Below are 72,089 nucleotides of genomic sequence, written 5' to 3' on the forward strand. Positions count from 1 at the left end.
TTGGGCTTCGCCTTTCTCTGGTCTGTTCCTGATTCGCTTAAAAACTAACCTCCGAAATCCTTTGTCAAGTAAGCCAGGAATTCCTTCTTGGTTTGGATCCATTGTCGATGAACTGGTATGATTTTTGGGGAGTATTGATGAGCTTTGTTTTGTCTTATTACCAGGGTTGGTTTTCTGGTTCCTTCTCATTTGGGTAGGCTCTGTCAGAGGGACTGTCTATTGTTGAAGGCTGTTGTTCAGATTCTTTTGTCCCATGGGGGGTTCCTTTGATAACAGTACTCTCCCCCTTTTCCTATGGATGTGGCTTCCTGTGAGCTGAATTAACAGTGATTGCTGTCTCTCTTCTGGGTCTAGCCACCCAGCAAGTCTACCCAGCTCCGGGCTGTTACTAGGATTGTCTGCACAGAGTACTGAGACGTGAACCATCTATGGGTCTCTCAGACTTGAATACCAGCACCTGTTCAGATGGAGTTGAAAGGTGGGGGGTGGTGCAATGGACTCCATGAGGGTTTTTATGCTTTAATGCTCTATTTTTGTGTGATTGCTTCCTGCCAGGAGGTGGTGCTTTCCAGAAAGCATCAATTAGTATAGAGAAGGACCAGAGGTGGGTAGGACTCTAGTACTCCCAAGATTATATGGCCTTTGTCTTCTGCTACCAGCGTGGATAGGGAAGGACCATTTGGTGAGGGCAGAGCTAGGCATGTCTGAGCTCAGACTCTCCTTAGGTGGGTCTTGCTGCAGCTGCTGTGGGGGATGGGGTGAGATTCCCAGGTCACTGGAGTTGTGTACCTAGGAGGATTATGGCTGCCTTTGCTGAGTCATGCAGGTTACCAGTAAAGTAGGGGAAAGCCGAAGTCACAGGCCTCACCCAGCTCCCACGCAAACCAAAGGGCCGGTCTCACTGCCACCATGCCCCTACCAACAGCCCTGAGTCTGTTTCCAGGTGGAGGGTGTGACAGGCTTGAAAACTTGCCCTGGGTTACTCACCTCCAGCTGCCAGAGAAAAGGGCTTAGTTCTTCCCCTGCCTGTGGAGTCTGCACAACAGATCTGTGCTCTCCCTCGAGTTCTGGCCAGGAGGCTTCTCACCCTGTTCAGACTGTTACAAAGTTCAGCTAGAGATTCTCTTCTCCCTGTGGAGTTATACCCCACGCTCCTTTGGTCACCCACCTGATGGATCCCTGCGGTGCCAGGAAGGAATGTCCCTAGCAAGGGGACACAGCGAGTTCCCAGGGCATTTCTGCTGCTTCCCTACCCCTGTATTTCCGCTCTCTAAATTGGCTCAGCTCCAGGTAAGGTCGGAAACTTATCCCACAAACAGACCTTCAGCTTCCCCAGTCGGGCCGTGTGCTAAGGAGAGGAGGGTCTCCCTTTCCCACTTCCACAATTGGGCACTCACTGTATTTGTGGTGTCTCCCGGGCCCTGCAGGAGCAGTCCACTTCCTTCAGAGGGTCTGTGGGTCCTCTCCTGAATTTCTGGTTCAAAGAGAGAGAGGATGTAGTGGCGCACACTTGGAAGCTTATTAAGAAAAGGTGAATAGACCAAGCACAGGAGCAAGGGCCAACACACTCTTGTATTAAGATGATTGAAATTGTCTCTACACCACACACATGTAAATCACCGTTAGTGATTTAAATTCGTTTTAACCCAAATCCAAAATGTGTTTATGAGGAAGACAATGTGGTAAGTGGGCTATCTGAAATATTTACCTTCCTTTTATTTGTGATTCACGTGGAGTGGAGTTTCTCAATTTCAGCACTAGAGACACTTTTTGGTCAGCTAATTAGCTTTGTTGTAGGTGGGGGCACTGTCCTATGCATCGTAGGGTGTTTAGCAGCATCTGTGGTCTCTGCTCACTTAATTCTAGTTAACACCGCCTCTCTACCTCCCACCCTAGTTGTGAGGACTAAAATTGTCTACAGTAATTGCCAAATGTCCTGTGGGAGAAAACTAACCTCCAGGTTAAAACCATTAATGCAGAACATGATGGAGAAAAAAAAAAAAAAACACCTAAAATGGGATTTGGTCAGAAAGCCATGGAAATATAACCTAAATTTCCACCAATTCCAAGTAGTTTTGTTCTGTCATCATATACCAACTATGAAGGTGGTATTTTTTTTTTCATGAAATACCAGTTCAAAGTCCTCAGTCTCACTAAATTATAGTAACAACCATATGATAAAAGATGGTTTAGTCATTAAAATGATCTCATAGAAGAACGTTTAATGTCATGAGGAGATATTTACAGAATCTTAACAAGTTGGGAGAAATTATAATGCACAATGGTATTGATGTCTCGTTCCAACACTCTATCTGCTCTCAAGGAGGAGTGTCTGCAATCCATGTTCAGAAAGGGAAATGTTTTTCAGCAGATTGGTTACTCCTCACCCAGAGGTAGTACTAGGAGGAACTTAGAAAAACATGTTTTTTTGTTTGTTTGTTTCTTTGCTTTTGCGTCATGTTGATCAGTAGAATAAGAGAACCAATATAGACATACAACTCTGTGATATACAACTTCTGGATCATTACGTTGACCAAAGATAATAGACAAAGCAAAAGTTTAGAGTGCTCCAAAAATCCTTAAACATGTAATCTTGAATATTGTTATTTACATAACAGTATTTCCATCTTTTATTATCTTTTTTGATTATGTGTTGGTTAATTCCCAGTTCCTCCCCCAAAGTTCTGTGTAATTTTGCATAAAAATTACTATTATATGTATTCCTCTCTTTATGTTACTATTTTCTTGATCGTGGGAAGGGTCATAATGTCTTAGGGAAAGGTCTACAGGGGCATTCTTGGAAGTAATACATTAATATTATTTTATATTTGAATGTTTGTGAAATCAAGTTGGGCTTCTGAATAAAACTATATTTAGGTTGTGTTACATCTTATCAATCGAAAGTCTGTTAAGGGGACTCAGGGTTTCCCTCAGCTTTTGAAATATTGTCCTGCTTCTTGGCAACAATATGTATTTCTGTAGATTATAAATATTTCTATATTTTTATATCTGAAATGCTATTTGAACTTGAACATCCAAATAGATTAGGTTGTTAGTTTGGGTTCTTATTATTTCCCATTATAATAAAGAGGTATCAATGATATTAATTAAATGTGTGTGTGTGTGTGTGTGTACATGTTTGCTCAAAAATTTTAATTTTAGCCTTCTGCTGTAGTATTCAAGTTAATTTAATTTTGGTTTCCATCACAGTCTATCTTTTTACATTATTTAAAATGTATTATTTAATGTACAGGAAAAGTCATTTAAAAATGACAAATATAATGAAAATATTTTAGAACTAAATAGAGTTGGTGGTTGTCCAACATCATGAATGTATTAAATGCCACTACATATTCACTCTTAAAAAGTTAATTTTATTTTATATGAATTTAATTTTAATAAAAATTACTATATTGAAGTTTTTTCTTAATGATTTCTCCAGTGTGTATGTATACACATGCTTTAATATATAATGGAGACAATCACAATCAGTTCTCAAGAGGATTGCTACATGAAAGTATAGGCATTAAATACCATTGAGTCCAATGCTTTTGCTCTGGTGCTTCATAGATGAAGAAAGAGAATCAGGAAATGTCAAACAGAACAGATTCACTATTGTTTGTATATGTGCACAAGGATTTTTGCTGCTAACACGTTTGTCAATTACTGAGCTAAGCCAAACCCTCATTTAGCAAAAGGGCTATTAAGGCCAAGAGAAACAAATGTTTTTTCCAAGGTCAGTCACTTACCTTGTACCAAAGCCAAAACTGGTATTCTTATCTCTCAATTTCTTAGTAATGATCCTATTCCAAACACATTAGCACAGTGTCTAAATGTGTACTGAAACAAAGAATGGATCAAAGGTATTTGTTTGTGGAAGTATGTAAGGAACCTATCAGTGAAGAGTTTCACCCATCAAACCTCACAGAAATAACCATCTGACGAGGAAACAGACCTATACATAGATGTTTCCTTGCCAAGGAAGAATTCCACACTGCCTTTGGATTAACAAATGCAATGAATTCAGCATTTTGGTCACACAACACTAGAGCAGCGGCAATGATCAAGGTAGAGGATGAGCACACAGAATGTTTTAGTAATATCTACTTTAAGAATATGAAGCATATGATGTCACTCCAAATATGGCCAAAGGACTGCAGTGCAAAGATTTTCAAAAGGCATAGTAAAGCAGGTGGGGAGTTCTGTTTCCAAGGTCAGTGAGCTGTTAGGCATTGATTATTGGCTTCATCCTTCTTAACTGTTTATGAAATACTTGTCAGTAAAATGTCCTTTGGTATGTTAAAATTATTTTTTCTTGCTTTTTTTTATTTATTGTGGTTATGTATACCATAAAATTTGTCACTTTAACCATTTATAAATGTACAATACAGTGGCATTGATAATATTTACAAAGTTGTGCAACCTTCACCACTGTCTATCCAAAATTTTTCATTACCCCAAACAGAAACTGTACCCATAAGGCAATAAATATTCTTTTATCTCCCCATTTCTCTTGGATCCTAGTGACTTCTAATTTTTTTTCCTTCTCTATAAATTTGTCTGAAGTATTGCATAAATGGAATCACTTATCTGTCCTTTTGTGTCTGGACTCTTTTTATATATAAGACATTATTTTTCAGAGCAGTTTTAGTTTCACAGCAAAACTGACATCATCAACATCCCACACTAGAGTTGTACATTTTTTGAAGTGCAGCTTACATCGAAACCTCATAATCACCACAGTCCATTGATTACATTAGAATTCACTCTTGGGGTTGTACATTCTATGGGTTTGAACAATGTGTAATGAATTAAATGATCCACCATTATAGTATCAAACAGAATAGTTTCACTGCCCTAAAAATCATCCATTTTCTGCCTATTTGTCCCTCCATCCCCTCTAACCTTTGGCAACTACCAATATTTTTACTCTCTTTGTATTTTTGCCTATTCTGGAATATAATATGATTGGAATCATACAGTATGCAACCTTTCCAGATTGACTTCTTTCACATAGAAACATGAATTTAAGTTTCTTCCATGGCTTTTCATAACATGATAGCTCATCTCTTTATAGCACTGAGTAATATTTCATGGTCTGGCTGTTCTAAAGTCTATTTATTCTTTCACCTATTGAAGAACATCTTAGTAACTTCCAAGTTTTGGCAACTATAAATAAAGCTGCTATAAGCAACTATGTGCAGGTTTTTGTGTAGAACAAGTTTTCAACTCCTTTGGGTAAATATCAAGAAAGCAAACAAAAAAAAATAAAGGGAAATAAACAGAAAAATAAGAAGAAGCAAGAACAAAGAACGAAAAAAGGGAGAGAAGAAAAAGGAAATAAATGGAGGAAAGAAAAGAAAGACAAATGAAAGGAGAAGGAAAAAAGATTGAGAGCCTAAGAGAGGAAGGAAGATGAGTAAAGTCTGCTGCCACTTCCACAATGGCTTATAGTGTTAAAGAGACATGTATAGAGCTTACACATATGTGAAAGATAGTGATTGCAATGTGACTGTTAAGCTTAGGTCTTGTAGCTAACTGTGATGGTTAATTTTATATGTTAACTTGATTCCTGCACAGGATGCCGAGATTGAAAATATTTCTCTGTGTGTTTATGAAGATGTTTTTGGAAGAAGTTAGTATTGGAATCATGAACTCAGTAAAGCAGATTTATCTCCCCAGTGTGAGTGGACATTATAAAATCTTTTAAGGTCCTGAATGGAACTAAAAGGCATAGCAAAGAGGGATTTATCCCTTTTTCTTTCTGCCTGGCTTTGAGCTGGGCTATTAGTCTTCTTCTGCCCTTGGACTGGGATTTACACCATCGGCCGACTTGCTTGTCAGGTCTTTGCACTTGGACTGAAATTAGAACTCTGGGTCTTTTGTGTCTTCAGTTTGCAGATGGCAGATTGTGGGACTTCTTGACTTCCATAATTGTGTGAGCTGATTCTTCATAATAAATCTCCCTCTTTCTGCCTTTGTCTCTGTATCTGTCTCTTGATAGATGATGGATGGATAGGTAGGTAGGTAGGTAGGTAGGTAGGTAGGTAGATAGATAGATAGATAGATAGATAGAATAGGTCTATAGATAGATAGATGATAGATTAATCAATCTCTTATTTTCATTAATAATGTTGTACAGTGTCCTCGTGTTCTCCACTTACTAACACACTATACAACAATATGAATATATCATTTTGTCTCTCAGTCTCCATTTATTATGACACAACCCAAGAGTACATAGTTAAATAAAAAACTATGTATTTTTCTGCATTTACAGTGTAGCCCTTTACTCACATTTCTATGTGGGTTCTCTGAGAATGATTTGGATGTGAGTCAAAGTGTAGTGAATGGTGTGGCAGCTTTGTGATACTATAAGCCTATCAAGCACGGTCTGTGGGGAAAAATAAATTGGTTATGGGTATTCTTTACACTCCAGAAATGAGTTAACCTTGTTCTTTCTGTCAAGCACTGTGCATAATCAACATGCTTTTGACTTTGATATAGACACACATACAATGCTCTGTTAGATTTGGAAGTTACTTGCATTTATTTTTATAGGACATAGTAAATATGCATTTGTAAGTTATTATATTCAAAAATAGAATACATTTAGATCATTTTACAGTTCGTAAGGGAATCCTCACATGTTGCCGAGTCATCAGCTCTCTAGGGACACCTGAAATTGCCTAATTTAGTAAAGAATTCCTCCCCACTTAATCTGTTTCTTTTAAGTTTTCATAAAAATTTACTTGTGAAATCTATAGGTTTCCTAGAAAGAGTTAAAATAAGAGTCATATTTCCATGAATAAAATAATTTTAATGGTTTAATTAGTTAACAGAGTTTCTGAAAGTTAAATAAGTATCAGTCATGTGCCTGGATAAATGCCAGCACCAGGCCTAGGTCAGTAAGAAGTGCAATGACTTTATGCACATATGCATGCACACACACACACACACACACACACACACACACACACACAATGACTCTATCTATCTTTCTATCTATCTATCTATCTATCTATCTATCTATCTATCTATCAATCATCTGTGTGTATAATTGTCCAAAAATAGTCAAACATGCACAATGGACCATGGGCTTCCTCTGAGGAGCCAGTTTTGAGCACACTAGTAACAGGTTATAATGGGTAGGCAATTATTAGGCAACAGTGAATCATTGATCTTTTACTTATGCACTGGAGGTCTCAAGTGGCAGCTGAGTTTTTCTTTTTTTCCTAATTTATCTTTTGAATATCGCATGAAGACCTGACTTCTGAGCTCTAAATTTGGATCCAAGAGGATACTCCCTGCATACTCCCTGCTTCATCAGCAGCAGCATCAGCAGCAGCAGCAACAGCAATATCAACAATGTCAACATTTTCATCATCATAGCTACTGTTTTAGTGGGGTGTCTATTCCAGCTCCTCTTCAAGACCCTTTCTACACCAGTCTTTAATAATAATAGGGCCATTATGATGTTCAGAAACTATTCCAAATCAAAATGCCCAAGTGTATAACAGTCTGTGAGATATCAAAAATCAAATCAGGATTTCATAAATAGAGACTTTATTCAAAAGAATTTTTGCAAGGAGTGTTGAACGGACTATTGCAATAGGAAAAATGCTCTCATGATAAGATCTACAAGTATCTCAAGAATTAGACAAAAAGGGATTTTCTTTTATAGGGAGGAGTAAATAAGGCTAAAAAGAGCCAGCTGTGTGGAAGTGGGATGAAAGCATAGTATTATCAAACAGTTGATCAGAGGATGTTTTATTCTGATGCCAGCCTGTTCTCAAGAGGGGCAGTTGGATGGCTTGGGCTGAGGGTGGGCTAAAGTTCAGGGACCTTGAAGAAGAAGAGGAACTTAACTGAAGTTTGGTTAACAAGCATTTTGTTTTTGTTGATCAGTGGGGACAAGCAATTTAGTTCATCATTTAAGAAACAAAGAATGGGAGTTTGAAGGTTCTGTGTCTGAACTTGTAGTAGGTTAAACAAAGAAGGCTCCACATCTTTGATCTAAGTCGTATCGGGAGGGCTGTTCCTTTGGTTTATGCCTTTTCTAGAGCACAGAAGAACAGAGCAAATTCCTAACCTTGACTGTTTTCTAGACTCTTAGGGCTCCTGCAAAGTTCAACATTTTCAGATTTATATTCATGTGTGTCTACTTCTACATCTCAGAAAATGGCATTTTTTCTAACAAGTACATGTGGTCTTTGGAAGAGTGTTGTCAAATTGTAGATAACAAGATCAGCATTTGCCTTAATGCTGCCTACACATATTTGTTGCCCATGGAGCTTTCATAACAAATATAAATGGTATTTAATATTTCCAGTGATGTATTAATTAATCAGAATATCAAAATTGGTACAACTATTTCTCCTCTTAAACATCACCTTGATAGTTTTCTAGATTGTAAAGGATCTGCTAAAAATCTGCAGCCAGGCATGTTTTTCTCAAGGACGTTTTTTAATATAAATAGATAAAATTGGGAATTTTCAAAGCATCCTCTGAGAATATAGACCAAAGGAAATGGTATATTGCTATGAAAGCAGCAAAGACAACACTATAATATTGATGAAACACTGTGCAGGAAAATTGGAAATATATTCAGTAGTATTTCACTCCTAAGTTTATTGTCTATATTCAAATTCAGTAATTAAAAATGAAATCCATTCACTTTAGGGTCTGAAAGTATTTTAAAATATGTCAAAAATTAATTTCAATAATGGCAAATCTGAATTGGATATGCAGAAACCCAAATTCCAATACTCTTGATGTGTGTGGATACATGGGTATATGTACACATATATACATATATATGTATCTCCTTATGTATGTGTATGTGTGTTAGTATGTATAGATATAATGTGTGTATATACACAAACCACATATATATATACAATCCACATTGACATGTCATTGGATTCTCTTTTGAACACATTATGATACTCGCCTGGGTCTCTCATTAATGAGAAGAATAAAATCTTTAAAATTTATTTTAATCTACATGATTTCACCTTTTTAGGAAATCTTTTTTTCTCCAATAAAATTGATTTATAAACAATAAAACTGACATTCAAAAACTGTTTTTTCTGGTTCCAAAGCCTAATGGTTTTTGTGTGCTTTATGTCACCTTTTCTCCTGTGAATCTGTGGAGCTGGGGAACAGTTACATGCATTCTCACTACACGGAAAGGAAACTGAACGTCTGAGAGAGCATTTCCTCTCAGAGACAGGGGCAGTATGGTTGTTTAAATGGGATGTGCAGTCCTGAATCGCTAGTGTTTGAACTTCTTTTCTGTTAGTCTTTTTTACTAAATAATTAAACTGAGATGATGTTTTCCTGTAGAGGGGATACGGGGAAAACTTTGAAGTGGTACTGCAAAGTAAAGAAAGAAATAGCAAGAGCACTTTCAAAAAGACAAAGCAATAGAAGAGAATGAAGTGTGATGAACACCAGCCAGAGGATTTGAGGGCCGGGATGAAGAAATTTGATTAGCTAGCTCAGGGGAGAAAGAAATCAAAAGGCAAGGTAAGCCATTTGAAAACATGAATTGAGGAAAGCTCAAATTCAACTGGGGCAGGAATTACATTTTTCTAAGCCTCATAATACTCTTTTCAGCCAGATAGGTTAGAAAAGAATTATTCTACTCTAGCCTCCACTGATCTAATAAATATCTACCCCCTAACATAATAGTTTAGAATTAAAATGTAAAATAAAATAAAATCCTAAACAACAGGACTTTTGTACATTGTTGAACCTTTATTAAACTATTATTAATAAATTGGTCCAAAATATATCGCTGGAACCACAAAGGTGATTCAGCTAAATACTGATCAAAAAAAGAGAAAATCAAGAAAGAAGATAATAAAGTTGAATTCAATTATAATGGTTTATTCTGTTACTGAAAAAAAAAGACTAGGAAAAATGACTCTCAAAAATCCTTATTTATTGAATTTGTTTCATCTGACCACTGCAGAGCTAATTTGACACAGGCTACTATTTCATCCTGTTAGTGCGACTGCTATAATGGCAAAGTGAACCAAATATTCTAGATAAATGGTTGATAAGTTATTGACAAAGATGCTTGAGCACTAAATACTAAACTGATCTACAAACTGAATTGTATCTTTGTAGAAGAAAGAGGAGCTTAGAAATAGAACAGGGCTATTTTGGGTAATGGTCTGCAACCATAGACTTGCACAGCCTCCAGGATAATTACCATATTAATTCTTTGATTCAGTATTTGCATATTCCCTCAAAGGCATTTCAAAACATCTATGTGCACAGAGTTTCATAACTTGCAAGAATTATGGTGCTGTCTTTGTTAAGGTCAAGATATGGCAAACATTTATTAAATTGATTTGCCTTCAGTTTCTTTCAAAATACAGAATGTCAGTGGCTAAGAAAAAGATGTAGAAAAGAGGTAATTTTTGATGCTTTTTCTTTCCCATCAATTTTTTACTTAAGAATATATTTCCAAGTGAATTTCACACTCTTGTTTATTTTATAGTCACATGGAAGAAGTTATAACATGTTCCAGATAAACATAAATCATATATAAATGTGTTTTGATATCTTTTATTTTTCTATGAAAATTCCTTTGTGTGATAATTTAAAGATGTTTTTAGTTTCTAGAAAAAAATCCCTTTGACAAACATTAAAACACATTTGCAAGAAGCTCCTGGAGTACCTAATTTTCATTCAGAATCATTTCAACCTAAGCATGAATTTATAGGTTTATTCATTAACTTTTTCACATTTTGAACAGATATTTATTGAAGAACCTGTGTGTCCGGATCTGTGGTCTGTACTCTGAAGGTAGTATTAAATGAGACAAAGGAATCCCAGTAGGTTCTTAATCTCTAGTAATGGTTAGTGTAATGGAAGACACAAATTTTAAGCGTACAATTATTTGACTTACGTTTTGTAATGTTGTAAATGAGATGACATCTATAATAAAAATCTTACTTGGTATTGCGATTAGGTGTTATGTACTCTATGTTATTTTAAAATTAGTTTCAAAAATTAAGGCTAAATTTATATGGCTGTTTTTAATTTTATTTCAATCCTTGCCTGAGTTTATGATAAGCACTTTCTCTTGGAAATAAAAATATGAATCTGAATTTAGACAAATGTGAAAATAGCTTGGGTGAGACACTTTTCCCATATTGTCATTTTAAGGAAAGTATATAAAGAGTTATTTACAAAGATTTCATTTAAGAAAGACAATTTTATATGGATGATAGAAAAACTCCAATGTTTCAAAATCTAACAAAATGATAATTTATTTTGTAAACCGTAGCAAACAACAACAAAAAGACAGAAACAAATATCTAAGTAATTCATCAATACTTAGAAACATAATTATACATTTCTAAAGTGATTTCAAATTGTTTTAATTTCATTTGGAAGAGTGTATATAACACTAATTGGGAAAGTTCTGGAAAAGGTGTAAGATGCCAGAGATGAATTTGAAGATATACTCACTAAAACTTTAAGATTCTCATATAAGACAGATCAGTAAAACAAAAAGGTTATTATTAGGTCATTGGCAACAAATATAGATAAATTTTTAAAATGCAGGAGCCCTATCTCATATCATATAACAAAATATATCACACATGTATTAATGATACGAATTTAAATTATAAAATTGTGTGATGGCTAGACAATTTTAGTCAAGGTCTTTATATTACTGTGGTGAAAAATAACTTCATAGGAAATATGTCAGAAAATTCAAAGCATAAGATAAATTGGACTTAGAAGATGTAAAATATCTGTATGACAAAACTATAAAATATTTTTAAATGATGAAAAATATGTTACATATAAGAGAGATTAAAGATAATTTTTTTTTTTTTTTGAGACGGAGTCTGGCTCTTTGGCTCAGGCTGCAGTGCAGTGGCGAGATCTTTGCTCACTGCAAACTCCGCCTCCCAGGTTCAAACGATTCTCCTGCCTCCGGAGTAGCTGAGAATACAGGCACCCACCACCATGGCAGGTTAATTTTTGTATTTTTAGTCGAGATGGGGTTTCACCATGTTGGCCAGGCTGTTCTCAAACTCCTGATCTCAAGTGATCCGTCTGTCTCGGCCTCTCAAAGTGCTGGGATTACAGACATGAGTCATCACACCCAGCCTAAAAATAAATATTTTAAGGTATACTTAGCCTTCACAAAAAGTAAGGCACTCTAAAGAAGACAAAGAACACGAGAAAGAAACAAATGGGCTAATTCAGCTGTCCACATACATAAGACTTACCAACTGCAAATGAATATGTGAAATGACTTAAAGCATTACAATTAATAAAATGAATACAAATAGAAGCAATAATTTTGTCTTTCTACAAATATATATTGACTGTTCTCTGTCAGGTTTTGTTTTTAAGGTTTATGAAAACATAAGTTACATTACTATAAGGCCCAGGAAGAAGACAGAGAAGGGAGTAAGTGTGTGTATATGTGTCTGTGTGTAGAAGAATAAGAGATGGGGAATGTTTACCAAAAATATGGTAATTAGAAAATTAATGTGCAAGCAGATTATATTGAAATGAAACTTGAGAGATAAAGAATCATGCAGATAGAAGAGCAACTGGCTTAAGGTAAAACAACTGAATTATGATGATAAAGAACACAGAATTATTTCAAAATATAAAGGAAACTAAGGTGGCGGGGTGAAATAAAGTGAAAAAAGAAGTGGAAGGGGGTGAGGCTGAATGGATACATTTTTAGATGAAGGGAGTGGCATTGAGATTTGGAGCTCAGGCAAGGACTTCAGATTTCACTATGTCAAGGAAAATCATTGACGAATTTGGGGCTCGGGTAAGGCTGCTGTGTGGAGTCTATGCTTTTGAGGTGGGATGGCTCAAAACTTGGACTATGAAAGATATGCTTATAGGTGAAACATGCTCACAACTTGGAACCAGATAGTAATTGCTTATCTGGAGAGAAATGGGAAGCTTCACATTCCATTGTAGTAGTAATAACAGGACTTGAAGAAGAATAAGATATGTTTAGACAAAAAGAAGACATGAATTAAGGCTAACGTTTTAATTTTTTTCTGAGCAATTAGATAGAAGGTTTATTGATTGAAATGGTTCTGACAAGATCTCCTGAATCAGCTTCACTGAGTCCTGCATGTCCAGCTCCAGGAACTGCAACTTCTCCTGAAAGCCTCTCATAGCACTGGGTTGGGAGTTGGTGAGAGTCATTCAAGAGTTAGGGTTTGTCTTTCTGGGTCCCAGTACTCTCCACCTGTTCTAATTATCCTTGTTCTTGCTATATTAGGCTTTCCTTTCCCAACAGCTGGTTTGGCAGACCTGTTGTGACTTTAGGCACAGTACCAGACACAAGATGATAGTTCTGCCTCGACTTCTCCATCAGCTCCACTAATCTCTGTCATAAACCTCTCCTTTTTCATCATGTGTAGTTGTGCTGCTTCTCTGATCAAATTCTGATGGATCCAGATGTTTCTGTCCATACAAAAGAAATGAGAAAACATGATTACAGATGAGGCAGATTCGTAGGCATAATAAAACCAAAAGATGAATTTTATGTGTTTGTCCCCATTTTCTCACTAAATTGTGAGACAAAACAATAAGCTTGGTTTTAACACAGGGTGGAGAGATGGGGTTTCCCAGAGCTGGGACCAGATTTACTAAAAAATGTACCAGGAGATCTGATCATTGTCCAGTGAAATGTGTAGCAATTAATTTATAATGATATGTTGGATTGTATCATTTTTTACTCAGGATTAGCTAACTGACAAGTCACCAAGCAAAATTCCAGCTGGGTTTCGAATTTTAGCTTAGCAAATACTGAAGAGATTTGAAATAATTAATATAAATGAGGCTATCAAATATTGGTACTTATTACTCCTGATTTCTACTGTGAATTAATGTAAATTTTCTAAAGCATATTACAATCATACTTATACTAATAACTAATTTTATAAATCATATTGTCTTAGCAAAGATTATAATTGAACAAGGAAATAGTAGATGATTGATTTTTGTAATTTTAACTTGCAAAAATCATTTGTACTGGAAGCAGAATCTATTGAGCTACCTAATGGCAAAACATTGTGATAACAGAGTTTATAAAATTTTAGTTAGAAAACCAGCTAAATATTTAAACTTTCATATGTAAGTGTGACAGCACAATGCAATAGCAAACTGAAAAACAAAATCCACGTGTGTTCCATATGTATTAATAGACATAATTACTCTCCTTGGTGTTAATGGCTGTGTGGCAAGTAGTGCTAATATGCAGAATTACAATTTTTAAAATATAGGGCAACATCTTTTATGTTTATGCTTGTGATCATTCATTTTCTTGTAGTCCCTCCCCATTGTCTTGATAGACATTTCCTCTAGTGGACAAAAATATGATCACTCCAAATCCATTTACAATGTGCTTTTGGAGAATAAATAATTTAAGTAATTTCATTCTGCATTTGAAAATAATATTAATAATGCAAAGGTATTTACACAACAAAAGTCACTGAATTTCCCAAGGATCCCCTCTAACTCTTCAGTTAAGTACTTATATGATTAAGGAACACATTTAGAGACAAGCACACAGTTGTCTATTACTTTGAAAGTCACAGAATGGAGATAATGATCAATATGTGAATGTGTACCCATCAATCAAACACTAATCAGAGAGCTTTTGATACATAATTTCAAAGACATACAAATTTCTCTTTTAAGTACCTGCATTGGTCATGTTGAACATATTTTTGCATTTTAAGAGTTAGCTTGTTTCTTATCTTAAACACTTAAATTTTTAAAGATTTTCTAGACAAAAAATATAAAACGAGTTGTTTTGCATAGGTTATCTTTTGAGTATGATTAATGGCAGTAGTAGAAAAAAGCATTAGTGCTACTAGGATCATTTTTATAAAAACAACAAATACTTTAAAGAAACTGAATGGGGAAAAAAACACCATAACTGTTATCAATGATTACTTGAGGCAATCAGTATTATTATGGAATTTTACTATTGATTTTTTCTTGGTTTTAAACCTAAAAGAAAATCAACTCTACAAGAAAATATAGCATATCACAATAAGCATCCATATACTTGCAATCAGGAATTTAAAGCACTTTATATATTTAATTTAGATATTCTTAATTTTTATTGTCATTTGCTTTTTATGCAATAAGCAATTGTTATAGGAAATGTGACAAGTAAATGGAAATGTACATGGAATAAGAGATTATTAGAAAAAGGACAAAGTACACACATCTTTAATTTCAAAAAGAATAACTTGAGCCAAAGTGGAGTCATAGAGTATGATGGCATGTTTGTGGAATGGTGAAAAGTTCAGTTAATTAAGAGAATAAACCTTAGCTGTTAAGGGGAGTGGCTCCGAGAATTTGAGATCTGCCGAAATGTTGTGAGGTTTGGATTCCAAGAAGAGATTGCAAGCTAGGATTTTATCCTTAGGCAAGTAGAAAACAGAGAGGATTAAAGTGAATGCTAATGTAATTGGAAAAGCTGGGTTGATGGAACAGGAGTGCAGAGCAAGTACTGTCATGGATCACAAATGGATAGTTGCAGGTGAAACTGAGCCAACGATAAGCCAGTGTCATCTGAGATTTCACCAGAGGGAGAAAAGTGTTTTCTACATATTAAAATTGCTTCTGCTTTTTTTTTTTTTAGAGTTGTAGAAAATTAGATATTTTTAATTTTTGAAAAGCCGTTATTTTCAAAACTTCCATTTTTCTGTTTCTCAAAAATATAATGACTTTATTTTTCCTTTACCAGGAGACATTCTGATTGTCCACAGTGATGTGTGCTTAAACAATTGCCAAAACTTTTCAGATACAGTTTGACTCTGGAGTAATCTTAAATCTGTTTGATGGTCCTTTCTAAAGTGATGTAGTTTTTTTTTTTTTTTCATTGTTACGTTTTATTGGCTATGGATCAAAAAAAATCTTACAAGTTTTCATTTTTCTAATGTGCTAAAGAAAAGGGTGCCAGGTTTTACCTTCCATCCAGTTTATACTCTTATTTAAATCTTGTATTCTAATGATTATTTTTATCTGACAAACATTTGTACTACGATGTAGTTTATCTTCATAACTATATTCAGCTACTAGGTGTATTTTTTATTTTTTTTGTCTCATGCTTTTTCGTTTTCTTGAATATCAAGAGCATATTAATTGGTAATTTCTATTGTTTTGAAGGAGATCCAATTGTAGGTAAAGTCAAAAAATGCCCAATTTGATGACAAGTAAAACATTAACTCCAACACACAGTATCAGCCACCAGCGTTCCTGACACCTTGAAGTTCAGTCAGACTTATTCGCAAATCATCACAACATACCATTAAGTAAAAGAGAATCTATATTCTGACTACAACTGTCACACCATGATAGAATGTAAATCTGACACTAGCCACTTTGAGGTAGCATTAGATTCCACAGGTTTAAGGGAATGGTCCCCAACAACACTGCCCCCACTCAAGTGCCATCCACCAAGTGGGGGATCCCTTGATTATTCACACTTTGGACCAACTGAGTACAAATCTAGGGGGTTTTCATAATGCCCCTCAAGTTGGAGAATTCTCTAGAAGGACTCACAGAACTTTCTTCACACAACACACTTGTCCTCACTACATACTGTACTCTATTTAAGAACTCTCATTCATATTCCACCCAATGTATATGTCTCCTTTTAAGATGATGTTTTCCTTGATCCTGGGTAGAATCCATCAACTCTGGGCTATTTTTCAACATAGTCACAAGGACTTCTATTAGGCATTTTTATTGTGTATGTCTCTTAATAAAGTCTCGCCTCCTTGAAAACAAGGCTTATATCATTTTTCACTCTTTATCCCCTGGGGACCAGCATTGTGTCTTTTACACACCTGCACAAGCACACACACACACACACACACCCATATATATATATATGTACACACACACAAACACACACATACATAAATATCCTCACATATATTTGGGTATATATGCATATACTGACATACCTTTTGTGTGTGTATATATATGCCACCATATGTCCATCTCAAGGTAAGATATATATATATCTATATTATATATAGATATGTAAGATATATAACCATATATACATATACATATATAGGTATATATACACACACACAGACATACATACGTATATATACACACACATATATATGTATTGCCTTATGATGGACATATGGTGTGTGTGTATATATATTTGTGCATATATATATTTTGTGTGTGTGTGTGTGTGTGTGTGTGTGTGTGTATAGTAGGTGGTCTTGAATTTAAGGAGTTTTCTTTTTTCGTTTTCTTTTTTGTATTTTTAGTGGAGACGGAGTTTCGCCATGTTGGCTAGGCTGGTCTTGAACTCCTGACCTCAGGTGATCTGCCTGCCTTGGCCTCAAAAGTGCTGAGATTACAGGTGTGAGCCACTGCGAATTTAAGGAGTTTTCTAATAAATTATAAAGTCAAATTATGTCTTCTCTGTCTTGCTTTCTATTTTTGTAATAACTTCTGTTTCTCTTGCTATTGCCAACTTACATGAAAAATGGAAGATAAGGGGTTGTTCCCCTTCTCAAATGTCTTGGATCACTTGCAGTGCCTACTGACTATGAGCTTATTATCTACCACCAAGAATAGCAGTAACTACTAGGTTCCAAGCCCTGAGAGAGGCTTCATTGATTTTTGTGACTATGGGAAAAGAAAATACTCTGAGGATGATTACAATCTTGAAATACTTTATTACTCCTGAGCTGATTCCCCTGTTTTCTTGGAACACATTTTCTCTTTACTTCAAAGCAATGAAGACCCAGAGAAAATTCATTAAGGGATTTGTGTCTGTTTCTTAATTTAATATGATGGCTTTATTACTATTGATGATGATATGCAAATATATAGAGAAATATACCTAGTATTGGGCTTGAGTTCATATTGAATTCTTGCACTGCAGTTTTATAAAAATGTAATCAGTTATACAGAGGATTATATTTGCTCCTTTATATATTCTTCAATATGCTAATACAAACTTGAGTACCCAAGAAATATGGTCACCTGACTAATTTTCAATGACTAATTAAGTGAATAAGAAAATTCGTAGGCTGATAGAAATTAAGGAACTTGCTAAAAAAGTGTGGAAGCATTCTGAGAATGAGAGAGAGAGAGAGAGAGAGAGAGACATTATCTTCAGTTTGACAATTGCTTGACCCACAAGAGAGATTAAAGAAACTTTAACCTGAGACCAAATGATGGCAACCTCAATGTGTTATCAGTCACCCATACGATGATGACCTGTGATACTTATCACAATGTGAGCATTTAGGCGATCATATTAAAGTAAATGCTGGGATATGGTTAGTGAGGCAGGGGCTATTATTTTTTATTTATGACAAACTTTCTTCTTTACATAAAGTTGAGTAGAAAATTTATGTGAGAAATTACCTTCAACAAAGAGAGTGCACGGCATCAGGTTTATTATTTAAAAATGACAAGGAATCACTTATTATTTTTACCTACTAGACTCTTAATAGACACCTAATTCTGTTGCAACATATCATTAATGGCTCTGTAAGAAATGGAACAGGGGATTGTCTTTTCTTGAAGTAATTGAAGTACCAATGTAGGTAAGCCACAAGGGAATCCTCTGTAATTAGATGGGTGATCTTATCAAGCTTGATAATGTATCTCTCAGAATATTTTTTCTTAATTAACCCATCATAGAATTTCAAGTCTTGACACTATTCTACTAATAAAAGGAACTCAACTATACTAATAAATTTTTAAAGACAGGCTATTATATATATTTTATTGAAGTGGATTGCTGCATGAAATCTGTTAAATGAAAGAGGCAATGTGAGAAGAATGTATTGGATAAAGTCAGATATCCTAAACTTTTCTGTCATTTCTTTTAAGAAATAGAATTGCTAAAGAGAATGAAATTGTCAACACATAATTTTAAGAAGTAGACAAAGATTTCATACGAAATTCTAAAATTAATAGCACTATGATATTCAACAAATATTGTAGTTCATACTGAAGCATTAAAATTAATATATCTAATCAAGTGTCATTTGTTATTTCTCAAATGTAGTCTTTCTTCATGAAGAGCAATCACATATTGATTTTCTAGTTAATACATCTTGTTTTTAAAAGCACCTTAGTTTCCAGAAAAATTGAGCAGAATTATAGAGTTCCAATATGCCTTGTCTTTCTCCCACAAAATTTATTCAATCATTAACATATTGCCTTAGTATTGTTCATTTGTTGCAACTGACAGACTGATACTAACACATTATTATTAACTACATTCTGCATAGGATAGGGTTCACTCTGTGTTGTACAGTTCCATGAGTTTTGACAAAAGCATATTGTCATTTACACACCATTATAGTATTATGTAGAATAGTTTGACTGCTCTAAAAATATCCTGTGCTTCACTTATTTATCTCTACCCAACTCCTCAAACCACTGGCTACCACTGAACTTTGTACTGCTCCAGAGTTTCTAACTTTCTTGCAGTTTTTGTCACAGATTTGTAATCATGGAGTCTGTAGCCTTTCAAGCTGACTTATTTCACTTAGCAATATCAATTTGTTTCCTTCATGTCTTTTGTGACTTGATAGCTCATTTCTTTTTACTGCAGAATATTACATGGATTGTCCATTCACCTATTGGAGGACATCTAGGTTGCTTCAAGTTTGGGAAGTAACATATAAAGCTGTCAAAACATTTGTGTACAGGCTTTTGTGTGGACATGATCTTCAGCCTTTTGTTAAATAGCTAGGAGTGCACTTGCCAGACAGTATGCTGAGACTGTATTTAACTTTCTAACAGACTGGCAAACAGTCTTCCAAAGTGGCTGTACCACTTTTCATTCTCACCATTAGTAAATAAGAGGACATTTAGCTCTACATCTTCACCAGCATTTGGTGTTCTCAGAGTTTTGGATTTTGGCCATTCTAATGTGGGTATAGTGATATCTCATTATAGTTTTAATTTGAAATTTAATAAAATATGATGTTGAACATATTTTATATGTTTATTTGTTATTTTAAGTCATTTTTAATGACTATCTTATATCCATGTTAAATCAGGTTGTTTGTTTTCCTGTTAAAGAGTTTTAAGAGTTCTTTTTATTATGCAAATGTTTTTATCCCTCTCTAGGGCTTTTTTTTTTTTTTTCCTTTGCTGTTCTTTTTTTCAGGGCATAAGTTTTTAATTTAAGTAAATATCAGCTTCTTCTTTTTTTTTTTTTTTTTTTTTTTTTTTTACTTTCATAGAGCATGTTTTTGGTATCATATATAAAAACTCAATACCAAACAAATCATCACCTACATTTTCTTCTATACAGATGGTCCCTGATTTAAGATAGATTAATTTTCTGTTTTTCACTTTTAGTAAAGTATTCCATAAATTACATGATTTTTCAACATTTTATTATAAATAAATTTTCTGTTAGATAATTTTGCCCAAATGTAGGCTAATGTAATTGTTCTAGGCATGTTTAAAGTAGTCTAGGCTAAGCTGTAATGTTGAGTAAATGAGGTGTATTGGATGTATTTTTGGCTTACAATATTTTCAGCTTATGATGGGTTTATAAGGATACAATTCAATTGTATATCAAGAAGCTTCTGTATTACCTAGCAGAAGTCTTAAAATTTATTTTACATTTCTCTTTAAGATCTATTTTGATTTAAGTTTTAAGACATAAGTTCTGTGCCAAAATTTATTTATTTATTTATTTTTGGTATTTGGATATCTGATTGTTGCAGCACCATTTGCTGAAAAGACTATTCTTTCTTCATTGAATTGCCTTTCTTCTTTGTCAAAGATCAATTGACTGTATTTATGTTGGTCTATTCCTGGGCATCAATTTGGTTCCACTGAATTACTTGTATATTCTTTCACCAATATCAGACTGTCTTGATTACTATAGATTTACTCTTAATCCATAGTAATAGGTTAAAGTTGGGTAGTGTCAGTTCTTCAACTTTGTTCTTCTTCAGAACTAAGTTGACTATTCTGAGTCTTTTCACTAATCTTCATAATTATTAGAATTAGCTTGCAATGTCCACAAAATAATTTGCTTGGATTTTAATTGTATTGTATTGAATCTATAGATCAAGTGGAAAATAAAGGTTATCTTAACAATATCATCTATTCATAACCATGGGATATCTGCTTATTTAGATCTTATATGACTTCATTGGATTTCTGTAGCTTATCTCATACAGATCTTTTACATTCTTTGCTACACTTAAACCTAATGATATAATTTCTTTGGTGCCAATATAAATAATATTGTCTTTTAAATTTGTGTTTCCAAGTATTAATTCCTGGTATATAAGAAAGTGATTGATTTTTGTACATTAACCTTTTATCCTGAAACCTTGCTGTAATTGTACATTTCTTCCAGTAGTTTAATTTTTATGCTCTTGCTGTTGATTCTACATTTTCTATGTTGACAATCATATCATCTACATTCACAATCATATCATCTGTTGTTTTGTGAACAGATTGTACATTGAACTCTCAGTACAATGTTGAATGGGGACGAAGAAGAGACTCTCTTGTATTGTTGCTAATCTTAGATTGAAAGCATTTAGTTAGTCGCCATTAGGTATAATGTTAGTGTTAAGTTTTTGTTGATGTTCTTTCCTAAGTTGAGGCTATTCCTCTTTATTCCTAAGTTGCTTAGAGTTTTTAAGATGAATGAATGTTGGAGTTTGTCAGATGTTTTTTCTCCATCTATTAATATGATTATATGATTTTTCTTCTTTAGTCTTTTGATGTAATGGATCATGTTAATTTTCAAATGTTGAATTAGTTTTGCACATGTGAAATAAATTGTACTTGTTCATAGTAATTCTCTTTATACATTTTCAGATTTAATTTGCTAATAATTTGTACAGGAGTTTTGCATCTGTGTTCCTGAGAGATAATGGTCTTTCATTTTCCTTTTCTGTAATTTCTTTGGTTTTGGGATTTGGATAACATTGGTCTCATAGAATTTGGAAGTAGTCTTCTCCTTATCATTTTTGAAATAGATTGTAATGAATTGGTGTTATTTCTTTCTTAAGTGTTTGGTAGAATTTATCAGTGAAACCATCTGGACCTGGTACTGTCTGTTGTGGGAGGTGATCAATTATTAATTCAATTTCTTTAATAGATGTAGATAGGCTTAGTCAGATTACCTATCTACATTGTATGAGTTTTGTAATTTTTTTCTTTCAAGTTGTTCCATTTCAAGTGTGTTTTCAATTTGTGAGTATAGAGTTGTTCATAATATTCATTTATTATCCTTTAATGCCTATGGGTTCAGTATGACAACCTCTTCCTTTTTCGATCTTGGCAATTGGTATCTTTTTTATTTTCACGTTTAGCATGGCTAGAGGTTTATCAATTTTATTGACACTTTCAAAGAGCTATCTTTTGTTTTTATTGATTTTCTGTGTTTTTCTCTGTTTTCAATTTAATTGATTTCTGCTCAAATATTTATATATTTTTCTGCTAGATTTAAGCTTATACTGCCTTTCTTTTTCTAGTTTCCTAGTCTGGAAGCTTACATGATTGATTGTATGTTTTTCTTCTATTTTAACATACAAATTCCACGCTATACATATGCCCCTAAAAACACTGCTACAGCTTCATCCCATAGATCTTGATAAATTCTTTTTAAATTTTCATTTATTTCAAAATATTTTAAAAAATTTTTCTTGAGACTTCTTATTTGACCTATATATTATGTTGTGGCTTGATCTCCACATATGCTTTATATGTTATTTTTAGGCTACCTTTTTGTTACTGATTTCTATTTTATTTACTGTTTTATGAAAACAAACTTCGTATAATTTCTTATACATTTCTTAAAGAGTGTTTTATTGTCAGAATGTGGCCTATTTTAGTAAACGTTATATGTAAGCTTCAGAATAATGTGTATTATGCTGTTGTTGGATGAACAATTTTATAAATGTCAATTAAATACTTTTGACAGATGGTGCTCCTTAGTTCAAATAATTTTTATTCATTTTCTTTTTGGTGTATATGTCAATTACCAAAAGAGATGTGATGAAATCACTAACTAAAATAATTTGTCTGTGTATTTCTTTGCATGCCTGTAAGTTTTTCCCTACTGTATTTGATGTATTGTAGTTAGATGCATGCATGTTTATAATTGTTATGTTTTCTTGGAGAATTAACTACCTTTTTACTATGCATTGTCCCTTTTTGCCTCTGCTAATTTTTCTTGTTCTAAAGTCTGCTTGACTGGAATTAATACAGTTACTATTTCAACTTTATTTTGATTTGTGTTAGCATGGTATATAATTCTGAATATCCACATATTAATCTGTTTCCTTATATTTAATGTGAGTTTCTTATAGACACCATATAACTAGGTCTTGATTGATTTTATTGACTTAAGTAGTAGTTTTATGATAAATCTTGAAATTACATAGCATGAACTTCCAACTTAATTTTTGTTACTTGAAATTAATAGTGATTATTATAGATCATTATCTTTATGTATACATTTTAGAATGAGCCTGCCAATTTCTACAAAATAAATTACTAAACTTTGGGACTGCATTGAATCTATATGTCATTTTGAAAGGAATTAGAAAACTCAACAATATGAATTCTTCCTATACATAAACACAGTATATCTTGGTCTTTTATTTATTCCAATTTTTTTTTTCTTTTGAAACGGAGTATCGCTCTGTTGCCCGGGCTGGAGTGTAGCGGTGTGATCTTGGGTCACTGCCAGCTTTGCCTCCCGGATTCATGCCATTCTCCTGCCTCAGCCTCCTGAGTAGCTGGGACTACAGGTACCTGCCACCAAGCCCAGCCAAATATTTTGTATTTTTTAGTAGAGATGGGGTTTCACTATGTTAGTCAGGATGGTCTCGATCTCCTGTCATCGTGATCCGGCCACTTTGGCCTCCCAGAGTGCTGGGATTTCAGGTGTGAGCCACCGCGCCTGGCCCCCATTAGGTTTTTTAAGTTTTCAGGCTATTAATCTTGAATGCATTTTGTTAAATTAATATGTAAATGCTATATGTTTTTCAATAGTATTGCCAAAACTAGCTTTACATTTAAATTTTCAATTAATAATTAAAATGGAATTAAAATTTATGTTTGTACTTTGAGCTTATATCTTGCTTCCATTTTAAGCATATTAATTTGTTCTAATATTTTGTTATATGTTTGAGATTTTCTACATAGAATATGATATCATCAAGGATTCTTCTTTTCTTTCTTTAATTTTTTTTTTATTTTTGTTATTATCCTTTTTATCCTTTTATCCTTTGTACTGGATACTCCAGTACAAAGTTAAATATGAGTAGTGGGAATGAATGTTATTACCTTTCTCGCAAATTTAAGTGGAAGGTATCTGGTATTTTATCAATAAGCATTATGCTATTTTGAGGTAGCATACATGCCCTTTGTCAGATGGAAATTTCCTTTAATGCAGATGTTGGCAAACTAAAACCTGCAGGCCAATTCTGATTCATGTATTGTTTGTATACGATCTGCAAGCTATACTTCTAAAGGCCTTTTATTTTTTAAGGACAAGAAGATAATCTACAAGAGACATCTGTAACCCATAAAGCCTAAAGTATTGATTATCTAGCACTTTACAGGGAAAAAGATGCTTATTCTTGCTTTAATTTCTAATTTTTATTACTTATTATGAATACATTGTAATGTTATCAAACTATTTTCCTGCCTATATGGAGATGATTATATGATTATATATATGAATATATAGATAGATATTATAAATATCAATGATTAATTTGCAGATATGGAGTCAATCTCATATCCTTGGGATAAACCTTCCTTAGTTATAATTTATAATACTTTCTATATTTAATGAACTCAGTTTGGTATTGTTTTGTAGATGATATTTTTGTGTATGTTCATGAGGGATATTGGTCTACAATTTTCTTATAATGTCAACATCTGGTTTTGAGGTCAGAGAACCTAACTTTATGAAATGAGTTGGGAACTATTCTCTTCAGTTTTGTGTAGAATTGGTATTTATTTTTACTTAGATATTGGGAAGAATGTACTTTTTAAGCTACATGGGCTTGGCATTTTGTTATTGAAAGGAGTTAATCACAAATTAAATTTCTTTCATAAACTATTTCCCTTATCTCAATCTTGAGGGAGGTTTGTTAGTTCTTATCTTTGAAGGATTTGTACATTTTATATATATATTCTTGACTTTATTGTCATAAATCTATTTATAGTATTCCTTTTCTTTCTTTAAATGTCGGAAATATCTGTGGTATCATCTTCTATCTTATTCATGATATTGTGAATTTTGTCTTGTCTCTTATTCTAGATCAATATAGACAGAAATTTATCCAATTATTTGGTCTTTTTAATTAATCAGATTTTGTTTACATTGATTTCTTTTATGGAAATTCTACTTTCATTTTTGTTTATTTGCACTTTTTAAAATTTCCCTTCTTCTATTGTTTTCTTAATTTGGTTTTTCCTAAATTTTTTGAGGTGAAAGCTTACATTATTGTTTTAAGATCTTTCATTTTTTTTTCTAATATTAGCTTTAATGCTGATAAAACAATATGCTTATAAACTACACATGGGACAGGAGTAGTCTCAAAAGGTTCCCCTTACCTAGACATCAATCTGTAGTTGTTTTCAATGGACACCTAGGTTCACTCCCCTTCTTTTTTTATCTTTCCAGTATCAATTTCCTCTATCTCTAGTATCAGGCCCACTGATTTTCCCATGGAGAACTGTCCTCCCATTGTGCTCAGTGTTTGTGAGACAATGAACCAAGGAATGCTTCCTCTAGCCAAGAGCATGGCACATTTATTTTGTAGTTTATTCACCAATCCCTATTAAATTGATACTATGTTTTAGACACTGATACAGCCGCTGGAGATCCAGTAGTAAACCAAACACTAATGATTCTTCCCTCATTGCACTTAAATTTTAATGTGGAATTCACACACTAAGTAGATAAGTAGTTTATCATAATGGAACTTAACTTCAGATGAAGAAGTCGTAAGATTCCAGTTAGGACATTTGGACTAATTCTCTAAGAAATATGAATGTTGATTAAGACAAAACAAGGACAGAAATAATTGTAACTGGCTGGACTTAAGGACTCTTTATTCCTTCGCTCTATATAATCGGAAATACTTTGATTTTTCTGCAGTGTGAGGGCTGAATTTTTCTCCTGTGTCTTTGATTTTGTGAGCACCTAGTATCCTCCATATCAATTAATTTTTGCTAACATTATTTAGGGTTAGTTTCTTTCCATTGTATCCAAGTATTCTAATCAACATGGTGTTAAAAATACTTCTGAGGGCAATAGATTAATGGAATGTTGGAGGATGAGATGCTTTTAAAATTTTCCCTTGCTGTTTCAAGTGTAAAATTAGTGTGTCGGCTTAACATCTCTTCATAGATATTCAATTCAACGAGTTAGAAATATATTTTAGTAAATCATCGTATCAAATATAATTTACCAAGGACTCTATTTTAATGTCTGAATGTAGCTTATACCTACCATGATTAGGGTCATCGCGACCTTATATGATAATCATTATTTTGTGCAGTCATCTACCCTTAGGTTTTCGTCCCTTTGAAGGTACATACCATGAATTATTCATCTTTATGCCAGCTTCTTGAGAACTGTGTGTGATAAATGATAGATCCTCAATAAAGATATTTTTGTAATGAACAAAAATGATGGCATTCCATTAACACAATTTTCCAGGTTTCTACATTAAAATAAGAATATTTTCTCTCCCATATGTTCATTTAATGCCAGAGTTCTAGCTTTTTGTGCATATTAAAATTTTGTATATCTTTCTGCCTTTAACCCAAATCAAAATGAAGTATCTTGAGATTTAACTAAGTATGTGTACATGTGTGTGTTTATTTCAATGATAGTATCTAAGATACAATGATAGTATCAGATTATTTAGATGACTACCAATTTATATTCAGTAACTCTATACTCTTTCAGAATCAGCATTTTTCTTTGACTTTACAATTGTTCTGGCACCCAAATTATGGACTTTAATTGTCTTAGGGTAATGAGAAAAGAAGCAAACTTAATAAGTAAAACATGACTTTGTGCCAAGTGAAAGCCAATTGATTCACAGCATGCTTTACAAATGAAGTTTCCACAGTCCTTTGAGTAGAGAAATGTGGTGAGAAATTAAGTTCTCAAAGGGCACAGAAAAGTAGCTAAGTGCTGACTCAAAAGAATCTGTACCATGGCAGTCAATCGCCTATTCCTATGTCGAGTGGCAATGTAGCTCAGAAATACCCTCAACTGACACTTTTAATAAATGTTGTTGATTTAAATTTTATTGGTTTTGTAGTTTTTCTTTTATTTAATGTATACATATATTTTAGTTTTGTGGTTATATAGAAGTTGTAACACCAGGAGTTTATACTTTGGTTTGTATTTGTACAGACTTAAGTAATGTTATAATCAAAATAATTTAACTCAATATTGAGAGACTGAGACTTCTTTTCCCTTTTAATATGGCTTTATGTATTAAAATTAAACAGTGTCCTAGACCAAAATATTTATTTCTAGAGTCAAATGTTTTAATAGAATAAAAAAGCAGGGGTTTAACTCTGAAAGACCTGATACATTTCCTGCTAGAGATTGCTGGGCAAGAATGTAACTGAAAGTTTCTGTCTACCATGTTTTATATAATTATATTATTATCACTTTTTTATTTCTATTTCATCTCTCAGCTAATATTCTAAATAAAAATATAACCTCAGTCACATTACTTTAAAGTTTTATGACTTATTTGCCATATTATTATTAATATCTCTTATAAAATTTACTACTTTTTTTTTTTTTTTTTTTGAGACGGAGTCTGGTTTTGTCGCCCAGGCTGGAGTGCAGCGGCGCGATCTCCGCTCACTGCAAGCTCCACCTCCCGGGTTCACGCCATTCTCCTGCCTCAGTCTCCAAGTAGCTGAGACTACAGGCGTCCGCCACCACGCCCGGCTAATTTTTTGTATTTTTAGTAGAGATGCGGTTTCACTGTGTTAGCTAGGATGGTCTCGATCTCGTGACCTCGTGATCCGCCCGCCTCGGCCTCCCAAAGTGCTGGGATTACAGGCGTGAGCCCGCGCCCGGCAATTTACTAAATTTTTTAACCTTAATTATGAAATATTAAAATTTTTGATGCTTTCAAATAATGGAAAAAATACTTACAAAAAACTCTGCATTCTGGAGAAGAAAAATTGTGTCTGGATCTCTTCTATAGTACTTATTAATTTCTACCACCTTCCGTAGCATGGGCTCTGGGCTGTAAAATGGTTTTGTGTATTCCATTAACTAGGCCTACGTGGCCTTTATCAATTTCGGGAATAATAATATGACAAAATAGGGAGCCTGAAGGGAGCTATCTCATTCTATGGGACAAAGGAACTTGGAAAGCAAGTTTTTTCAGGACCAAATAATTCTGAATACATTACAAATCTACTACACGGATAGTCTTGTAGCTTAGCATATATAATTAAAGCATACATTAAAAATTAAAAATGAAATTAAAGCTATTTTGCTATGATTTCTGGAGAGCATTAGGTTGTAAAGGTGATAAAAGGTAATGAGAGCATCATTGCCAGTGGCAGCTGAGGCAGAGATTACACAGGGACTAACCGGCATTGGCAGTGCTGTTGGTGCCAGTGATGGTGCTGACCACAGCAAGAACACTGGGGATGAGTTCAGTTGTTACTGTGGCACGATTGTCCATGTTAGCAATAATGTCAACTGTGCTAGTAAATGCATTGATTTTTATTCAAAAGTCATGTTCCTGCCAGAAGCATTGGTAGAGGTGCTATGGATGACAGCATCAACATTAGCCTCTTCAGCATCTTTGGCTGTGGCCATTAATGTCAGCTTCTAGGCGTTCACGGCATTTTTAAAAATTGCCAATTTCGGTATCAAATAACTGGGAGAGACAAAGGCAATTAATGTATTTGTAGCATTTTTTCTTTCACAGAATCCTTCTCTTTCGCCCTTTTGGAAATCTCAGTCTAAGTCTCTCTGCTTTTCTTTTTCTTCATCTCAGTGTCAGATGGTTGCAAGCACGGACACACACCATTGAAAGTCAATAGAGAATTCATAATATGATCTATTATTAGCTATGTTTAAAGCAGCACTTAAACAGTGCGTATTTCTCTATTTTGCATTTGCCAAAAAAGCCAAAATTAGAGAAGTATATCAGAAAGTAAATAACAAATGTCGGATGAAAGAGGCTTGGGTTTTAGTGCACACTGGGACAGAAATTCTGGAAAGCAATTTGGCTACACTTAGTGAAATTAAAGATGTTAGGACATATGCCCAGGAATCGCACATATATTTCCATATAGATCATTAGGAAGCTGTCCATGTGACACTGATTGTGGAAGTACAGAGGAGAAGGCAGCCTATGTTTCCATTATGAGGGGGCCATGGCTAGAAGATGAGCTGATGTGTTTCATGGAATGCTCTAGAGCACATAGAAGACAGGAATTAGATACATTTTCATATCAGAAAATAAATCATATTGAGTGTAAGAAGTAAAGAAGGAACAAAGGAATAATCAAATGTATTAGAATGGGTGTTTATCAGGTGAGAGTTCTGTGGGACTAGGCAGGAGAATATACATAAAACAAAATAAGCCCAGAATACACCTTGCATGTTCAGGTTATGATAATATTTTATAAATTAATAAGTATTAACTAATTTGTCTAGATGGGAAATTAAGTATATATATTTTATATATCATGTATTTATATATATATATATATATATATTTTTTTTTTTTTTTTTTTCCTGAGACAGAGTTTCATTCAGTTGCCCAGGCTGGAGTGCAGTGGCATGATCTCACCTCACTGCAATCTCTGCTTCCTCGGTTCAAGCGATTCTCTTTCCTCAGCCTCCCAAGTAGCTGGGATTACAGGCACATGGCACTATGCCCGGCTAATTTTTTTGTATTTTTTAGTAGAAACAGGGTTTCACTATGTTGGCCAGGCTGTTCTCGAACTACTGACCTCCAGTGATCCTCCCGCCTGGGCCTCCCAAAGTGCTGGGATTACAGGAGTGAGCCAGAGCACCTGGCCGGAATATTAAATATTTTTAAATGAAAAATTTATGTAAACTTCTTTCTACTTTATGCACTTATTTAATTTACTACACAGAGAAAGTAAAATGTCAAGAAAGAATACCTACCAGGAAAGGAAAATAATAGTTCCACAGATAATATAAAAGTAACTTTAAAAAGAAAAGAGAAATTTAGGTGTATGACCTACATCAGAGATATTTTAGCTCTCTCATGAGTTTAGTTGCTGGCAGAAAATTGTTGGGCAGCCAAGCAAGAAATTACAATGGGCAAGGAATTGTTTTCTGAGTGTTATTTTAGACTAACCACTTTTAAAATGTTCAAGTTTTCTTTGAGTTATTGTTGATACAAATTGATTTTATTATCACAAATAAAAGCACAAAACTTACGTTTAAACAGAGAAAGATGAAGAGGAAATGAATGAAAGTTGCAACAAGCACTGAACAAATAGGTGTTTCCCCTTCTGGATAATTATAATAGTTTCATTAGATTTAACATGAATCAAAGCAGAAAAGAAATTCTCTCTTTATAATTTTTAGTGACTTCATTCTTCTGAAAGGTTCAGAATTACAATTTCCTTAACTCAAGAATGCAAGACATTGTATTGTGTTCCTCAGCTTAACACATAGCAGCAAGAATGTTTGGGGTGTGTGTGTGTTTGTGTGTGTGTGTACTGAACGACAGATGAAAATGAGGGGAGAAATGAAGGTGAAATGTTTAATTTTTCCAGTCCATTATCATCATCATCATTATTATGCTGGGGAGAAATAAAGATTATTAGGTATGTCAGTATGTGAGTATACTTCATTCTGAGCAGTTTGAGAAATTTGCCTATTTTTTTTTCCTTCTCCACACAAAATATGACCCAGACACGACCAAGGAAACACTGATGTGATGTCTATTAGCAGTCATCTTATAACAATAAGAGAAACCATGGGTAGCACCAAGACATAGAGAAGAGCTGCAAAGTTATGGAGCCAGTGACTTGAAACTTGTGTAATACTGCATTTCCAGTTATGTAATTGCAAATAAGCTTTATTACTGTTAAACATGTTTAAGTTGAAATTTTGTTACTTTAAGTCATAGCAACCAATTTAATACAAAACAAAAACCAATTTAATACTAACACAAAATGCTGTCAGTATTTAAGAACAAAGTTAAATACTCTATTTTAGAACATTAGTGGAAATGAAGAAGAGTTTGAAATGTTACATATCTGTTTCTTACTGAGCGTGTGTTACATGAATGTACCAGATGAATGATAATCAATACTCCCATATTTTACCATAACCTCTCAATGTACAAATATGATAGTGTTAAAGGAACTAGAGTGCACTTAACACAAGATCAACCATCTAGGCACAGAGAAAGGATTTTTGAAATAAGAACATTTAATATACAGAAAAAAAAAACACAAACACTTAATATACAGAAAAGAAGAGGCAAGAGAGCAAAAGTCATAGGTGAGGAAGGGGAGACAAGTTGGATTGGTAAGGTAAGACATTTTTTAAAGGAATTAAGTTAATCATTAGTATATCATTGGTGTTTTGTTTTGTTTGTTTTTTTCCAGAGTAGTTTCAGAAGTAGAGGCAATGAATGAAAAATTGTGCAGTGGAAATAAATGATAAAACACAGCAACATTTTAATAAGGGGGTAGGTTATAACATAAAAGGGAGTATCAGGCTTTAGAAATACTTAAATATACATCAAATCTAGCTCAAAGAGTTAGGGCAGGAGTAGAGACTGAATATCTAAGAAAGCATTAAGAAACGAAGCACTATAATACACGTCTGAGTATTTAATTTCAGAAGACAGAGTTAGCATTAGCTCTTTTGGCAGAAAGAAATTAAACCCAAATATTCACTTGGAATAATGGAGAAACCAGTTATGTCTGAAATTATAAAAACAATTCCCAGAAACTCCCTGTAAAACTAGCAAGATATGAGAGCAACTGCTTCCAAGCATTCCCAAACCATAGCAAATCTATCATGCCCAAAAAGGTGCTGATGTAAGACTCAGACCACCCTCTACCAGCCTCCAAACTAAGCTTCCTCTGCCTTCACATATACCTTGCAAATGATTGTCATGTCACAGGTCAGCATTCCAGTTGCAAGAGAGAGTGTGTGAGTGTGTTAGAAAAGCAAATTGACAATGTTGGGCATTTTCAAAATGTAGAGAGAGATTCAGGAAACTGTGGACAGCCACAAATGATAGATACCATAAAAATCCTAGAGGAAGTAGAAAGATATGGCAGGCAAAGCACAGCAGAACTTAAAGCAAAGATGTTATAGTAGAATTGATGACATACCTAAATAGTTCTTCATAATCCTAATGAGCATTTGATTTGTTGTTTCTAATTCATCGGTGATGATTTTGACATACATCACAAATTTCAAGTTATTTAATATATACATTGTTACCGGTTTTTGACATATTAACTGTCTAAGCTTTTTGGCTTTCCAAGGATGTCACAATCAGGAATTAAAAGAGCATGGTGGATAGGGTATCCTTCTGCAGCCCTTTTTGAGGATATGTAGCAGCAATAAGGTTAGGGACCAATAAACCAGCTCTTAAGGGGCATCCTGATTTGATTGAGTTAACCAATGTAGTCTCTCACCTAAATTATTAGTTGCTTTACCCAAGAAATATATACAGTTCATCCTCTCTGTACATGGTCTGGATATATACAAGTTTACATTACTATGATTTTGTGAAATAACACCAATCCCCCAATACATGGTTCAAATTTTAGTTACCATGGTATATTAATTATGAATAATTGCATAAAACACAAAGTTTAATGCTAGCTCTTAAGTGCACAAATGATGACGTAAATGACATATGTATATCATGATCATTCATCAGTCACATCACATCTTTCAAAGTCCATTAGTAGTCACTGCACATATGTTTTTCAATTCATGCAAAGTATGTATTTCTGTTAACTTCTTGTCTTTCAGTGAGAAAACCACGTGACATTAAAAAAATGTGGGTGCATAATAAAAAGGATTTGCCAACAAAAATGACAGTCAACAAAGAAACAAAAAGTGATAATATTAGAGGTAAAACTCAAATTGAACATAAAAGGGGTTATAAAAAATTATCTTGGGAATGCTGGCATGGCTGCCAGTGGAAAGATTCTAGAAATGCAGCCAAAGAAGCCCAGTGAAGGTAAAGTTATCAATGTAAATAAAGAAAGTGTTAGTGACAGGCAGGATGACGACATCACAGATGAAATGATACAGCCAAAAAGTTCTCATTGAGGAAACTCTCAAAAATTAAAAGTGTGAAGAATAAAATGATGGAAGCGGATCCAAACATAGCAAGTAATATGACAACTCAGTAATATGACAACTCATCAAGACAGAGCAAAACTACTGTCCTCATCTTAAGTGACACTACAGTAACTTGGAATGCAAGAAGAATACAAGCACTCTTCACACTACTCAATACACTTTTTTTTTAAAAAAAGAAAGAAAATATTTTAATTAGCAATGTTTCCAATGTTTTAAATTATGGCTTACTAAATATTAGTTTTACTAAATTTTGAATCCCCTATACATTTATAACTAATAGTAGAGAGTTTTAAATATTTTGACAAAAACTTTTAACGGTCATCAAACAATCATAATTGCTTTGCATGACTTTGGTTGACATAGACAACGTTACAATCCCACTTAGTAAAAGTGAGGACTCCCTGCAATTGACATGCCCCCTAAACAGAAATAGAGTCACCATTTATCAAGATTATAGAAGAGGTAGAAGAAATAATGAGAGGTAAATTCAACAGCAGCAACATAGTTGCATAGCTGGATCTAAGTCAAGTTAAAAGGAATAGGGAAGAGATTCACTAATTCTACACAGGAAAAAGATGGAATGCAGAGGGGGAATTTATTTATGCATGTTGAAGGGAGAATTTTAAGTTTCTTTGGAGAGTTAACAACAATATAATGACAATCTATGTATTTCTTTATCCATTTATCTTTCAATTATTTATCTACCAATTATCTATCTATCATCTACCTTCTGTCATCTATCTACACTAGGTAAAATAAAAAGGTGAAAATAAATAAGCTGCTGTATGCAGACAGATCACCAAGAAATGAATTCAAAAATAAAATCAGAGCGAATGGAAATCCAGAAAGAAATTGACTGAAAAATAAATGTCACCTCAGCATGTCAGTGATTCAGCAACTGTCAGAAGAAACTGCAAGGAGAGACCTCTTCCAGGTAGCGATTTCCAAGCTGACAAGGATATAACAAACCTGCAAGCATATTGGAGTAAATGAGTCCGCAGTTGGTTAAGAAATACTTTACAATCAGAACATCTCAAAAATGTGTATAAATTTTCTACTATAGAGAATGTTAAATTAGGAAAAAGAACAACCTTGATATTGTGCACTTGATTTCTGAGCCTGCCAAATCTGTAATACCCATTATCCCTAAAAGCATCCACTCTGAATGTGATATTTTTCTTCCTTCCTTTACTTTTTTTTGTGTGAAAATATTATTTTGATAAATATCACTGTTCTCGAATGAAAAATGAGAAAATTGAGGGTTTTCACAACTGGATCAGAAAATGCAGAAATCAATTTACTTCAAGCAAGGCACTGAGAAAAAATGGGATGCTATGTCCACAGTAGAAGGTACACAAGTAAGGCAGGGCAAGAGAGAGACAATGAAATGCTATTATACAGTCTTTGTTGACATGAGTTGCCTTCTGCCTTCTAGTCCTATTTTAAGATGCCCTAGCAGTAAATGAGGTCAAAGTTGGTGGCAAAGTTGAGGTTTTACTTTGAAGCATTTTATTATTGAGAAATGGTGTCAGTTTTGAGTTGATTATACTGAGTTATTGCTTAGAAAACCATTATAATTTAACAAATCATTATTCAGTATTTATCATACTCAAATAATAGTTTGCCACCTTATAATGAAAGCAATAAAATAATAACAAATATTTACATCACCTTCAGAGGTACTTATACTAAGGTGGTATTTACCACCGTTAGAAATATTATGAGGCATCTCCTAGGCAAAAGTTAAATAAGATAGTGAAATAACTTGCCTGAGATTTCAGGTAAGGCAGACAAAGTTTCTCTTTTAATCAGATCCTGTGTTTTGGAAATGAAGTCATAGTTATGTGAGTAGATGTATAGACCCTATAGCTTAGGCAAAAAAAAAATGAGAAAGTGTGCGTGTGTGTGTGTGTGTGTGTGTGTGAAAGAGAAAGAGAAAGCGAGAGACAAGAGACAGAGAAAAATGGAGGCACTGACCAGAGCTTCAACTTTGTTAAGGAGTCATGAAAAATCAATAAACATATTTCATACTTCATATTGCATATTTCAAAAGCCAACCTGAAGAAAGAAGTCTAAACTCCAGCTCTTGTTTCAATGAGCATTCCTTGATTCTGGGCTAATTTACTACAAATAATTCCTTTGCCAAGGCATGATGCCAAGGAAATCCAATGAAGTATGTTTCTCTTAACAGATATCATTAATTGATTTCCCTGGAAGTTAAAATAAAAGAATAGGCTACTTGCCTTCCCTTCTTTACCTGGGGTCATTTCCCACCCCCAACCCTGAATAAAGGGAATGTATCACTGGTCAGTTTCTTGAACTCATTTTCCCCAATCATCATCTCCTTCCTATGATCTATCGTTCACATAATTGTTTAAGAAACCTGGGGCATCCATAGTCCACCGAAACAGGCAATCCTGTTTCCAAATGCTGAATAAAGATACTTGGGGAATCTAAACAATGTGCTCCAAAATCAGATTCTGCGCTTTAGCCATATTTATATATGTGCAAATGTTATAAAAAGAGATAAAACAGATATCTAGATTTACAGATGTCCTCCAAATAGCTCAAATAAACAATGGTAATAAAAGTAAGAATTAATGAGATAAAGGAAAATATGACATGAGAGGTATGAAGTGGTGGCAAGAAGAGAGAGCTACATCTTATTCCAGAAGTTATCTGATTGATAACTTCCGGGCCCATGAATGCTAACTGGGCCATCCATACACAGTGTATGTTGAGTCCAAGGCTAAGTATGGCAGGGGAAGGACAGCATTCGAATCTATGGCAAATTAGCATGTTGAATGTGATAATTTTTGAATTGTGAAATGAATTACATAGAAAATGAGTTAAGCATATATGTACACTTACTAAAAGTCATAATGCATATACCCAATGTCTTTTAAACAGTGTTCTTGTTGGCATCTCAGAAGTCCATCCTAGGCCGGGTGCCTGTAATCCCAACACTTTGGGAGGATGAGGCGGGTGGATCATTTGAGGTCATGAGTTCAAGACCAACCTGGCCAACATGGTGAAACCCCGCCTGTACTAAAAATACAAAAACTAGCCGGGCATAGTGGTGGACACCTGTAGTCCCAGCTACTCGAGGGGCTGAGGCAGGAGAATCGCTTGAACCCAGGAGGCAGAGGTTGTAGTGAGCTGAGATTACGCCACTGCACTCCAGCCTGGGTGACAGAGCAAGACTCCATCAAAAAAAAAAAAAAAAAAAGGGCCATCCTTTCCAATCCTCCCATCTGCCCCTTCCTAATGACAACCATTATGCTGACTTTCAAGTTATTTTGCTCTCACTCTCTCTCTCTGTCTCAGTTTTTGCCTTCATGTTTGTTTGTTTGTTTGTTTGTTTGTTTTTTGTATTTTTACAATTGTACTCCCAACTCTGTTTGCTAAATGGAACAGGATGTAACCTTATGCATCTCAGTCAGCTTATTGCTTTTTAAATACCATATGATGTTGGTGTTCTCTTTTTAAAAGGGAATAAAAAACGAAGCGTAGCACTCATCATCTTATAAAGATTTAGATAAGTAGACCATTAGACCCAATTCGAATAGGTTTTCTACTCTTGGTTGATGTAATAACCAAGTTCTGTGATTGACAAATCAATAGGCTCCTTCAAATCAGAAGTAGGGCTGATCAGAATTTGCAATCTTAATATTTCTTTGAGCATTGTTTGTGTTTATTGCCCTGTTCCCGCACTTCTTTGATTTACCACTTGTTACCTTACCTAGCCATTCAGTGCCTAATGGAGTGCCTGGGTGTCCAGCATCACCATTCTTCAGCTTCTACTGTTCCTAGGAAATAGTGATTATGTAGGCATATGTATCTTTTCCTTCTAGAAAAATTAGCACTGCTCTGCACCTTTTAGAGAAGTAATATCCTATAAAGAGGTAATGTGCTATCGTTATCACAAATATGGTATATTTCCAAAAGGGGCAAGATGATATACAAAAACCTAAATAAATAAATTAATAAATAAAAATTTGGTATCATTTGCCCATCAAATACTAAAATCATGTTTGGAAACCATTGGGAATATTTTGGTGGAATTAAACCAATTTCACCAAAATCATTAATATTTTTAGTCTTTCACCCAGTACATAAACAAGCTAAGACACAAGATATTGTGTGGATGTGTGCGGAGCAGGCTGCTTTTGGGTATCTCATTAATACTTTTCAGAATTCTAGGGGAGAGAGCAGTACTAAACTGTGAAATTCAGAGAATTAAAGATATTTCCATGCTAAGCAGAAGTAATTTAGACATATAAGAGCTACTGTATTAGATATGCACTACTAGGTATGCACCAAACAATATTGAAGCTTGTTTATATGATTGCTAGAAAAACCAAACCAAACCAAAACAATCAGCAAGCATAAATTCAGGAGCTAAAAAATTGGTTTCGGGGATCTTCACTACTATATTATTCAGCCATAAAAAGGAATGAAGTACTGATGCATGCACCAACTTGGATGAAGCTCAAAAATCTTATGTTAGGTGAAATAAGCCAGACATATAAAGTGATATATTTTACCATTCCGTTTATGTAAAATATCCAGATTAAGTAAATACATAGAATCACAAAGCATATTGGTGGTTTCTAGAGGATGGGGACTGGGGAGTGGGTAGTGACTCTTTATTGGGTATGTGAGTGTTTTTTTTTTTAGGGTGGTGAAATGTCAAAACTTGATAGAGGTGATGATTGCACAACATTGTTCAATATCTCTATTAAAAATGTTAGATATTTATATACACATATACTTAAAAGCGTTCACACACATACACACACACACACACATTAGATTTTCCACATTAGCTGCATGGCTTTCTTCCATTATACCTGCTGCTCCTCTTTTTGCGTCCCATCTATGTTATTGGATTTTTCTATCATGTGTTCATTCCATATGACTTGGGATACTTCTTTCCCGAGGCTCTCTTCTACTTGAAGACTGTGGCATATTGTAATTTAGGTCTGAAGGTTACATATGACCAATGTGGAATAGTAGGACTGGGCTTAACGTTTCTTCAGTTTTCTCACTGTCTGTCCAATCGCTTCATTCCTTTCTGGACCTCTACATTCTAAACCATTTGATTAGTTCGAATCCTCACCTAGATCACTGCTATCAACTCCCACATGGAGTCCTTAACACCAGTTTCTACCTGGATTCATTTTCAAAGTTATTCTTATTTTGCTTCAGTTTTTAAAAATTGAGCTAAAAATACACAAACAAAACTATAGTGAATGGTTGGATACCTACCATCCAGAATTAAATTGTTTTATTGTGCATACATCATTTTTATGAAGAAATAAGGATTGTTAAGGTTGAATTCCTTTTTGCAAATCTCTCCTATGCTTTTTCCATTCCTCTATACACAGAAAATATATATGGATATTTTGTGTATAGTTTTAATCTACATGATTAAATCTATAATTTATGTCTATAATTTAAATCTATAATTTAAATATAATTTAAATCTATAATAGATGATTAATATATATGATTATCCATGTAATATATATATGTAACATTGTAAAAATAATATGGTCTTGGAAATTGAGAAGTACTAACAGTTAAAATACTATATGTATGACTCTGCAACTTGGTATTTTACTTGCAAATGTATTTTTAAAATTTATCAATGTATTTTAAGTTCATTGATTTTTAACTGTTCTAAGATCTCCTGCAATGTGAATTATCACAATGTATTTTTATTTTTTCTTACAAACAGAACTTTAGGTTTTTTATTGTTATGAACAATAGTGAAGTGAACATCCTTGCATATATAAACAAGGGTGACACAAATAAATATTTATCTAGATATATAATTGAAAGATGATGGAGTAAATTATAAATACAGCTTTATAGATTTGGAAAAGTTCTTCGCAAACATGCGTGTCTGGTTCTGGTCTCAGTGTCATCATGCACTTGTTTTCTGTTTGTCTTTTCCACAAGATTCTATGTTCTCTACATCTTTGTGTATGTCTGAAATAAACCTTATTTGTGATGCTTTTTAATGTATTTATAGGTAAAGTTAATATTATACATATAGTTTTGCACATATGCCTTTGCATTAGTGAAATTAGCCTTTATTTAACTTTTCTTTCACTGTCTCATTTCTCCTCATTTCCGAGTGAGAAATCTCGGCTCACTCCAAACTCTGCCTCCCAGGTTCAAGTGATTCTCCTGCCTCAGCCTCCCCAGTAGCTGGGACAACAGGCATGTGCCACCATGCCTGGCTAATTTTTTTTTTTTTTTTTTTTTTTTTTTTTTTTTTTTGTATTTTTAGTAGAGGCAGAGTTTCATCATGTTGGCCAGGATGGTCTCGATCTCTTTACCTCCTGATCCACCCGCCTCGGACTCCCAAAGTGCTGGGATTACAGGTGTGAGCCACCGTGCCCAGCTTTACTATCTTATTTCTATTTTGCTATAACAATTAGAGTAGTCTTACACTGAATTTGGTGGTGCTACTTCTTTTAAAATTTCTCTGAATTGTATAAGGTTGCTATTTATCCATTACTTAAAGTCTTTCCATAACTTGATTCTAAAACATTCTGGATCTCGTATCTATTTTGAAGGAAGAGTTTTATAAAATTTATAAACTTTCGTAGTTTAGCATAATTCAGAGTTTCCATTTCTTCTTACATCAAGTGTTTTTTAATCATAGTTTTCCTTTATATTTAGGATTTTAAAACTTTTTGACTTCATTTTATGTTAATTTATTAGTACCTTAATTCTTGGGCTATAGTTTACAAAGTTTATTGCTGACTTATTTTTATTGTGTTGGATACACATGAGTATGTTGTGGTTTTTCTCTGATATTTATTTGTTTTTTACTTACACAAACAGCCTCCATCAGAAGTCCTGTGGAGACCCTGGGTTGTAGAGTTAGCCAAAGGGATATTGACATGGCAGTACTCAGTTTCTGACTTTTGTGGTATTCATTGTTATGGGAGGAGTTTATACTTTACTGTTTAATAACAATCTGTAAGAATTTCTGGTTTCATTGGGAGTACACAATTTTATGTGTTATATACTAAGACTAAATTCTTGACTTGATTTCCCACTCTGCCCCATCCTGTACCGCATTGTTCCATGTGAATCCAACATGCTGCCATACGCATTTTTAAAATAAACCTAAATTTTCCACATCCTAACTTTATACAGGGTGTCAAATTCCAAGTTTTCATCCACAGCCTTTACTCATGTCCCATGAGGTCACTGACATTCCCACTTTTAAGTTATGGATTTTAAAAAATATTTATGCCACTTGGGGATATCCATTCCTTCTTTTTATGGTTGACTGGGTCTTTCTAATTTATTCATTCATCTGTCCATTTACCTATTGACAAGTAGCATACCATCAAGTAGGAAAGACTAGATAGGACCCCAACTTCAAGGCAGTCTGCCGTCTCTTTTCAACATTTCCAAACATATCCTGATTTATTTCACTTTTATTCAGTGTTAGACTTGCAATTGGTGTATCATTAAATGTGACAATATTTCCAATCCTGTTCCAACTCACTTGTCCAGCCTCCTTTTCTGCCCATGTTCCCTCATTTTACAAGGGAACCCTCATCATAAAAATTACTCACTGAACATTACATTAAATACTTGCACATACCCTTCTCTCACTTTGGAGTGATTTCTTCCATGCTTTGTATATGACTTACATTTTAATATGCACTTTTAATGCCTTATCATTTGCAAAACCATAACTGATTTAATTATGTAATGTTACTTCGTGTGATATCTTACTCTTGTGTAATTTATAGCAGTAACTTATTTCAGATTAATATTCGCTCATATATGTGTTTCCCTTAGTAACTTTATTTTCTTTGAATAAATGGCAATATGTTAGTGTTTCATCTACATATGTACGTATTGCCCAGGACACATACTAAACATTTTAGAAATAAATGAAAAATAAAAATTTGATGAAATGACTTTCCAGTACATTTTTTATGAAGATCCGTGCTTTCCTTTCATTAGCCATCTCTTTATCACTTTCTTAATCAGGCTTTACACCTGAAACCCAATTCATTCGGTTTTCAAGTTATTTCCTATCCAATAGATTCAAGGTTATTTTTGCATGTTGGTTTTTAATCTCCCAGCTCAGCATTACAAGTCAACCATAGCTTATAGCCTGCTCAAATTTATTGTCTTGGATTGACTCCAAAAAGTGGTAATGATTAGCACTCCATCCAGTGAAAGTCAATATCTGTAGTCTGAACTTTTGAGAAATTGTCAGTAAAAAAAGAGAAATGTACATACTCTAATTGTAAAGTGAGAATACTGAAGTTTGTCCAAAAGCCATTTATTTTCTATTTGGGAGGCAATGGTCAGCCATAATGTAGGACAAACTAAATGTTGTTATATTTACATATGGGCCACTTTGTTATTTTTACTATTCCCTGATATATGAACAAAGAAATACTCCTGCTCACAGTATTTTATAAACTCATTTTGATGCAGAGGACTTCCTCCCAAAGCCAATCTGTCTTACACTGCCCATTTCTAATAATGTGAAGTGCATTATTGCCAAAGGTCAGGACATGCTGGCACATTTTCAGATAATTCTCTATGCTCTGGCTTAGATAAATATGTATTTTGGCCCATGTAGAAATAATTGTTTTCTATCTTCTATTTCAATACAATTCGCTCACAAGGACAACATTGATCAGATGCTCAGGACCATTTGGTGGAGATGTAGCAGAAATGACTAGCTGAATGTCTGTCTTACATAATAGTTGAGGCCCTTTTCAGGAAAGGGAAATGGAAAGAAAATAAAGAACAATAGCAGCAACATCAACAATCAAAACTCAAGTTTAAAGTGTTTGCTTTGTGAAAGGCAATGTGCTAGGAACTTTCCATACAACATTATATTTATACCTCATCATAACTGTTTAAAGCAGCTATTCTAATTCCTGCTTTAATTGTGAAACAGATTAAGTCTCACAGTAGGTAAATGTTTCCCTGGCAACAGCAGATACGTGAATCTAGAGTTGCTAGATTTCAAAAACTATTCTTCTTATGGGATATAATTCCTTTTCAAATGTAAGTTTCTACCCTTCTAAGATTTTTTTTTTTTTTTAGCATTCAGAATGGATCCTAAAACATTTTTGAGGGTTGTGAAAACCCTCAATGTATTTTTATGTTATTATGAAAAAAATCAATGTTATAAAGTGCAAGTTTAGTATTTCCACTTAAAAAGCTAATCAAAGCATATACATTAACTAATGGTAGGTTTAGAATACAACCATTAAAGAAGAGGATGCTCTCCTTTAAGGAGACTTATGACTTTTCAATGAAAAATATCTAAAATTTTATGGCAATCAATATTTAGATAAACTTCCTCTGTATCTTCCACAATAGTGCACACTTTATTAAATAACTCTACTCTTGACAATGACTTTGTAAATTTGATGTGAACAACAACTTTAATTGGCCCCATTGATTGAAATACTTGTACGTCCTCATCTTTTACTGCTTAAAAACATTTAAGGAAAACTATCAGAAACTATTACAGTTAGAACTCTGAAATAAAATTTGGGCCAAATAATTTTTTGATACTATGTGTTCAAATATGTGGATGTTCAAATGACAATGAAATGAACAGTTAAGTCGGATTTGGACATATGTTCCATGCTAACTGCTGCAGAGTCCAACTGAGTGATCTGCGTCTCCCTTGTCCCTGTCTTACATATGTTTCCATTAGACTAAAATCCCAGGTTGCCTATAACCTATTACTCATGCCCCAGGAGATTTCTTGAATCATAAAGCTGTATAACATTTGGAAGCCTTAATTAGATGCTCTTGCTTTCTGAAAGAACAGTTTTAATGTTTAAAATAAGAAGCTGAAAAGGAAATAAAAACACCTATACCAGAATGAACAGACTGGGGAATTTGTTCTTTATGTGTATAAAAATGAAAGGAAGAAAAGAAAAACTTTACAGTAAAGTTTAGTCAACCAATCAACAAATATTCGTTAACTATCTCTTGCTAGGTTGGCAATTTCTACCTTTTACAATGACTTCATCTATAAATTTATTCTGAACTATAGACTCAATTAATTCTATTAATTTCAGTTATTTCTTTTGTATCCTAATCTATCACTGCTTAAAAGCATTAAAGATAACTATCAAAAGCTGTCAGGTTTGGAGCACTGAAAGTAAGTTTAGCACCAGTAATATTTTCAATGTGTTCAAACATTTGGATACAAATAAAGAATATAAAATTGTATAACCACTAATCTCAAAAGTGATCATTGTATAGTGAGTGTCTTTGCCTTTCTTCCCTAATATCAGTTGCAGGCATTTAACCAGCAGATAATCCATTATGAAAAAATGTATTTAAAGAAAATAGTATAAAATCTTCAATGGTAAGATTCCAGTAGTTGGATTGGATGGTCTTTAAGATTCTTTCAGTTCTAAAGCTAAATGCTTTGTCAGATTCTGAGAGTTCTTCTCATAATCTACAACGAAAACCATGTAAAATAATTATATTAAGTAAGTGCAGATGAACAATCCATTTACCTTTTAAACATTCGTTGTCAACTTAAATAAACAGATTTAGTCTGTCCACACATATGTTATAGTTATAGAAATAAATGAGCAGAGGACCATCCTGTGAAGTGTAGTTGGAAGGTCTTGGGAATGGATACACACGGCTTTTAAATACATTGCATTTATTTTTATTTTTAAAAATAAATTGTATTATATATATTTCAGGGTTACAACATGATGTGATGTGATACTCTATTTTTAACATGTTTTTTTCTCTCTATCACAAAACCTCTAGAGATAGTCAAAAAATACCTGTGATGCATTTGAAGTTTCCTCTGCCCCTCATGCTAACATACTCCAGGATGGATTCTTCAAATCATTAATGACATACTAGAGTGAATATTAGAGTCACTGTAGAACCAGATTTTGAGAGAAGTGAAGAAATTGTAAAATTACCCTTTCTTTATTCTTTTCCTTTCTGTCTCTGAGGTCTACAATAATAAGCTTAGAGATGTCTTTTAATTCTCTTTCTTTTCTCAGCACTAGACAGCTGGGAAGGGGAAAAGCCTGAGCCAGGGAAAGGGAGTGAGAACCTGATTAGTGTTACCTCTGGACTGAAAATAAAACCAACTAAAATAGCGAAAAGAAAATTCTTTGTTTCTTTTCTCCCAAGATCATATCACCAGAATACAATTTAGGAAAGATTTTAGAAGAGGAGAGGATTCAAGTATCATGAATGTGCTTTTGATTGAACCTACCCTGCATCGTGTCTCTCAGTAATTTATTCAGAAGAAGAATAAGTAGAAAGTGGTAAAGAGTGATGGTTGGTGACAATACTCCCTTGTCACAAGATGTCACTTATGTTGTGAATGAGGGTCTCCCAGAGAAGATCACCTATGAGTCATGACTTGAAAGGAGTCAGGAAGGGAACCACATGAGTATTTTTTCAGGCAAAAAGAATGTCAAGAACATATTTCCTAATGCAAAGTTGCATTTTGTGTTTCAAAGAGTAAAAAGCAGGCCAGTGTGGCCAGAGAGAAGGACCCTTGGGAGGGAGGGATAGAGAACAAGGTAAAGGAGCTAGTCTGAAGCCAGAACACAAAAGATAACAAAGACTGTATTAAGACTTTGTTGTTACCTCTGAAGGAGGTTGGGAGCCATTAGTGACAGGGTTTTACGTTTTAGACAGTTACTTTTATTCCCATACAGAAAATAGATGGTGGGGTAAAGAGCACAACCAAGGAGACTACTGAGGAGAACAAACATAACAGGCTGGAATAAAGAAGAGTGGTGGAGAGGAAGGGCTTAGATTCTGAATTTATACTAGAGCAGCATTGGCAGGATGCTTTTAAAGGGTTAGATATGCACCACAAAAGACCAGGTGAGTGCCATTGGATTTGATGGGCTGAAGAAGACAAGAAATAGCTGCATTATTATTATTATTATTGTTTTTTTAAAGGCTTGGATACGGGAAATAGAATTCAAAAGTTTGGATATAAACATGTTTGAGGTATTTATTAGTGCTACTCTAGAAGATTGGTCAAATGTGAATCTAAAATTTTATGTAACCTTTGCGCATAGTATTTATCAATGAAGCTGGATGAGACCCTATGGGAAGTGAGCATAGAATCAAGAACTGAGTCCAGGTACTCCAGCAGTTAGAGGTCTGGCATGTGAGGAAGAAGGAGCAAAGAGGACTGAAGAAGAATATTCAGTCATCTTTGATTGAAAAGAATGATGAGGGGAGAGGGAAAAATGGAGGATAGGTGATGGATGATTGATAACAGCTAACTAGATGGATAATAACTAGATATACAAACATACACAGATATGTAGGTAGGTAGATATTTGGTGTTCAAATAAAAACTACATTTAAATAAAAAATGAGACAACAAATTGGTCAAATGCAGTTAAATAACTTCAATAAGGTGAAAACTGAACAAAAAAAAATATTGGATTTGCAACTTAGAAGTCATTGGTAAAATTGATAAGAGCATTCAGAAGTGTTAGCCATAGGAATCCAACTAGATGGGAAGAATAAGAAATGAACATGAGGGTATCAATAAATCCTTCACATAATTTTGCAGTAAACTGGAGTAACTTAATGCATGATGATTCACTACAGTCTACAGAGACATTAAAGTGTGTTTACATGGAGTTGAATGGGAAATGTTTGATGTCTCTTTCCCACACTGGACTCTGAACTTCCTGAAGGCAGGGATATTATTAGTGCTCACCACTTGCAGGTTTGAGATCTAGAGTTCCTGACTCATGTGAATTTCACAATACATATTTGTTGAATGAAAGAAGACTGTGTTGGATTTGATTCTGACCAAAACACCTTTTTCCTCTGGTTCCTGCTAGCATGGCATAAACTACTCAACCTGACACTCCACATAAGAACCTAAGCAGGTTTCTGCATGTGGCATTCATTAGCCTGACTTAAGACATGTTAGAAAAAGAAGATAAAGAACAGTGAAACAATTAAAGAACTGAATCCTTCCACTGAATCCCAGTGCAACCTGGACCTCCTGGCACGTTTAGACAGAAATACAAACCTTGGGGACTGTCTATTCAGTTTCCTCATTATGTTATTAGAATATACAGTAATTTTGATTGTAAGCAGCAGTTGGTAAACAACTTTAAGACTGAGCCTGAGGGAACTAAAAGAGAAGAGCAAAGAAATAAAATCAAATTAGAAAGTCCAGAGCTGCACATTAACATTCAGAGAGATTAAATGTTTTCTTTGCTGTTAGAAGGAAAAAAAAAAAAAATGTCGGGCCTGTGCTCATCCTATGGTCCTGAATTTGGATAGAAGGGAAATCTGCATTCCAAACTGAAGATCATCAGTTTTGCAATATGTTACTAATAAAAAATAAACAAACCAAACCACTTCTTCTAAATCTATTGTGTAATATTTCCATATGGAACTGACGAAACTGGCACTTTATTCACAATGGTCCTGTAAAGAAGGATCTGAGTGCACAAACTCCTACACTGAAGAGCCCAGGATGTGAGTTATCTTTGAAAATGTAAACATATCTAACAAATTTATGTTTCCTATACTGCACTTCAAGGCAGCATTATCAATATGCAGCTTTATATTTAGGGAGTACTAGGTTCTATAAGACTGTATTCTCAGTGCATTATGTGACTTGATTGCCGTACTTATCATTTGAATAGAGAATTCAGCAAAGAAAATAACAAATAATAAGAATAATAAAGGAATACCCATTGCTAAGCCATCGGAGTAAGGCCAAGGGAATAAAATTGAGCTTCCATGAGTTGAGAAAGTCTAGTGAGGTTTTGTATGCCACTGAAACTTTTAATATTAACATAATTGAATTGCTAATTACTTTTCTTTCTGAGTTAGAAAAGAGCAATCTAAAAATTGTTTTTATTTTCTGCTATGTGCATTCATTTAAAACAAAATATGGTTGTTTCAGACTGACTTCATTTAAGGTCATAAATATATCCTTAAAGAACAGTATTGTGAACTCAAAATATCAGAGATAGGTGTTAGTCAATTTAGAAAGTTTATTTTGCCATGGTTAAGAATGTGCCCAAGACACAGCCTCAGAAGTTCCTAAGGATGTGTGTCCAAGGTGGTAGGTGCACAACCTGCTTTTACACATTTTAGACAGACATGAGACATCAATCAGTACATGCCAAATTTACATTGGTTTGATCTGAAAGGGTAGGACAACTCTGGGAGCGGGAGTGGGTATCTTCCAGGTCATAGGTAGATTTGAACATATTCTGATTGGCAGTTGGTTGAAAGAGTTATTATCAGTAGAAAGGAATGTCTGAGCTAAGAAAAGGGATTTTGGAGACCAAGATTTTATCATGCAGCTGAAGCCTCTAAATAGAAGGTTTCAGAAAAAATAGACTGTAAATGTTTTTTATCAGACTTAAGGTCTGTGTTGGTATTTATCCTGGAAAGGTATAAGGAAGCACGTCATATCTCCATTTTCCATCATGGCCTGAACCAGTCTTTCTGGTTAAATTTTAGAGTGCCCTGGCCCAGGAGGGAGTCCATTCAGATGGTTGTGGGGGGCTTTCAAATTTTATTTTTGGTTTACGGTGTCTATACAAACTCTTGGAACTCATCATATATCATATAATGGGTTTTGACTAGTTTGGAGAAACGGAATATCATTCACATTCTATTCAAAATGTTCATATGTAGAAAGAGCTCCTAGCAATCTAGTTGACTTTCTCATTTTACAAATAAGAAATCTGTGCTCACAGAACGGAAGTGACTGTGCAAAGCCATAGAAATTATGAGAGAACCACAGCTCATTCCATGTTATAGAAGTATTCCAAGTGCACTAGAATACATCGTGTCACATTTCTCCTTGGTATCTACCTTAAGAATAAGGGACAAAACAATTTCCCCCTTTTTAACTCGGACACTGTTGAACTTACAGAAGCTATTTAAATATAAAAGTACTATTTTTGATGAGCTCCTTAAGTATATAGCCATCGCTTTAAAAGAAGATTTTCTTTCACTTTTTTCCTGAATATTCCTTATGTCAGCTCCTTGTTTTTTCATAGAAAATCCTTAGGACTCAATGATATTGGCTCTTTATACAATTCTGTCTAAGCACCTGGGCTAGCAGAAAGAGAGACTGTGTCTTTCTTCCAGTTATTTTTTCTCAGGTTGTAAACTAAGTTTCTGATTATAACTTCTCATTAAGAATGGCTTTCCACCTATTTCCCCTTCAGTATTGTGGAAATAAGCAAAGACCACCTAAATGAATGAGTACAAACAGAAGCTATTTAATCAGAGTTTACTTCAGCAAAAAAGTAAGCCAACATCACTTACCTTTAACAGAGGCTCAAAGGCAGGCAGCAGAGTGAGAAAGCTTTATGGAAAATAGAAGTCCCAGCTTACCCAGGTTTTAGTGTTTGAGGTTCCAACCATACAAGTTGAAATAGGAAGGGTATCCTTGGGTCATATGCATTCAAAAGAATTCCAAATCCTTCCATGCTAGATTTTATCTAGATTTATGGAATTCCTGAAGCACAGCTCTTATTTCAGGTCAGGTTCAAGGTTTAAATTTTACAGCTGCTCAGTATATCCAACTCATACGAAATATGAATATTTAGAGTCATCTTGCATTGGGGGTTTTAGGAGAATCATCTAATAAAGACAGGGAGGCTGAAAAAAGGGAAAAGGAGGGAGAAATATAAATAAATACAGAAGGAAAGAGATCAGAAAGATGAGAAGAAGAGAGAGGACACTACATATGAAGGTAACTGGAGGACAAGGAAAGGAAAGATTTCCAAGGTTAATGAGTCAAGTTTGTGGTTACTTAATTTCATGAAATTGTTCATTAGCTTTGGAAAACAAATCTGTTAGTGAAGCAAATTTTGATTCAGAATTTTGTTTGGAGGATTCTGCATAACCATAACAAATGTTGTCTATTACGTCTAAAAATATTAATCCATATATTTTTTAAAATTCCTCTCAAATGAATAATTTTGTTCAAGTTAAATGTTCTTCAGACTGGCTATTGAAGTCCAAATTGCTCTTGATAAAGTAATGCCATTTGGAGAGATAAACACAAGAATTAGTGTTAGAGTGAGAGTACATATATGAATCAAGAGTTTTTCCTGGAAGAGAAGATTTATACTTAGGCCTCTCTATAAGAGAAGGTAATATTTGGTTGAAAGTGAAGCCTGTGCACTTCGTGACTTAAGCTCTCAACCTGATGGTTAGCCACCTCCAAAAGCAGACACAATAATCTGGGCCCTGTACAGGCAGAAAACCAAAGACAATGCTCTATCTGCATAAAAGTCATATTCTTAGGACAAAACATTGAAACACAAGGAGAACCTCATCCCACTTAATTTATGACACATAGCAAAGTTTGTTCAAACTGTCGCTTGTCTGATGAGAACCTCAAACTTGCTGGTCTGAAGGGCAGGCTTGAACAACAGGTTTAGAGAGCAAAATAAGATTCAAAGAAATGGTGTGATTTCACCAGGATGACAATCAAATAGTAACATAAAACAAATCTAAGTATCAAATTGAGACTAAATTTGAGAAACTCAAGACAGCAGGATTCAGACTGAGCACAGACCTAGCGCGGTAGTCCAAGCTTCACAAGCCACAAACATCTAAGTTAAAGAGTTCTCTCAAAATCTAGGGCTATTATAATGACCAGGTCTTGATTGAACATACAGAGCAACTATGGCATTCCCACATAAAAGAAAGACTACACAAAAAGTAACAAACAAAGGCAATTTTGTCACAAGTTGCTATAGTAAGAGAGCCACTACTACTGCATTTTTTTCAGGAATTCAAAGGCAGGCAAATGAGTAGGAAAGCTGTATAGTGATTAAAAACGGAAGGTTTTAGGTATCTGTCATTAGAGATTGTTGGCATGGAGAACCTGGAGTCATGCTAACAACAAGTGGTTCATCTTTATGACTGATTTGGAGATCATATTTGATTTTCTCTGGTTGACTCTGAGCTGAAGGTGGCAACAAAAGAGAGAAGCTGCCGGTCACTGACCAAAGCCTGACTGCTCTGGGACAATTGTAGCCGAGGTTGTTGTTTGTCCTCTGGGCTAGTTGCTATAGAGTTTGCAGGCTGATGTTCAGTTGTATATTAGAGTTCTGTGGTCATTTATGGTCTGCACATTTTTCATTTATGTATTCAGTCTATCAGTAGCTTGAATTTCTTAAGACTTGAACTCTTATTTCTTTCCTGTAATACCTTCTCTGAAATTTCCCATACATTGTTATAAAAATACAAACAGGGTTGCAGGTTTTCCAAATGTTTATAATGAAGATGCTATTGTTTATCTTATTGGGAATTCAACAACTTATAATATTCCTGTCCCCTTCCAGGCAACGCCAGATCTGACTAGACACTTTGCATGCAGCAGCAAATTAGTGGGCTCCAGACTGTGGGTCGGGTGCTGTAGAACATCCAAACGTTCTACCACAACATTCGAAACTCAGGTTTCACAAAGCAAGGCCTTTACACAACAAGTCTGTCTATTTCTGTGGACTCCTTCTTGACGGGTGTTTATTACAGCCAAATTTGAGACATGATATTTTAAGAAAGCATCTTAAAACATATACTATTAGTTGTACAGGATGGTATAGAATTCAAAAATTACTGAGCCATGGCATCTTAAAATCACAAGAGACCCCTAACTTTTTAAGCCAACCTCTTCATTCTGTAAGTAAAAACAGTAAAAACCACAGAAGTAAAAATGTATTCTCAAGATTTTGAAGCCATAACAAATTCACTTCAGCTACTAAATGTTTTGATGAAAACATATCTTAATGTAGGACACACTGCGCTGCCTTTGCTAAAGTATAATTTTTGAAAAATTAAAAATTGACCCTCATACAAATATAAAATAAGTACATGTTAAATATTTTATTATACTTATTATTTGAAGGGATGAATAAAATGGAAAGACTCCCCCACGGGGCATATGAGGTATTGAAAAGTGTATCAATGATGTAAGAAAAATTGCTGAGTTATACACAAAATTTGCTAGTAACCTACAGGGAACAAAACCTTAATATTTAGGGTTATCATATTTTACTGTACATAGATAATTTGCATCTGAAACAGACAAAAATCTGTTAGTTAACATGTAATATTCTGTAATATTCATTAAATAGGCAAAAATATCCTTTGAAAGAGCTGGTTAGCAATGCTCCTTATGATGTTAAAAGGACACTGCTTTTTCTTTTTGATTTCTTGCACATTTTTCCTTAAACAGATATTACTATAGGCAGATTAATTACATGCTGTTATGCCACATGTAGAAGAATGAAACTGGGCCCCTACCTTTCACCGTATACAAAAATTAACTCAAAATAAATCAAAGATTGAAATGTAAGACTTCAAACTATAACAATTTTAGAAGAAAACCTAAGAGATACCCTTCTTGACATCAGGCTTGGCAAAAAATTTTTGACTAAGTCCTCAAAAGCAATTGCAATAAAAACAAAAATTGTCAAGTGGGACCTGATTAGACTAAAGAGCTTTGGCACAACTAATAAATAATCAATAGAACAAACAGCCAACTTACAGAATGGGAGAAAATATTTGCAAAATATGCATATGACAAAAGTCTAATATCCAGAATCTATAGGGAATTAAACAAATCACCTACCAAAAAACAAATAACCTCATTTAAAAAATGGGCAAAGGACATGAACAGACACCTCAAAGGAAGACATAAAGCTGCCAACAGCCATGAAAGAATGCTCAGCGTCATTAATCATAAGAGAAATGCAAATTGCAACCTCAATTAGATACCATCTCATACCAGTCAGAATAGCTATTGTTAAAAAAAATCAATTAATAACATAAGCTGGTGAGGTTGTGGAGAAAAAGAAACACTTATACACTGTTGGTGGAAATGTAAATTTAATTTACATTACACTTATACACTGTTGTATACACTTATACACTGTTGTATACACTTATACAACAGTGTATACACTTATACACTGTAATTTACATTATACAACAGTGTATACACTTACACACTGTAATTTACATTATACTTATACATTATACAACAGTGTATACACTTATACACTGTAATTTACATTACACTTATACACTGTTGGTGGAAATGTAAATGTAATTTAGCCAGTGTGGAAAACAGTATGGAAATTTTTCAAAGAACTTAAAACAAAGCTACTATTCGACCTGGCAATCTCATTACTAGGTGTATATTCAAAAGAAAACAAATCATTCTACCAAAAGACACATGCACTCATATGTTTACTGCAGCACTATTCCAATAGCAAAGACATGGGTTTAACCTAGGTGCCCATCAGTGGTGAACTGGATACAATATATCCATGTAACAAACCTGCACATGCACACTCTGTATCTAAAATAAAAGTCGAAATTATTTTTAAAAAGTTATATTTTTATATATTATTATATTGTAATTTAACCTCTAGAAATAAGGTCCTTTTTAGCTTTTATGCCTCCAGGATTCATATTTCTGATTTCTATTATTCTTCTTGATTTTAAGACTTTTTTTCTCTACAGTCATCATTGATCATTCTGATCTTTTCTACTTTGTAAGTGTAGTTTTACTTCTCAATAATATGATTCAACCTAGTTTGTTTTTGAGTTCAGAGGGAAAAAGTACAAGAGTCTATTTTATGGATAGCTTGGGGAATAACACCTCTGAGTCTCCAATCAATGCATGGTTTCCAGAGATGGTTTTTGAGTCCAAGGTTTGCATCTGGAATGAATTCATGTGAGCGCCAGGAAGAAAACAATCACTCACCCAAAGCATCTCAGGTTTCTAGACAAGTGCACACATGTTTTTAATGTTTTCTAAGTGTTTTAACATGATAGACACTACGAGGAAAAACCAGCAACAAAGGGACAATGATCTTTGAGATTACAATATTTAAACATCTGTAATTGTGATTGCCAGTAGGTAGCCATGAGCTACATGTGGCTATTGAGCAGTTGAAATGAGGCAAGTATAAATTAAGATGTGATGTGAGTATAACATACCTTCTTGATTTTGAAGACCTACTAAGAGGAAACAATGTAAAGTATTTTAATAATTTATAAATTAGATGGAAATTGTATTTTTATATATCGAATGAAAGAAAATGTATTATTAAGATTTATTTTACCAATTTCTTTTTACTTTATGTATATGGCTGGGAAAACTTTTCTAATTACGTATGTGGCTCACATTTGTAGCTTGAACTATATGTCTGTTGCATAATAAGCATGTAACAGGGAAGCACAGACACAAATTACAATGCACAAAAATGTAAACTGATTCACATTTTAAAAGTAAACAATTGTAGAAATTGATAACAAGATTAAAAGTGATACAAAATTTGAACACATCAAAATTATTTTTCTCTAAATTTTTCTCTAAATTTTAAATAAAATACTTCATTAAACTTTTCTGTTTTTTTCATTTTGATTATGGATCTCTATATGTATATATATTACACATATATAGTATGATCTATACATACATACATATATACACTTTTAAATCTGATGTTTTTAAAAGTATGTATTATTTTATTTAAAAAGGCAAATATTTTTATATGACTGTATTTAGTAGAAAGAGCAGTGGACTTTGATCAGGAGAACAAGAGCTCCACTGGGAGCTGTGAGTCATAATACTTCTGCTATTCTTCCTTTTCTCATACATGCAATAAAAATGTATTTCAGGGCTGATGCTCAGCTGAGATGTACCAGTGAGTATGCTGGATATCGCCTACTCTCAGTGACCTGGCCATTATTAATCTGTGGATGCTATGTGTTTACCAATATTTAAATATCATTATTGGAAATTCCTACCTTATTTGATTGTTGTAAAAGTAATATATTAGTCCATTAAAGTGTTTTCAACATCAGAATGATCAGAATAGCAACAACAATAATAACTAACAATATATGAAATGTAACCAATCTATCTTAAATGCTGCAGGATTTCAAAAATTGACAGCATACATTCTTCCAGAATGTCTAAACCTGAAGCTGGTCATAAACAAAAGGTTATGGATCTTTTTGTTTCTTTTGTGCTTGAACAAAAATATGAAATACAGAATTTGAATATTTTATCAGGTTCAAAATATCATCCCAATAATTTGAGAAATTATTGTAACATTTCCTACATTAATACTCATTTTTCAACAAAATGCAGAAGAAACAAAAACATTTTGCTCTAAAATATCACATTTTGGTAAGATATCAGCATTTAAACAAAATAATAATGTGATGAGCCAGTTATCTGTAATAGAGTCTAATGAACTTAGAAATATTAGAAAGAGGAAATCTGAGGGTCTAGAAATGGAATAATGGCCATCCAGGTGTATTTGTGGCATTTCTGACTATATATGCTCTAAAGACAGTGTGACAAAATGGAGGCATTATACTGTAGTGCAGGGCATGTATGCGGAGGAATCATGGTCTTATTTCGCATAAATCTTACTAGACATCTGAATTTGGGGTTTCTGCTGCATATTATCAAGAAATGGTAGCAGCACTGGATAGCTTTTCTGTTAAGTGTGTCAGTACTGAACACTTAACAGTTTAAGCTCCAATCATCAAGGTTATATGTAACCATGATTCTAGGATTAGTTCTAGGGGCCTTAACCTAAGGAAATCAAGAATTTGAACATAACTTCTAAAAGAGCATGTAAACCTGCTCATCTATCCCATCTAAACCTGGTTTTATTTAAGATGAGAAAATATAACTTAATAGTCAAGGTGAGCTTCTCCAAAGGAAGTATTGGAACTTTTTTTTTTTTTCCCTGAGTCCATTCTGCGTTCAAAGGAGAATAGGTCCTTAGATCATCTAAGTAGCTATGACAGTAAACAGAAAAATACAATAATTAGGAGAAGAATCTAGAAAAAAGATTCCCTCTTAGATGCAAGTATTAATATGTTTATTCGTGCATGCTTTCACATATTAATTCATCTCTGCCCTCAGTTAACTCTGAGTTCCACACATTGTGCATAGATGCTAGGGAAACAGACTTGAATATGGCAGTTTACTCATTGGGAGGAGATCATCTTGTGTTGGAGAAAACAAACATAGGAATAGTTAATAGTAACAATAACTATTGCTATTATTATAAAATATACACACCAAATATTATTTACACAAGGGAATAGTACTCCACAAAGATGACATTTAAGATGATATCAAGGATGTTTGTAAGTTGGTTGGTGAAAGGATGGAGAGGCAGGAGTTGAGTAGAGAAAGGAGGCCCTTTCTACCAGAGAATAAAAACTGAGCAAATGCCTGAAGATTAGAAACAGATGATGTTTCTGGAAAGAGCAGGTGATTCAATCACACATTTATCTCATAGTATTTTTGACCACCAGTTGCCAGGAACACTTTTAGATGTTGAACTCTTAAGATGATAAAATTATGTTTGCATTTCTTCAGAAATTTACTATCTAAACCTTTTATCAGATTATCACAATTGTTAGCATTTCCCAGATGCCAAGGTATTTCTGCCAGCTTTCACTTACTTTTTACGGCACAGTGTTGGAAACATATAATAACTCACAAGCTCTATAGTAGCTGAACTTGGATTTGATTTTGTCCTGGAAATCCTTTTCAATGAAAAATAAATATATACCAAAATCATCACCCATTTTTCACTGTTCATTTAGAGATTCTGGGAAATCTGAGTTTTTACAACACCGAAAAGAAACAATCACAAACCCCTTCATTGGTTTATTTTTGTTTTCTATTACTGCTGTAACAAAATACCACCAATTTAAAAATATAAAACAACATCAGTTCATCATTTTATCATTCTGTAGGTCATAAGTTCAAAATAGGTCTCAGTGGGCTTAAATAAAGGTATCAGCAGGGCTCTTTTTGTTTTGTTTTGTTTTATTTTCTGCAACATCTGAAGAAGGAATCAATTTCCTTGCCCTTTTCAGTTTCTGGAGGTCACTTGCATTCCTTGGTTCATGGTCCCTTCTTCAACTCACTTCAGCCTCCTACTTCCATCATCACATTTCCCGGTATTACTCCGAGCCTCCTGTCTCCCTCACACAGAAACCCTTTTGATTATCTTAGACCTACCCTGTTAATCTAGAATAAATCTTCTATCTCAAGAACCTTAATTTAATCGTGTCTGCAAAGGTCCTTTTACCTTGTAAGATAATGTATTCAGAGATTCTGGAAATTAGGATAAAGAAATTTCGGTGGCCATTATTCAGCCTATCATAGTATGCAGTCTGGTGACAAAGATCTGTATTCATCTTACATGCAAAATTAATTACCACATCCCAGAAATCTCAGCCCCTTATAGCACCAACTCTATGTCCAGAATCTCATCTTAATATCATTAGTTCAAAAGGCCCAAGTTTCCTTATCTAAATAATCTAAATCAGGTATAGACGAGACTCTTGGTATGATTCATCCTGGGAAAAAAGCTCTCTCCATCTGTGGACCTGTGAAACTAGAAAATAAGTTATCCTACCCAAAATACAATGTTGTAACTGGCATTGGATACCAGAATATAGACATTCTTATTCAAAACAGAGAAACTGTAAGGGAAGTCACCATCCCAAGCAATTTTTAAAATCCAGCAGGGCAAACTTTGTAAGATTTTCAAAGCCTAGAGAAAACATCTGTGACTCAAAACTCTACTTTCTGGGCCGAAGGTTCTGTCCTCTGGGCCCATTACTCTGCTGTCTGAGAAATCCTCCTTTTGTCATGAAGGGTAATGCATGTTTGCAGCAGAATAGTTTTATTAATCTTATTTTCTGCCTACAGAATTTTGGAAGTCAACAGTCTTCTCTCATTTCATCTTTTCTCTGATCCTTTCAGTACAAGTTGTCAGTATTTCTGCTGGCATGACAATATCAAATAATTGTGGATCTTCTGTGTATGTTACAGGGATTCATTCTATTAGTCAAGAGGCTCCTCCAAGGTTTAGGAAAGGAGTAGTATATTTTCCTGCCTTTTCCACCTTTAGGGTGCGATTTTATTTCTGGATTTGTGCATGTTCTATCTTCATCTTCAAAACAAGCAATGGCTGAATCTTTCTTCAATTGCAACACTCAGACACTAATTCCATGGTCACATTTTCTTCCTTAAAGTTAATTCTTCTGGCTTCATTGTCTACATTTAAGGATGCTTGTGACTACATTGAGCCCATCCAGATTATCCATGTTAACACCTATGGCTTAAACTCAGCTAACAATCTTAATTTTATCTGCAACCTTAATTTTCTCTTACTATGTTACATAATGTATTTACAAGTTCCTAGGATTAAGACATGGACATCTTTGGGTGCCCTTACTCTGCGGACCACATTGTTTATCAAGCTTTAAAACTCTTAGGTAATATTGGGTAATACTATGCTCACTACCTGGCTAATGGTATCATTCCTACCCCAAACTTCAGCATCACACAATATAGCCATATAACAAACTTGCACGTGTATCTCCTGAATTTAAAATTAAAGGTAAAATTATTTTTAAAACAGGATTAGACTATGTAATCATAAATGCACAAGACCTAAAAATAAATATTAGAATAAAATAAAATAATATAAGCAATGAAGCACAATTATAATTTATATATTGGGAAAGTTTGATTTTGATAATTTATTCATGTAATAAATACACTGTGCACACACTAAAATAAAAAAATATTTAAAAACAGCACTTTTGTGAAAGCTATAAAGTGAAATATGCACAAAATAATATGACTATACCTCAACACAAAACAATGTAGCTTATTCTTCATGTTAGCTCTAGAGAGTAAATACTTAATCTTGGGTTTTCATGCATTGCTAGTGGGAGTATTATCATTACTGAGACTAATTTGGTGATACTTAAATAAATTTAGTATAAACATATTCTACATTAATAGAATTTCTGCTTCAAGGACATAAACTAAATACATTTTTACTTTAATCCATAAAGACCATGTATAAGGATTTTCCTTGTAGTACTATTTATGTAGCTGAGAGCTGGAAGCAATCTGGGTTGTCAATGTGAGACGGAATTGGTAAAAATCCCTTATATGAGAGAACTGTGAAGAAATTATGAACAATGATCTATTAGATGTAAATAATAAACCAAGAGTGGATTTTAAAACATACTGCCAAGGGAAACTCATTGCCACAAATTATCATTTACATAAATATAGAAATGTAGTCAACAATATACATTTTCCAAGAACACATATAAAGGATATACATCAAACATTAGCGTGATTGTCTTGTGAATGAGGTACGTAATTAACATACTTAGTGCCTGCAGTATTCAACTCCTGAAACAAACAAAAAGAGTGAAAGGAAGGAAATGAGAAGAGAAAGGGAAGATAAGGAAAATAGAGAAACAATTCTTCAGCAAAACTTATTTGAGGGCCACGGCAAATAAAAACAATTTCTGGCAAATGGAAATGAATGAAGAAAGATGGATATATAAGAGGATCTGCAAACTTTTTCTGTAAAGAGCCAGATAATAAAAATACTTTAGACTTTGCGGGCCATGTGTTCTTTATTGCAAGTACCACATAGTGTGAAAGCAGTCATACAAAATGCGTGAGCATGACTGCACTCCTATAAAACTTCATTTACAGACATTGGGATTTGATTTTCCCATAGCTTTGGTGTATAATCCTACTTCATGGGCCATACTAAAACAGAGATTGGGTCTGGTCAGAGGTGTTCTGTGGGCTGTGGCTGGTATAGAAACAACAAAAAAGTACTAGGCATCCCTCAGTTTGACTAGAACAACAATTTAGCTTTCTCCTAGTGGTTGCAGTGAGCCAAGATCATGCCACTGCACTCCAGCCTGGGTGACAGAGAGAGACTCTGTCTCGAAAAAAAGAACATTAACTTTCTGTTGAATAAAAATTACTCAGTAATTGTTGATGCTATTATTTAAGATCTCTTGAAAATTTTCACCAAAAATAGTTTTATAATTTTGGATTATTATGCTCATGAGGACCAAAAATTTACTAATATAGGCAAATTAATAAATTGTAACTTTGTCTTAATCTTCTTTAAAAATTAAAGAGGGCTGGCTGGGCTCAGTGGATCATGCCTGTAATCCCAGCACTTTGGGAGGCTAAGATAGGCCGATCACAAGGTCAGGAGTTCGAGACCAGACTGACCAACATAGTGAAAGCCCGTCTCTACTAAAAATACAAAAAGTTTCTGGGCGTGGTGGCGCGTGCCTGTAATCCCAGCTACTCAGGAGGCTGAAGCAGGAGAATCACTTGAACCCGGGAGGAGATGGTTGCAGCAAGCCGAGATCGTGCCATTGCACTCCAGCCTGGCTGACAGAGCGAGATCCCACCTTAAAAAAAAAAAAAAAAAAAAAAAAAAAAAAATTGAGGAGGGCTACTACTCTAATAAATAGGCCCCAGGATATGGCAAATTTTGTTTTTCTCAACTGGGTTTGTATATCACAATTTTCATTCTTATCTCTAGGGATTGGGCTCTGGAAATATATTAAAAATTATTTGCCCACAACAGCAATACATTTTAGACCAAAGATCTGTTTTATATTCTAACAAGATTGAGGGAGACTGTTAACGTTAATGAAATCAACCTTGAGATTCTATATGCCACTTTGGTTAAGGTATACCCTTGAGGCAATAAGAGTGGCAGTTAACTATGGCTGTACATTAAAGCACTTAGGGAATTTTACCAATTCCCATGTCTAGGGTCCACTCCACACAAATCATATCAGGTTCTCCAGGAGCAGAACCTATTAAAGTTTTTTAGATTATTTTAGTCTGCAGGCTGTTTGAGTACCACCTGGCTAATTCCCAGCCTACGAAAGAGAAAAGCATATCCATAGACCACAATCTGATGAGACTGAATATAAGTCGTTGGCATATCTCAGCAAGTGAAAAGACTTTGACATTCTCTCAAATGTGTAAGGGATAAGAAACATTACCAATAAGTCTATTATATAGTCTATTTTTCTCTCTCTCCATATGTGTGTGTGTGTGTGTGTGTGTGTGTGTGTGTGTATGGTCTATATATATAGAGAGAGAGAGACCTTGACCTAGAGGGTTCAATCTAACAATTTTTTTTTATTTACAATGGTGCAAAAGTGATACACATTTAGTAGAAACCATACTTCAAGTGCCCATACAGTCATTCTGTTTTTTTATGTTCATTACAGTGTACAAAAATTGCATGAGATATTCAACACTTTATTATAAAATAGGTTTTGCGTGACATGATTTTGCCCAAATATGGTGACGTTTAAGGTGGGCTAGGCTAAGTATGATGCCCACTAAAATAGATGTATTAAACATATTTTCAACTTAATAGTATTTTCAACTTACGATGAGTTTACCAGGATGTAACTCCATTATAAGTTGTAGAGCGTGTGTGTATGTGTGTGTATTTCAACTGTAATGCCAAAAAGGGAGTTTCTTCTTTTCACTAGAGCCTCCCACAGCTGCTGATGCATCATGAGGTTGCACATTCACATTTAGACTGTGACCCAAAATAGACAATATTAAGAGCTCATGATAAACTAGATATTTGTGTCAGTAATCTGGCACTCACTGAAAACCATAACTTCAAAAGTCACAACTGAGAGACAGTAATACAGGTATATATAAAATTAACAGAAGAATTTGCTATGTGTTCATCTATTTGGATTTGTGGCTTCCTTGAGGTTTCATGGAGGCTTTTCAGATATCTCTCAGACTCCTGAAATTAAATTTCCTGAGATTATATTTAAAAAATTAGAGTTGTGTGTACAGATATAGTATATGTGTATTATATTACATATGGGTATATGTATATGTGTATATATAGATATATAATCTGAGGAGAGCATCCACAATTTTCATTAAATTCTAAAATATCCAAGAACTCTCACTACCCTTGTCTCTCATCTACTCCCCTCTCCTCAATAAAATTTTAAAAAGACAAGAAAAAAAAAAACAGCGAGACTGCTATTTGAGATTCTTTTAATTCTAATACCCAACCATGGATTAATCTGCATCATGAGAAAATTGCAACAGAAAACTGCACCAATCACTTAATTCTGGCTCGAACTATAATTACTTAAACTGAATTTTACTTTGGCATGATGTCTTAGAGAAGCAGCTCTATAAATATTTTCTGCCTTGTTTACTGAAGATAATTTACACTCAGTTAAATCATATATACTTTTACTAAAACCCTTGTGGAAATTTTCTCTTTTTCCTAAATGTCAAAAAATTGGGCTATTTCTTGTTCCTGCTGAAGATCTTACTTGTTTATTCTTTAAGGATATTGTGAATTTTACAAGTGACCATTTTTGTTTTAATTTCAACATGCAGAGAGATTGCTTCTAAAGAACAGAGCTCATCCCTAGATATAAGACTGGAGCATAAGGTCAGGGTTGACACATGACATAGACTAAGTAATGCAGGTATTCAATAATCAATTTTGAAATCCCCTCTATTTCTGACTGTGTGACCTGGGATTCGCAGCTGAATGACAGAATTGGTTTCAGGTCCCATAGGTTAGCCAATTCTACGTACAGCAAAAGAGCAATCCTCCTTTTAACAACCCAGATATCGTGGTGCTAAAAAAAAAAAAAAAATTTTCATTAAAGAGCAAGTTCTACAACAGCACAATTCTAAAGCTTCTGATTGTTTTCCTCCTCTGTAGACTTCAGTGTTTAAAAAAATCTTTGTTCATTTTTTTAAATCTTTGTACTGTCTAAACATAAAATGGATAATTAATTTTAAAAGTTCAGTGAGAAATGATCACATCCCCATATAAGGAAATGACTTTGTTGAGTATACACTATACGCAATATTGACTTAATTGCTTATTTTTTTACTAAAGAGATGAATTTCACTATTTTTGAACACGTCTTGCCAATGCTATAAACCCCTAAAAGTGGATAATTTTAGTAACCATCATAAGATTATAATTATATAACTGACAAAAAAGGAGTTCATATTCAATGTATAAACAGTGTTATTTAAAAAGAGGAAGGTTCATTAGATGACGTTTTTGGATGACTTTTTTGGATGCTTTTCTCCCTAGGATGACACTACAGTTGATGATAAAATCTTGCTGAGCTGAAAATAAACTTTTTTTGTTGTTGTTTTACACAAAGTGCCCTTAGCTCTAGAAAAGATGACTATCCAGAGACCCTGAATAAAGACAGCTGGGCTGTTCAGAAAACAATTAATGAGAGAGCATCATGAAGATAAATTTGACCTGAAAAGTAAAAGTCTCAGTTTTTAAAAATATTTTAATATTTGAGGACTGCTTTATGTCTAATATTCAGAATGCCACTAGAAGATTGCCTTTAATTTTCTTATACAGTTGGAAACCATGCAGCCATTTGGCTAGCTGATACTGGGTAACTTTGCATTTTGGGAAGACTTTTACAGTCTGAGATTATCTTCTAGGTAATTATTAAAATATAAAATGGCTTTTTAGACTAGGCGCAGTGGCTGAAGCCTGTAATCCCAGCACTTTGGGAGGCTGAGACGGGCGGATCACGAGTTCAGGAGATCGAGACCATCCTGGCTAACACGGTGAAACCCCGTCTCTACTAAAAAAATACAAAAAACTAGCCGGGCGTGGTGGTGGACACCTGTAATCCCAGCTACTCAGGAGGCTGAGGCAGGAGAATGGCATAAACCCAGGAGGCAGAGCTTGCAGTGAGCTGAGATCTGACCACTGCACTCCAGCCTGGGTGACAGAGCGAGACACCGTCCCAAAAAAAAAAAAAAAAAGAAAAAAAAAGTTATTTTTTTCTTTCATGCTTAAAAAAATTAATAGACATTTTTTCAAGCAGTTTTAGGAAAAGTTGTACAGTAAGTACAGAAAGCTTCCATATAACTTCTCTCCACCCCATACTGAACCCACACTTTGTTAAAATTGATGAACTACCATTAATAGGTTATTATTAACTAAAGTCCATAATTTACATTAAGTTCACGCTTTGTGTTGTACATTCTGTGGACTTTGAGAAATACCTAATGTCCTGTATCCACCATTACAGTATTATACAGAGTAATTCTACTGTCCCAAAAAGGCTCTACCCACTCCCTAGGCCCATGTCCACCTCTGATATTTCTACTTTCTCTATGCTTGTCTTCCCTACATGTCATATAGTTGGAATAGCACAGTTTGTAGCATATTTAGACTAATATATTTCACTTATCAATATTCAACTAAGGTTCCTCCATGGTTTTCTGTGATTTGATAGCTCATTTCCTTTTATAGCTATATAATATTGCATCGTCTGGATGTACCATGCTATGCTTATCGATTCACTTATTGAAAGTCATGTTGGTGGCTTCCAATTTTTGGCAATTATGAATAAAGCTGCTATAAGCATTCATATGCAGAGTGTTGTGTGAACATAAATTTTCAAATCACCTGGGTAAAGATCTAGGAGTGTGATTGATTGCTGGATCCTATGGTAAGCTTATATTTAGCTTTATAAGAAATTGCTAAACTGCTTTCCAAAGTGGCTGCACCATTTTGTATTCCCACCAGCAATGAATGAGAGCTCTGTTGCTCTGCATTCTTTTGAGAATTTGATTTTGTCACTTTTAATTTTTAGCCATTCTAATAGGTGTATTATAATATCTCATTGTTGAGGTAGGTTTTGAACTACTGATATGTCTGAAAATAAGGGCTTTGGAGCCCGTGATCCTGGCATTGCAGTTTGGTCTGATACATCTTAGGTGTGTGATCTCAGGCATATTCTTTTAAAACACTGTGAGTCAGTTTTCTTACCTGTAAATAGGATTGATGATATTACCTACTTCATAGCATTACTGCAAGAAAGAATGAATTGATTTGCTTAAAGTGCTTAGAAGTGCTTGGCATGCCATAAGTTTCCATAAAGGTTATCACCGGCATGGTGTAGCTAATTTTAGAGAAGAGAAAAAAAAAATAAGTATTTTGGCCAAATTTGCTGGTTTAGAAAGTAGTGCCACCAGAATTTAATTTCAGGCCTGTCTCCTGAGCTTATGTTCTTTCCAAAATTCCATGAAACTTCTGAAGTTGAAAAAAATAGTACTCCCATATACAAAATTTCTTGGCATATCTGGTCAAGTGTGAAGCAATTAAGTCATAGCTGTGCATTCATGCTCAACTCAAGTTGCCTAAAAAAAAAAAAAAAAAAAATGAAGGCTACAGAGTGTATCTTTGGGGCCATCTATTCCTCTTTCCCTGCTAATAGTATCTCCAACAATTTCATTTCTCATTGTTCTCTGCCTTCCCCCTCTAGCTAATCAGAAAGCTCTGTTGTTTCTGCCCTTTCATCCAATGTTATAATATACCTATTTAAAAAAAGGTCCTATATACAGATGTTTGTATTGACACTCTTATTGTTACTATTTTGATTTAAACCTAAGAAGAGTCATTACAGAAAATAATGCCATTGCTTTGCACATATTTGTAGGTTGTTGAATCTACAGTGCTTTCAGTATGTTTAAATTAATATACTTGCAATGCATGCAGAAGACATACTTGGAAGCATGGGTCCAAATCTTGTTTATATTTTTTATTACATTATACCTGTTACATACCCCAGCATAAATCAGTCACTCGAAAGGTATATTTGAGTGAATGAATGCATAAGTGACACATGGTCTGAGTCCACTATCTCAGAAAGAATATGCCATATCAATCACACACAACAAATTCTGGAGATCTTTGTTCCTAAAATAGAATATAAAAGAGAGAACCATTGGATTTCTGGGACCTTGCCTGGGGGAAGCTTTTCTGCCAGCTCCACACCCTGGAGACCTGTTTGAACTATGCAGAGTTTTCAATGGAAACAACGAAGATTGCTAATCCTAACCCATCATCAGTGCCAATATCTTTGTTATAGTCTCAGTGTTCATTGTTTTTTATAGACAATTGGAAATATATTATTTCAACATATTTTTGTTTGTAATTTGTTTGTCTAGTTCTTAAAACAGCAAACTTTAATTTGAAATAAATTACGTATCACTTATCTGTCATATTAGTGGGTTTACCAAATAAATGGAGTTCATCTCATGAAAAAACAATCATTTTGTTTTTGCTGTTGTCAGTCTTCTAACAGTTAAATGAAAATCTTAATTAGGTAATACAATTACCTGTGCTATTTTAGATGAGACATTCCAAACTCAATGTCAACTTTTATCAATGCCTTGTTGTCATCATTTGAACAAGTTATTTCCATGTTTGGAGTGACAATTGGTTTATATTATAACAGTATATAAAACAGCTTATTTGCAACCTAAAAAGACACAGTGTCTCCTGTTTGTAGTATTTACATACACATCAGATTCGCATGTACACAACATTTTATTTCACTTTTCTCACTTTTAACTGAGTCCTTGTATTGCTACTACTGTCTTGCTTGTACCAATCCCCTTTACAATGTATTTTAATTTATTTTAATATGCTAAGGTTTGAGAAAAAGTTATAACATGTTTGTAAACCCTAAGGAAATAAAACAAATAAACAGTTTATAAGCTATCATGGTCTATCCTACTTAACTATGTACTTAGCTTTCTCAGAAGCATGGTTTTGGAATGCATAATTTAGAGCATTGGATGTTGCAAAAGGGTTGCATCTTTAAAAGATGCCCTAACCGTTTGGAACGGAAGATGCTGATTTCAAATATAACCTTGCCACTTATGAGTTTTGGTAGAGTAGATGTGGAATGTGTTCAATGTTGACTAACAATAGTATTCCATTGATTATATTTGTCTTAGCTTCCTTTTGTGGAAAAAGCGTGGTTGGTTTTTATTGCCGTTTCCTGTAGTTGGTCATCTTACAGAGCTTTGATGTTACTAGGAACTTGTCATAGAATTAAATAGGTTGCCACAGAATTATATGTTTTATTAGTACATATAATTTACTCTCTATTTGTGTTGTTTCTCAAATACACATTTTTTTGGACCCTAAGATCCCAGAAAGAAAAAAAAAATGATGCCATTTTTACTTCTTGTATCCTCCCACTTGATTAGGTGTTAATGGGGTCACGGATACTGGATCTGGCCATAGCTATGGTCTGCTAAGTGGCTCACTCTGATGAGTAAATCATATTAAATTATGCCAATGCAGCTATACAGAAAGGAATAGAGAAAACACATTCTTCCTTGACTAATACCCTTTTCCAGTTGGCTCCAGGCCATTATAGCATTTGTTAGTCCTGTGGCAGCTTCCATAAGCTTTTATCACTGGACCCTAAGTTCTGTGGGCTTCTGACTCAAATTATGCTCTGCTGTGGGTTCTACTCCTTTGAGAGCCATGAAATGAAAGAGACTTTCTTTTTTTTTTTTTTTTTTTTGAGACGGAGTCTCGCTCTGTCGCCCAGGCTGGAGTGCAGTGGCCGGATCTCAGCTCACTGCAAGCTCCGCCTCCCGGGTTTACGCCATTCTCCTGCCTCAGCCTCCCGAGTAGCTGGGACTACAGGCGCCCGCCACCTCGCCCGGCTAGTCTTTTGTATTTTTTAGTAGAGAAGGGGTTTCACCGTCTTAGGCAGGATGGTCTCGATCTCCTGACCTCATGATCCGCCCGTCTCGGCCTCCCAAAGTGCTGGGATTACAGGCTTGAGCCACCGCGCCCGGCTGAAAGAGACTTTCTAAGAGTTATTATACAGCTGATCACAAACTCATCAGGCATTAAATTTCAACATTTTCTCTATTTGGGTCTCTGCCTTGTTCTAAGTGCTGAGCAGGACAAGGAATAATTTATTCCTATTTGTACAAGATCAATGGCATATTACAAAGAAATATGTAGATATATATGTAGAAAAACGAAGTGCAAAATATTGTGATATAGAAAGAAGATTTTAGAAATTTTATCCAGTCTGGGCTGAATTAAAGTTTTAGTGGAAGAGGCTATGTCTGAGCTGGACATTTAAAAATATGTACAAGTATGAAGAAAGAATAAGTTTTAAATCCTCCATGCCAGAAAAAAAAGCTTCTCTCTCTACTAATCAAGTTATTTTATAAGAACACATTGTTTTTTCCTTGATACCCTTAGACCTCTATCCCCTAATCCTCTTTAGCAATCTTTCCTGTGCATCCAAATAGTCACATATGACATTTGCCTGCCTTACAAAGGTGATTCCATAGCATGCATGTTTTAAAAGGTTTTGACTAATTGGATAGAAGATGAAGGTCAATGGCTCACTTATTATTTCAGGGTTGTTATAAGACTTGACTCTAGTGAGACTTGGCTTTCAAGGATGTCCTCACTAACCAGCCTCACCAAAGCTAAGATTCCACTGTCTTTAATAAGTCCCGTTAGCATGATCCACTTGAAAAAAAATTATGCCTTGCAGTTGATAGTAGAGATCTTTCTGCAAATATTCCAGTAAAATTTCTTCTATTTTACTTTAAATCTCTCTTGCCTGTTCTTCTTTAAGAGCCTGAAGGATTTAAGACTTTTCCTCAATCATTTAACCTGGCATTGTATTAAGGTAATCAATGACCTGTGTCCTGAGTTTCCTTCCATTGCTCAAGTTCATGTACTCCACATAACAATCAAACAGTGTTCCTCCATCCCTGTGTGAGCTACGTCTCCTCTGTGCTTTCCTGCATGCTGAGTGTTCTGTTTTATCATGGCCATGTTTCAGTATTTATAGATATTTTCCCACACATGCTGTACATCAGCTATCTGGGTTGCATGTGGGAAACTGACAGAATTTCACCTGGGTTATTGGGCCTGGGGATAAGTTGAGTAAATTTAAAGACAGTCATTTGGATAGACATACAAAGGAAAGACATGCTTCAACTTTGTTTGCTGTTAGTGGATGCACATTCCATGGGGAAAAAGACTTTGTCTATTTTTCTTGTTACTCTTACCTTAGTCCTGATCACAGTGAATCATCTTTATTACATTAAATTATTATTCATTGAATTAGCGAATATATTAAAACCAAGCAGATCATTTAACTAGTTGTTTATTCAAATGATCTAAGTATAGATGAAAGAAATAACAGGAAAATAGACAAAAAAGGAAAACAAGAAGAAAGTAAACAATTATAGAGAAGTAGATAGGGAGCAGAGCCTGAAAAAGTTCTTACAGTCTTGAAGCTCAGCTAAAACTATTATTTACAGACTTTCCATGAGGTTAAAAGTGGGGAGGAACTTATTGAAATTGCTGACCCAGCAAGGACACTATCTTGAGTTGCAAATTATATTTACATTTTTAAATGCTGGTCAATTGAAACTGTGGATTATTCCACTCTCCTCTCAAATAGATATAATCTCTTCTTTTAAATTTTATATTTCAAAGATTGACTGAGCTGTCTTATCTTGCCTTCCAAGCTATAATATCTTTGAAGGCAACCTTTATGGCTGATTGATATTTGCTTTTTGCCTCTTGAGTTCTTCTGTAAGGAATGGCTTCTCCCCAACAACTGAGTGCATGAGTGCTGCTGAAGCTGAGGGAGCAGAATGGCTCCAGTCCTGAGGAGGAGTTTGGGAATGCATCGGAGGAGGTCAGCTTCCCAAAGAGGCATGCAGTCTGGCTGTGGGCTGACTTCCAGTCATGCCAGTCTCTTTCTCCTAACATTTTGAACCTTAACGGAGATATACTACCTTTGATTAGTTTTTAAGGAGAAGCCTCATAAAAAGCAAAATCTGTGTGCCAGATCTTTTACTTGAAATACAGTGTAACTGATGGCCCTTCATTAGCATTTTATTGGTACCCTTTAAAGCACTCACTGGACAAAACATACCAGAATTTCTCTCTCTGTGGAATGTATCACTGTTGTGTCAGACTCTCTAGTTTACAAACTTAAATGTAGAATTCTTAAAAATATACTCCTTTGAGAAATATAGTTCCTTTGGTGTAGGTGTTAAAATAAATATATTTTGAATTTCTGATCCCTTAAAAATGTTTAAGTTTGCATTTTAATGTACTAAGCACCTAAGGGAATAAACAATTTTTGACAGATCACTTGCACATACATAATTGAATAAAATATAAATAATCTCTTTGACAACCTTTTGACCGGTTAGTTCAGTGACTCTGTATCTTACAGTATCATTATTGCATTGAAGGTTGGGTAGTCATTGATGAACTTGAGCATTCAATGATTATTTCTTTCTATGCTTATAAAGAGTTCGTCAACATGTTCTAAAGGGAGGAAATACAATGCTGAGTAGTCAGTTGTACTGCTGAGATCCAGTCTAGGCTCCAGTATTTAGCCTCTTTGGCCTCTATTTCCATGTCTATAAAATGGGGATCATGATATCATACATTTTAGAACTAAAGATGCCATCGATGGAAAAAAAATATCTCATACCACTAATAAAAGGTAATTAACAGTGTCAATTGAAACATAACTCATTATTTATTGTGAAAAAAAAGTAAATCCAAGAAAAGCTTCAGACTCAAGGAAACAACAGTTCTCTATTTTGTTCCACTCTCTTAGCACTGAATCTTGTATTGGCTGCAAAGTCACTATGATCGATTTGCTTAACTTCAATTTCTGTGTCTCATTCTATTATCTTCTTGTAGAATTTTTATTTCTGTCCTTTTTTATCCTTTGAGTTTGAAATTTGTATCATGACTTGGACTATGGAAATCAAAGAGAGGCTGTAACTCCTCTGAGAAAGTGCATGTGTGTTTGTGTGTGTGTGTGTGTGTCTAAAATAAAACTTTTTATTGAAGGGGAGATGGAAAAATAGAACAGACCACTGTAAATTTTCTTTCACCTCTAGTATTCTATAATCTTTGATTAAACTGTTGAAAATAATCAAACATTATAATTTGGTGGTCACATTTAGATACACTTTAAATGGCAATGTAGGGGTTTAATGTCACCAAACCATTGGGAAAGGATATCAATTAGTTCAAAGGCTGTTTCACAACTAAATTTAGCAATATATTGGAATTAACACATAGCACTCTGTTATAACCCACTAGAAGTGTCCAGAAATAAAGAGCACCTTGTATTGATATTTTAATCTGAATGCACCCCATAGCAATGACTAACTTAGTTATAAGAAAAAGATGCCCATAATTGTGTTAGATAATAGAAATATTATTTTCTTATGTATCTATTTTACTGTTTCATTCAGAAAAACATCAGATAGGACAATGTTTATAATTTTTTTTTACATTTAAGAAAATAGAAGATAATAGAAGATACAGGAACACTTGGAAAAAGGAGATTATAATTATCGGACAATTGATGCTGGTATTTGAATGAATCAGCCACATATTTTCAAATCACAGCAGTATATAAATTTATTATTCTTTGTGGTCTCTACTCAGACTTTTCTAGACAGAGCCAATCCAGCAACAAAATGCAATCATACATTATAAGTGTTTGCCTCACAAATTTTGCAGATGCCATCTTGAGTGAGGGATTTGTCAGATTTCTACCTTATACCACTCTGTTTGGTTCATTGCCTCATTAGCCATCCCCCCTTTGAAAATCATCAACTGATTGATCCAGAATGAATTCCTACCTCAAGTAAACCAGAAAGTATATTTTGGAACACACTGCAGTGTTACCATGCATCCATCCCATGCCTAACACCAGTTTGTGGTTTGGGATCTCTCTAGAAATAATAACAATAGTCTGACTACACTCAATTTCTTATAAATTCTTGGAAATTACATTTAAAAATTGTCACAACAATTATTTATTTATTTATTCATTCATTCATTATTTATTTATTTTTAGTTGGACGCCCACGCTGGAGTGCAATGGCATGATCTTGGCTCACTGCAACCTCAGCCTCCTGGGTTCAAGCGATTCTCCTGCCTCAGCCTCCCGAGTAGGTGGGATTACAGGTGCAAGCCACCATGCCTGACTAATTTTTGTATTTTTAGTAGAGACGGGGTTTCACCATGTTGGCCAGGCTGGTCTCAAACACCGGATCTCAGGTTTTCCACCCACCTCAGCCTCCCAAAGTACTGGGATTACAGGCATGAGCTACCACACTCAGACAAAAAAAAAAAAAAAAAAAAAAAAAAATTCTAAATGTTGACTTAGCAACCCAGAAGAACAAAAAGGACTTGTACATTTTGCTATCCACAATTGAAAGAGTTTGACAATAAATTGATACTAACATTAACTTTCATTCATAGTATGTAATTACTTTTATCAGAAGGTCAGTGGGATTCTTCACCTGTTCAAAGTGCTAAGACAATTTTAAATAACCCAAGGGAGTGATGTCATGGAAGTGGTAGTACAAATCCCAGAATCTAGGAATCTCTCTCTCTCTCTTTCTTTTTTTTTCTGCTTGAACTATTAAGTCTGTGTGCTGATGTTCACTCTCTCACAATAATAGTTAGAATGAAGCCTTTATTATTTTTTGTGTAAAGTATAGCTATTTAGATTTGAAATATAAGAATTTGCAAATATGAACACTTTCAAAAATAGCTCAATGTTACAGTCACATGTACAGTGACCTCCCTCACCAAATAGTTATATCACTGGAAATAAGTATTTTTAAATGATACATTGAATGGCATCACACATATATGTTCATTATAGTGATTTAATTTGTGAACTTAAAACATGTACTAAAGATGTACTTTGGTGAACGTACCCGTTTTAATCTTATTTCAAAATACCTGCAGATATGTTACAGTTTTACATGGTGAAGTTTACATTTTATCAATGACCCTGGCAGAGAAGTAAACAGTAGTTTGGAATAAATGTGTGTGTGTGTGCACATGCATGTGTG

This window comes from Macaca mulatta, chromosome 13 (genome assembly GCF_049350105.2).
Source record: "Macaca mulatta isolate MMU2019108-1 chromosome 13, T2T-MMU8v2.0, whole genome shotgun sequence".
NCBI lineage: Eukaryota > Metazoa > Chordata > Mammalia > Primates > Cercopithecidae > Macaca > Macaca mulatta.